This window comes from Homo sapiens, chromosome 13, assembly GCF_000001405.40.
Source record: "Homo sapiens chromosome 13, GRCh38.p14 Primary Assembly".
NCBI classification, from domain to species: Eukaryota; Metazoa; Chordata; class Mammalia; order Primates; family Hominidae; genus Homo; species Homo sapiens.
In genome coordinates, this window is record NC_000013.11 from 60667293 (window position 1) to 60739381 (window position 72089).

A 72089-nucleotide genomic window follows, 5' to 3' on the forward strand; every position below is an offset into this window, starting at 1 on the left:
TCTGTAGATTGCCTTGGGCAGTATGGCCATTTTGATATGATTTTGATGCGACATTGATTTGATATGATATTTTGATATGATATTGATTTAATGATATTTTGATATGATACTGATTTTTTCCAATTCATGAATGTGGGATGTTTTTCCATTTGTTTCTGTCATGTATGATTTCTTTGAACAGTGTTTTGTAGTTCTTGTAAAGATCTTTCACCTCCTTGGTTAGGTGTATTCTTAGGTATTTTATTTTATTTTTTGAGGCTACTGTAAGTGCCATTGCATTCTTGATTTGCCTGTTAGCTTGAACATAATGTTCAAGTGGTGTATAGAAATGATACTGATTTTTTTTACACTTATGTTATATCCTGAAACTTTACTGAGATCAGGAGCCTTTGGTGGAGGCTGTAGGGTTTTCTAGGTATAGAATCATATCGTCAGTAAAGGGAGATGGTTTAACATCTTAGAATTTCTTTTATCTCTTTATCTTGCCTGACTGGTCTGGCTAGCATCTCCAGTACTATGTTGAATAGGAGTAGGAAGAGTAGGTATCCTTGTCCCGTTTCAGTTCTCAAAAGGAATGCTTCCAGTTTTTGCCTTTTCAGTATGGTGCTGGCTGAGAGTTTGTCATAGACGGCTCTTATTATTTTGAGGTATGTTCCTTCAATGCCTAGTTTTTTGTGGGTTTTTTTTTTAAATTATAAAGTGATGTTGTATTTCATTGGAAGCTTTTTCTATGTCTATTGAGATGATCATATCATTTTCGTTGTTAATACTGTTTATGTGGTGAGTCACATTTACTAATTGCCTTGTATCCCAGGAATTAAGCCTACTTGGTCATGGTGAATTAACACTTTGATGTGCTGCTGGATTTGGTTTGCTAGTATTTTGTTTAGGAGTTTTTGTGTCTATATTTATTAGGGTTTTCTTTTTTCCTGTGTTTTGTCACTTAGGTGATGCAAGCTTCGTAGAATGAGTTGACGAATCTCTCCTCCTCAAATTTTTTTTTTAATAGTTTCAGTAGAATTGGTACCAGCTCTTCTTTGCATGTCTGGTAGAATTTGGCTGTGAAACCATCCGGTCCAGGAGTTTATTTTTTGATTGGTAGTTTCATTTATTTATTTATTATGGATTCAATCTTGGAACTCAATATTGGTCTGTTTGGGGTTTTAATTTTTTCCTGATTTAATCTTGGGAGATTGTGTTTTCAGGAATTTATTTATTTCCTCCAGATTTTCTAGTTTATATGCATAGTTTATATCCACCTTCCCATTCTGTGCCTTTTAAGTGTGATCATAATAGTCTCTGAGAATCTTTTGTATTTCTGTGGAATTGGTTGTAATATTACCTTGTCATTTCTGATTGTGATTATTTGGATCATTTTTTCTTTGTTAATCTAGCTAGTGGTCTATTAATCTTGTTTATCCTTTCAAAGAACCAGCTTTTGGCTTTGTCGATTATTTATATGGATTTTTGGGTCTCAATTTTGTTCAATTCTTTTCTGATTTTAATTATCATTTTTTTTGATTCTGCTAGCCCTGGGGCTAGTTTGTTCTTGTTTTTCTAGTTCCTCTAGGTGTGATGTTGGATCATTAATCTGAGATTTTTCTAACTTTTTGATGTAGGCATTTAGTCCTATAAACTTTCCTCCTAACACTGCCTTTGCTGCATCCCAGAGATTTTGTTATGTTGTGTCTCTGTTTTCACTTATTTCAAATAAGTTTTTGATATCTGACTTAATTTTGTTGTTTGCTCAAAAGTTATTTAGGACAAGCTGTTTCATTTCCATGTAATTTTGTGGTTTTGAGGGATCCTCTTAGTATTTATTTATTTTTATTTTTATTCCACTGTGGCCTGAGAGTATGGTAGGTATGATTTCAATTTGTTTTTGGAATTTGAGATTTGCTTTATGGCAGAGCATGTGGTTGATCTTGGAATATGTTCTGGTGCAGATGAGAAGAATGTATATTCTGTTGTTGATGGGCGGAGTGTTCTGTAGATATTTATTAGGTCCAATTTGTCAAATTTAAGGTCATAATTTCTTGGTTTTCTGCCTTGATGATCTGCCTAACACTGCCACTGGGGTGTTAAAGTCCCCCACTATTATTGTGTGGCTGTCTACTTATTTTTGTAGATTTAGAAGTATTTGTTTTACAAATCTGGGTTCTCCAGTGTTGGGTGCATATATATGATAGTAAGTCTTCTTGATGAATTGAACCCTTTAGCATTACATAATTACATAATACTTCTTTGTCCTTTTTTACTTTGTTGGTATAAAGTCTGTTTTATCCAATATAAGAATAGTGACCCTTGCTCTTTTTATGTTTTCTGTTTACATGGCAGATCTTTTTCCAACCCTTTACTTTGAGCTTGTGGGTGTCATTATGTGTGAAACGGGTCTCTTGAAGACAGAAGATAGATAGGTCTTTTTTTTTTTCCCCCACCTTCCCACTCTGTGCCTTTTAAGTGAGGCATTTAGATTATTTACTTTCAAGGTTAATATTGATATGTGAGGTTTTGAGCCTATCGTGCAGTTGCTAGGTGGTTGCTTTGTAGTTTCTATTGTGTGGTTGCTTGATAGGGGGTGTAGGCTATGTACTTTAAGTATGTTTTTGTAGTAGCAGGTATTGTTCTTTCATTTCCATGTGTAGAACCACTTAAGGATCTCTTATAAGGCTGGTCTAGTGATAATGAATTCCCTTAGTGCTTGCTTGCCTTGAAAAGATTTTATTTCCCCTTTACTTATGAAGCTTAGTTTGATGGGATATGAAATTCTGGGTTGAAATTTTTTTTTTTTTTAAGAATGCTGAAAATTGACCCCCAGTCTATCCTGGTTTGTAAGGTTTCTGCTAAGAGGTCAGCTATTAGCCCAGTGGAGCTTTCTTTGTATGTAATGTGACCTTTTTCTGTAGCTGCTTTTAAGATTTTTCCTTTAGCATTGCCTTTTTTTTTTTTGAGATGAAGTCTTGCCCTGTCACTCAGGCTAGAGTGCAGTGGTGCCATCTCGGTTCACTGCAACCTCCACCTCCTGGGTTCAAGAGATTCTCCTCAGCCTCCTGAGTAGCTGGGATTACAGGCGCCTGCCACCATGCCTAGGTAATTTTTGTGCTTTTAGTAGAGACAGGGTTTCACCATGTTGGCCAGGCTGGTCTTGAACTCCTGACCTAAAGTAATCCACCTGCCTTGGCATCCCAAAGTGCTGGGATGACAGGCATAAGCCACCATGCCGAGCCCTTAGCATTGCCTTTAAACAGCATGGGGATGACATGTATTTGTGATGATCATTTTCTATAGTATCTTTCAGGTGTTCTCTGGATTTCTTGTATCTGGCTGTCTACTTCTCTATCAAGATTAGGAATTTAAAAAACAGTTGTTCCTCAAGTGTGTTTTCCAGGTTTTTTTTTTTTCTTCATCTCTCTCAGGAATGCCAATAATTTGCAGTTTTGGTCACTTTACATAATTCCATATTTCTTGAAGATGTTTTTTATTTGTTAATGTCCTTTTCTTTAGTTTTATCTGACTAGTTTAGTTTGAAAGATTGTTGTTCAAGCTCTAAAATTTTTATTTTGCATGGTTCAGTCTATTGATAAAACTTTCAATTGAATTTTGAAATTACCTGAATGTATTAATTCTAGAAGCTCTGATTGATTTATTTTAAAGATATGTATCTCTTCCTTCATTTCCTGGATTGCTTTCAAAGTTTTTTTGTGATGATTTTCAGTTTTCTCTTGGATCTCATTGAGATTCCTTGCAATCCATGATTTTCATTCTTTATCTGTCATTTCTGAGTTTCCATTTTGGTTAGGGACCATTGCTGGAAAGCTAGTGTGATCCTTTGGTATCGTTACATTCATATTTTTCATAGTGCCAGAATTCTTGCACTGGTTCTTTCTCATCTGGAGATGCTGGCACTTCTGATTTAAAAAAAAAAAAAAAAAGATTTATTTTTTGCAGGTAAGATTAAAAAAAAAAAGATTTTTGTGCAGGTAGGATTTTTGTTTTTCTTTCTTTCCCTATAAAATTGTTATTTTCTTTCCTTTCTCCCTCCCTACCTAGTGTGTGTGACTTTAATGTTGAGTAGGGTCTTTTGGCTTTGCTTCCATAGCCCTATGCACTTCTGTCAGTAGGTTTTTATTGGGGTATGAAGTTTGACCTATAAACCAGTGGATGCATGGTGCTTATGGGTAACAGCTGGCCATGGCCAATGTGGCTGGGTATATACTTGATCCTTATTTACTGGGAGAAGCTCTGTGTTGCCTCAGGCAATGGGCTGATTCATGAAGTGCACAGTTGTCTGAACTCCATCCTCAGTCCTGGGGTATAGTGGGGCAGATGAGCAGATCTAGTCTGGGCAGGTTTGTTGCAGGTTCCCTGATGGCAAGCACCAGCCCCAGCACTGAGGGAGAATCCAGTGGGCAGCCACCAAGCACCCAGAGGTATGCCTAGGTGTGGAGCTGGGAAACTTCCTCAGCTTTAAGTTCTTTGCATGGGGATGGGGGATGGCCTAAACTCCTAATCTAGGAGAGTGGGTGCTCCAGATGCCTGAAAATCTGCCAGGCCATGTAGTGGAGAGGTGCCCCCTGGCACCAGGATCTCTGCACAAGAAAGGTGGGACAGCTGAGGCTGCTGTTCCAGGTGAGTGGTTGCTCCAAATGTCTGGAAATCTGCCTGAGCATGGAGCAGAGAAGGCCCCCCCTGCACCCAGATCTCTGCACAGGAATGATGGGGTGGCTCAGGCTGCCAATCTGGGCAAGCAGGTACTTTGAATGCTTGGAGATCTCCCCTGGTGTGGAGCAGAGAGGGATATCTGCACTACAATCTATGCCCAGAAAGGGTGGGGCAGCACAGCTTGCTGATCCAGGTGGGTGGGTGCTTTGAATGCCTGGAGATCTATCTGCCTGGCATGAAATGGAGAGGTGCCCCCTGTAAAGAATCTCTGTACAGGAAAGATAGGGTGATTCAGGCCACTATTCCATGTGAGTGGTTGTCCACATGCCTGGTGATCTGCCTCCGTGTGGAGCAGAGAGGGTCCCAGTGCACCGTGATCTATGCACAGGAAGGGTTGGGTGGCTCAGGTTGCTGATCCAGGTGAGGGGGTGCTTTGACCTGGAGATCTGCCTGGTTATGGAGCAGAAGAGCCCTGCTGCACCTTGGTCTATGTCCATGATGGGTGGTGTGGCTCAGGCTGCTGGTCTGGGCAAGCAGGTCCTCTGAACACCTGGTTTTCTGCCTGAGGGTGGAGAAGAGATGACCCCGCTACACAATAATCTCAGAGGAGCAGGCTGGGGCACCCAGAAATGACACGTGAAGATCAGTTCCAGTTTGCTAAGCTGGTCCTGGCTGTAAGTCTTGTCATCCAGGGGAAACTGCCGCTGTAGCAGCTCTCCTCCTGCTCCAGGCCTACAGTGGTTGAGAACACAGTTCTGGTGTAGCTACTGCTCAGGCACTTTCCACAGTTCTGACTGTGGAGGTCCCTACCTTGCTCCAGAGCAGATGCTCCAATCTCTGGCCCAAGACTAAAATGCCCCTGCAGCCACACTGCCAGGTTACCAAACAATGGAGGTCTTTGTATATGCCCAGATTAAAAATGGCAACCTACATTTTTAATGCAGTGTTGCGTGTCTGGGAAAATGCCTGCAGCTATTCCTGGTGTCTTTCCCTTACAGCATCTCCAAGTGTCTCCCCAAGTTAGCTCAAGGGCTTGGGAGAAACAAAGTGCTGTCCCTCAGCCTGGGCTGCTCAGATCCTCAGTGGAAAGGTAAGTCACCGAGGGAGGCTCTCTGCTTCCCTTGCATACTGGAGCTTCACTCTTATCAGCTAGTTGCCATCACAGGGGCTATTTGCCATTCTCCGCTGCAGGATCTAAGATGTCCTTCATGATTGTGGTAGATTCCCATTTTCCTTATTAAATTAAAGCTCACAGATTTGATTTTATGCACTATTTTGCTATTTCCAAGTGGTAGAGGCATGCTAAAAACCTCTAATCCACCATCTGGAAAGAAGGACCCAATTTTCCTTCTTTATTCTTATCATGCAATTATTCTCTCTCTGAATAATGTGTCTCCAGAAAATTGTCTGGTCTGATAGTAAATCGAAACCAAATTTCTGGGAATTTTAGATTCTTTCATCTGCCCTCTAACTCTCACTCTCTCAAATATACCTCTTGACTGTCTCTTGAATTAATCCTTTCTGGTCACTGTCATTGATCTGACTCAGGCTTCATTAACTTCTCCCAAATTCATATATTAGTTTCCTGACTAATCTTTCTGACTCCAATGCATAATCTGCTCCTAAAACACATACCTTATTATGTTGATCTCTTGCTCAAAATATTCAGCAGATTAAAGTTTAAAGTTATTTATATGCGTTCACATTTTTCAAGATTTTACTCTTACAGTGTGCACAGCCTCCTGTTCAGCATCTCTTTTTATAAACTTCCAACTTCTATTTTGTGTGCTCCCACAGCTCTGAATTATTTGAAGTATGAAAAGCAAGGTGTGTCTGTTTGTCAAATTCAAGAGCTTTTATGTGAGTCCTAAACTGTTCTCTGCTGTAGTGTCAGTTTCCTCCCACCTTATTCTGGATATGTTTGAAATAATGGATTAATTCGATTATTGATCCTGTATTTCAGAGATGAATTAGACATAAATCAAAGAAAAATGTGGAGCTCTTGAAACCTGAGATTGATGGTGTTGGCTTCTATATTTCTACATTTGATGGCTGGGTGCTGTTTCATTAGGGCCAGGGTAGAAGATAAAATTCCTATAAATTCATGGAAGCTTTGTGGTTGGTACTTAGAGAAGTACTGTGTAAGTCCTCCAGATTCTGCAGTGAAAAGCAACAAACACTTAAGAATTGGATGGATCAGTCTTTCAAATGAAGGACTTTGCTTTAATATGCTTGTATCACTTACCTCCCATTATTACCCACAATCCTGATGTCAGATTTTTATTTTTGTTTAAGTGAAGCAAAAAAGAACTTTTGGAAAAAGTACATTTACAAAAGACCAAGGAAACAGAATTCTCTCTATGTAAAGAAGAGTGAGTTTTTCACATTCTGTGAGCTCTCACTTTGGGCATTGCATACACACATACACACACACACGCACACACACACACACACCATGAAATCTAAGAAGGTTTAGAACAATATTAAAAATTAAATGTATGAGGTAATGCAGAGTGAAGGGAAGAATGTCAACCTACTTCTGAACAGACAGTGTAAACTTTTTGTGTAATAGTTGCATACCCTAGTAACTAAAGGATCTGATATAATGAGATACAGCTGAGCTTTGGGAAATTTTATCAACCATTTGATTTCAAGTGATTTCATTCTATCCTTAACTTGCAGCACTGGGCTTTGATATTGAAATAGGAAGAGAACACTGAATCAGATATTTTTTTTCTTGTACTTGCCATTTCAAAGAACTTTACAATTATTATTGCCTTCCCATGAAGTAGGTAGAATTAAAGTGCTTTGATTTTTTTGTTGTTAGAGTGTGAGAAATCCTAACATGACAAATGACTTGGAGGTTAGAATAGAGCAAATCAGGACCAGAACAATGTTTAAAATTTACTGATTTCAAAGATTGTAGTCACTCAACTGATCTATTTTCAGTTTAGAAAATAGTGGGATGTTACACTTTGTAATACTAAGCACTGTATGGTTGAAGTTAAAGCCCAGTAAGTCCATTTTACCAGGAGTCAGGAATTTTGAGTTCTAATCCTTGCTACAACTCTTAATTTTAGTTAACACTAATATTTCTGGAATTCAGTTGTATTATCTGTAAAATAAAACAATTCAGATGAATTTGACTAGAGTGAGGAGACTGCTTCATATGACTTCCTAACCTCAGGGTTTTTCAGTCAGTGTTTCTTATTGAGGTATAAAAGACCATGTTCCAGAGATGGCACCTCACAGAGACATGAAATTGATAGGATTTAATATTCATATTCTTCTCAACAGACCTTTTATTTAAATAGGCAAAATAGATACTCTCTTTTACAAAGGGGACACTGGGGCACTCAGTGGAGTGCCTTTGTTCAGTACCATAGCTACTCACCTCCATTCAGAATGCCTTCTTTCATGAACTTGCTGGGGAATTGTTGTTTTTTAGTTTATTAATATTATTAAATAACCACTGTCTTTAAAGTCTTATAATTTCTCAAACATATTGCTTTCTTTCCATACCAAATTAAGTATCATATTTTAGGACAGAATTATAAATTCCAAGTGAAAACACTTCTACAGAGTTAACAACAAACTCTGATTAATATTAGCTAATTCATCAAACATTTACTATTCTAGGTTGATTATATATATATATATATAAATTCATTTAATTCTCATAACAGTTCTTTGAGGGTAGGTTCCACTATCATCTCATCTCCACTGGTGAAGAAACAGATGCATTCTGAGTTTAGTAATCTATCTATGGTCGATCAGCTAGTTATGGCCAGAGCCAGGATTTGGAAAGCTGGTTTCAAAATCCAAATTCTTGACTAGTTTACTAAATTGTTGGACCATACACTCTAAATACAACTGGCATTCTAAGCCATGTTGATATGGGCATATAACCTATAGAAAGGAACAGAAATATAGAATATACACATGTGCTTTAGAATCTTATTAGATAAATGTGCAGAGGAAGATTATATTTAGGGCAAATGCATAACAAGGGTGGGACTCTCAATGGTTTGGGATTCACAGCAAGAGTTAAGAGTTTTATGTCTATCTTTGTTTGCTTAAAGCAAACTGAAATTCCATTTTGATTTTATTTTCTTCAAGAGCCAACTACTTTACACATATAAAGTTCCAACTGAATAGCAATGCAGCATCTAGATTTGATAGCTGTCCTCCTCTGTAAAAAGAAAAGAACGAGAATCAGTCTAGCTATTGCATCTTAGGAATTACTTCCGTGAAGATGCCTTCCATGATTCTCCTAGTCTGAGCCAGATAGCCCTCTGTGCTTCCATGGCAACTCACACTTTCTTCTGCCTTGACCCTACACAGGGTCCTGTAATCACCTGTGAGCTTGTCTGTATTCTTCACTGGTCTGACAGACCTTTCAAGATCAGGGATTTTCTTATCCATCTTTGCAGCTTTCTGCCCAGCAGATGCTTTGTACTTAATAGACATTCAGTAGGCATTTGCTAAAGTAAAATAAAGGTGTCTTCAAACTAGCTTAGGAAATATTCTGGAGAGACAATGTGTTATTTATTTTTTTATTCTACCCACGTCTGACTGTTAGTTCTTCTATGGAGTACCTACTTTATGCAAGCAAATACTTGTTCTCTATCTACCTATTATGTTTATATATTGTAGCTATTTAACATGTGTTGTTGATTGAATTACATTGGAATAGGTCCTTTAGATGTATTAGAGAACTGGAAGTAGTTTAGTCAGTTTAGGCTAGGCTGTGTTTGGTAACAAACCAACCTCTAAATTTCAGTGTCTTAACACATAAAGGTTATTTCTCAGTCATGCAGAATGGTCCAGTGGTGACTCTCAAACAGCAGCTCCTTTCCAAATGGCGACTGCAAGTTTCAGGCCTCTGGCAGCTTGTAGCTCTGCCATGGAAAACAGGAGGCTTCCAGATCACCATGACAGGAAAAGAGAGAGCTGGGCACTGGCTCCCAAATGCGTTGGTCTGAAAATGACACACTTTGCTTCTGCTCACAGCCCTTTGGCAAAAACTAGTCACCTGGTCCTGTCTACTGCAGGGGGGCAGGGGAGTGTGGGAGAGGAGAACCATAAATAGCCTGCCTGGAGGTAGAGAGAGTGAAGTAGGGTCTAATCATCAATACTGACATTTAGTTTTCGGTCTGGTGCGTTCATTTTTAGAAAGAGAAGCTAATTAATTTCTAAAAATAGTTAATACATTATTTCAAAGGAATTCATATAAAGATCAGAGAATACTACCCCACCCCCTTTATTGACAGGACCCAAATTAATAAATGGTTTTTAAAAAAGTTAGCAAATAAGAGAAACATCAAAATAATTTTTCAGCCCAAGATCTTTTCTTTAAAGATAATATTAATAAATCAATTGATAATACCCTTATTAATTCTTAGCCCCCAGTGAAGTCTCTGTCCAAGCAGAGATTCCTGACCTCTCTGATTTTCAAAGTCCTGAGAGAGTTAGGCAAAAAGAGGCATATCCATGGGCAAGTGCTGTCAAAATAACTTGGTCACTGCTTCTCCCTTGAGGTGACCTGCCTTCCTTTTTTGTACCTGAGAAAATTGCCAGTAAAAATGACTGATTGAAGCTTTAACTTTCTCATTTGGAGTGCTGAGAGGTGAGCTTTCTTAACTCTAGAATACAAATATTAAAGCAGCCCACAAAAAGCTCTTCTAACACAGTGTAAGATATCAGGATGAAAGAATTGATAAGCTCCAATTCTTTTTATTTGTTGTATCTTCTATCAATTATCTAGTGGATCTGGAATGGCCTAAGCCTTGCTATATCAAGCTTTTCTAGAGACAGATTCTAATCTGCATGCTTATGGTTAAAGGAGGCATTGTAATATGGCACATGACCAAGAAAGCACCCTCAGCCTGTTTCTTCAGGAGTGTCAGAGTTCTCAGGACATCACGGGGAAGCACAGGTATGGATTCATCAAGTCATTTAACTTCCTAGAGTATATGGATGAACTGTATTTCCAAGATCTCAGTGGGATTAAGTCCCTGAATTGTGAGCAGCAATGGCAATTAGGAGAGGATGTATTTAAGAATTCCCTTTTCTCCATAGCCTCATCAGCATCTGTTGTTTTTTGACTTTTTATTAACAGCCCTTCTGGCTGGTGTGAGATAGTATCGCAGGAACAGAAAACCAAACACTGGACATTCTCACTTATAAGTGGGAGCTAATCACTGAGCACACATGGACATAAATGTGGGAACAACTGACACTGTGTACCTCTAAAGGGTGCAGGCGGGGATGGGTCAAAAAACTACATATTAGGTACTATGCTTACTACTTGAGTGATGGGATCCATACTCCAAACCTCAACATTATGCAATATTCCCATCTAACAAATCTGTATATGTACCCTCTGTATCTAAAATAAAAGTTTGAATACATTGTAAAAATATTTTATTTTTATAAATGAGGGGGTGCTCTGGCACCCCAGTGAGTCAGTTGAGTGCACTGACTGATGGGGGCCTTGCCATCCTTAGGATGTGGCTTCCAAGACCACACTGGCCATCAGTATCTAGCTGGAAAAAGGAGAAATAGCATAGAAGGTGGCAGCTGAGCGGCTTTTATGGGCCTGGCTTGCCAATCATCGGCCAGAATTCATTCACACGCCACATCTTCCCATAAGGAAGGCTGGCAAATGTGGCCAAGGGTGTGCCAGGAAGAAGACAACTAGCAGGCTTATTTAATTTCTACAGCAGCTCTATGACCAGAGACTGCTATGATACTCACTTTACAGGTGAGTAAACTGAGTAGCCAAAAAATTTCTTTGCTAAAGATCTGCTTGAAAGTGGCAGAGCCTGGAAGTGAACCCGAGTCGTCTTACCAGAGCTGGGCTTAACCACACTCTGCAACATCCTTTCTTTACACAATGCAGTATATTACATGCACTGTGCTCCACTTTGTTTCTTTTCGCCTTAAGAATATTTAGTGGTGATTGTTCAATCCTAGTACAGTTGACTTTCCTTATCCACTAGGGTAAGTTCCAAGACTCCCAGTGGATGCCTGAAACCATGGATAGTACAGAATACTGTATGTGTTATGCACAAATTTCTTTTTCTTTCTTCACAATGTCATAGATTTGTTCTTACCATGTATCTTAGCAACTGCAGCATGTGATTTTTTTTCTTAAGTTGAGGGCTTTCACCTTTTTACTGAAAGGAAGCACTATGACTTCTTTTCGGCACATCCGGTTAGCCGGTATTCCTACTCTTGCACTTTGGTGCCATTATTAAGTAAAATAAGGCTTACTTGAACCAAGCACTGTAATATCAAGACAGTTGATTTGATAACCCAGAGGGTTTCTAAGTGACTAGTGGGCAGGGAGCATTAACAGCATGGGTACTCTGGACAAAGGGATGATTCATGTCCGGGGTGGAAGAGGGACCATGCAAGATTTCACAATGCTACTCAGAATGCTTTGTGATATAAGAATTATGAATTGTTTATTTCTGCAATTTTCTATGTAATGTTTTCAGATCATGGTTGGCTATGGGTAGCTGAATCTGTAGAAAGCAAAACTGGACAAGTGGGAACTGTTGTACACATATGGCTGTTTCTTGACAGCTATTTATTACTCAATTATAGAAATCATAATTAACTACTCTTATCATGACTATTATTTTGTTTCTATCTTTCCCCCATTATAATCTGTAATACAGAGAATATCCCCCAAAATTTGCATCTTCACACGTTGAGTATAAGAAGACAAATAATTTTCACACATGTGAAAGTACATGAAGACAAATTTTTAGAATTAAAATTGCTTGGATAAATGGTATATATATAATTACTTTTGATAGACATTTTCAAATTTCCTTAACATGAGATCATTTTTTACAACAAAAAGTACCATTTATACACCTATGAACAAAGTATACAAATTTCCCTACACTCACGCCACACACAGGTTTTCAGCTTTTTTGATTTTTGCTAAATTGTAAGTAAAAACGGAATTTGATAGTCTTAATTTTTTCTCTTAATACAATAGATCTTTGAGGAGTCCGGCTCCTGCTAAAAAACTTTTGTGTGATTTTTCAGACCTGACCATAGGCAATTTAAAAGGCTTTGCCTGGCAGGCCTCCTGGAGGAAGCTGCCCTCCCCACACAGACTTAGTGCATAGCCCCTGAACAGCAGCCTCTGTGAGGACTTGCAGTTAAGGACCTAGGAACCCTTGGCCTACCATGCCCTTATGCAAAGCTGCCTTTCTAGCTCAGGCTCTTTCATTCAGAAGCCTCTTTATCTGGGGGTTTCGCTGAGATATTCCTCACGTGTCTCTGTTGATATCTCCTTTTGGGCAAGTGGGGTATGGGGAGATTTGAAGACACTTTTCTCCACTCTGACTCAGTACTACAGTACCCAGTACTTTTCCATACTTCATCATTGCCCTCCTTTAGCTCTGAGTCCATAAAGCTGCAGGAGACTTTTTTTGGGGGCTTCCTCTGTGCTGATCCACGTTGCTCTACTGACACTGTTCCATGGAAGGAAATGAGCCAGGAGGAGCCAATGTTTTCTCTGGCTTAGTCCCTTTGCAGGAAGTAATTAAAAGCTTCACTGTAACTTTCATTTTGGCTTATTGTTTTCATTGGCTACCCTGACATCTGGCAGCTGAGCTGAGCTCCTGACAATGTTAAAATGTCTACATATATGTAAATTTATTGCAGCTTTTCTGTCTTTTTAGTGATAGTTCATATCTTTTGCTTACTGTTTTTTTGGGATATTATTCAATATTTTCTTTTCCATTTAAAGATTTATGTATTAAGAAAATTAATCATTTACCTATATGTAATATTTTTGTTTTGGCCAATTTTTCATTTGTCTTTTGATTTTAATTATAGTGTTTTTTTTTTTTTCTATGAATTAAATTCTTAAAAATTGTGGTTGAATTTATGATTCTCATAAGAATGCCTGTTTTTCTTTTTTGGGTCAGGTTAAGAAAAAGTCTTTTTTTTCAGTGAGATTATAAGACATCTCTATCTGTATTTTCTTTGTACAATTAAATCTTTGTGTTATTTGCAATTTTGTTGTAAAAAGGGTAAGATAATTCAATTGCAGTTTTCTTTATGGCTATTCAATTATCCCAACATCATTTAGTGAATAATTTGTTTTCCTCCATTCTTATAAAATGTCACCTTTTTGATATAAAGAATTCCTATATGTACTTGAGTTTATTTCTAGTTAGTCCATAGATCTGTATTTTTACAATTTATTACTGCAGATTTAAATTTACTGTGGATTTAAACATGTTTTGCTGTCATATTGTAGACATTCCTTTTATTTAAAAATTTCTTGGCTGATTTATTTTTATACAGGTGTTTTAAAAATCAGCTTGAGAAGTTAATAAGCCTATTTTTCTAGAGATCACATACATTCATATATATGTTTCATATTCATATATGTATGTATACACACATTTATATACATATATACATATGTATACACACATACACATATGTATGCGTGCATAAACATGCACATGCACATACATATGCATGTATGTATATATGCATGAATACATATACATATGCATGCATGTATATATACACATATGTATGTGTTTGTGTATACATATGTATATGTATGTATAAACACATGTATGTATATACACATATACATGTATATATACACATATACACATATATATACACATATACACGTATGTATATACGTATATACACGTATATAGGCATATATACGTGTGTATATACGTATATACACACACGTATATGCGCCTATATACGTGTGTATATATACGTATATACACATGTATATGCATATATACACATTATGAGTATATATGTATAAACATAAATATAGGGAGAATTGTTTCTTTTCACCCTAGAACAAGTTATACTTTTATTTGGGTATTTAGTTTCTTCAGGTGCATTTAAAAGTATTCATCTAAATTTCTTTTTAAGCTTATAACACATTTGATCTTTTTTTACTGTTTTCTTTTTATAGTTTCTTTTATAGTTTCTAATTGCTTGTTATTATATATATATATGTTACTCATTTTGTATATCAACTTTATTCACAGTCACATTAAAATAATTATTAAGAGGCTGTGAGTTTGGTGGTAAAGATCTCACAGGCCAGCACCAGACAACCTGGTTTTGAATCCCAGCCTTGACACATTCTGGTTGTTATTGTGAGGATTAAAGGGAATTCATGAAACATGCTTAGAATAGTACTTAATCAACTTAATCATTATCTCAGATAGCAGTATAAAAGTTTTCCTTGCTTCAGAAAAAGAATTTTGATGCTTTCCTGTTTCTATACTTGGAAAAAGTTCAAATAGAAGCTTTTCTTTTTGTTAATATAAAGATAAATAAGACACATTTCCTCCCCTTCAGGGAAATTGTTTTCTTGTTTGCCAACTCATTTGAATCTCTAAATTTTTTTTGATAAAAGAATAATTAGACTAAATTCATAAATAAGGAATCTGCTACTCAGGCTGAAAAAGTGTCTAAGCCAACATTTAAATCCAATTCCCCTTACTCTACAGACAACAATCAAGATTTAAACATGTTAGCACAGTAAAAGCAAAGCTTCAGGGACCTCTTTATTTGAAAATACATGTTCTTTTAACTAAAAAAATAATTACTCTTCCACATTTATTGATTAATGGAATGTTTTCCTGTAATACACTTCAGTATAAAATGTATACAATGTACTCTACACTTAAGTTCAATTTATGGAACGCTCCAAAGAAAAGAAGAGCAAAAATAGTACTGTTGATTTTCACCCTTTGCTTTTGTGTCTTCCTTTATTATCTTTTCTCCATCATGCTCTTCTATAGTTCTGACCTATAGAATATCTGGCCTGGGTTACTACCAACCTTGTAAAATGGTTTCTTGGACTCTAGTTTTGTTCCTTCTCCACACAACCACTAGAGCAATATATTGCAAATTTGATCATGTTTCCTTTCCAGCCTGAAATCTTGCTGGAATGCTCTAGCAATACGAAATGCTCAAGGTTGTCTTGAGCATACAAAGTACCTTTTCATCTTGTGAGTTTGGCCTCTTCACTGCCATACCCCATTTTCCTTCCTCTCACTTAAAAAAAAAAAAATCTGGCTCACGATTTACTTTCTCCAGCAAGCTCTCTTTTTACTTCTGAGCCCGTAAGTGTTTGGGTGCTCCACTACAATGCACCCATCATATCCTTCCATGCCTTCCTCTCTCCTAGCACTTACAAATGTTCATCCTCATGTGCCTGCAATTTCTTAGGATTGCTGGTACCTTGGACTTGTGACCATATCTTTATTTATCTTAATATCGCCAGTACCTTGCATTTGCTTCATACACAGGAGGTTCTCCAAAGATATTGGTTCAGTGAAAGAATAAGCAAATGCCACCCATTCCCCCTGGCCATCTTTTTAGAAAGTCTGTTAGGAAAGCATTTTTTACTGGGAAAATTTTGAGAAGATTAGGCCAAAGACCTAAATCCGGGAGTCCTGGCTATTAATCCCAGTTCTGTCTTTAACTCACTCTGGAGCCCTGGCCTATCTCTGCAGGTCTGTGGATACATAAGTCTCCAGGTAGATTCGGGGTCTGTATTAGCACAGTATTGAGGTAAAATTAAGCCTCTTAAATCTCAGATTTTGGAAACTCAACCCTGCCTTACCTCACAGCAGACCCAGCCTTACCCTCTATAATCTCCTCCTTTAACATTGTTTTCCCGGACATTTCCATTAGGATTTTTGAGCAACTGACTTAACATAGAAGGTGTGGTGTGGCAGGCTTATATCTGGAAATGTGTAGATGATAAGTTTGAAACTGGTATTAAGTCACATACACACCGATTGCCCTTGCATTAGCTCTGTGGCTATCCTGCCTCCTTTCCCAGATGTTAAGAATAAAGCACTGGTTGGTAATTAGTGAAGGAAAGGAAAAGCTGCCCCTTTAGCAAAATAATATTGAGGAGGTATGCCAGCAGGGGGTTATCTTTCCCACTACAGGATTGCTTGGTTGTTTTTTGGGTATTTGGTGGCCTCCAAGTCCAGACCACCATGGAAAATCCAGAGCACCCCTTCTGCCTAAGCAGTGAGGGACCCAGAGGGAGAAAGGACTGATTAAACATCCTGTCTGAAGACCATCTAAAAGAGAACAGGGGGCATAGGATTGGAGCGAATGACTTGGGGGGCAGGGGAAAGTCTTGAGGAGGGAGTCTCTTTTCATCAAGGGGGAGCTTGCAGGCCCCATGCCATAAGTAGGATTGTGACTTCTTGGCAGGGAATCCCTAGATCTCTGCTCCCCTTGTAGGCTCTGTATTGCTTAACCTGCAGTAAATAACCACCTGAACATTTTTAAAGATTCTATATGTATTCTTCATGGCTTAAATAGGAAGTAGATGCCGTTTTCTTTCCCTTCTCCAGCTGATGTCTAGATTACTTCACAGTGGAAGGCAGGATGGTGAAACATCCTGCATGGGACCCCATCACACCACAGTAGACAGACCATTCTTGTTGCTGTCATGACATTGCTCCCTTCTACAATAAGAGGTTTAGTGCCCAGGTAACACAATGGGCACCAGCAGAAGGCTGGCAACCACAGGATTTTTTTTTTTTTTTTTTTTTTTGAGACAGAGTCTTGCTCTGTCGCCCAGGCTGGAGTGCAGTGGCATGATCTCAGCTCACTGCAACCTCTACCTCCTGGGTTCAAGCGATTCTCCAGGCTTAGTCTCCCGAGTAGCTGGGATTACAGGTGTGCACTACCACCCCCGGCTAATTTTTTGTATTTTTAGTAGAGACTGGCTTTCACCATGTTGGCGAGGCTGGTCTCAAGCTCCTGGCCTCACGTGATCCACTCGCCTTGGCTTCCCAAAGTGCTGGGATTACAGGTGTGAGCCGCAGCACCCAGCCCATAGCACGGTTTTGATTCAACTTAAGAAATTAGCTACCTCCTCTCCCATCTTCCTCCTATGTTAAGCATTTGCAGTTGCTTCAGGCTTTAAAATTGTTATTTCATTAAATTATGCTTTCATGTATTGTTATAGGAGATATAACAATATATTGCCATGACAAAGCTATTTTATTGTTACAGAAGTTAGGAATATATAAAGAAAAAAAAACAATAAAAAAGATAAAATCCTCTGGAACACTCAATTCCAGCTTCTTGTTTTTTACTTGAGATGAGGGAACGTTGAGGCTAATTTTTCTCTTTATGTCAATTTAAAGTATAGTTTTCCTAGGACAGTTTTTCTATTTCTTGATCATAGGATCTACAGTGACTACAATAACCAAGTGCTACAAAAACGCTGTGACGAGGAATCTGAACAACAGAGATTTGAGGGAAACAAAACACTTTCGACGAAGGTCCTGCTGCTTGTCTTCAGCTTGGTACCAATTAGAGCTTCACTGGAGGTGAAAAGTGAGTGTCTGAGAATCTTAATTCAGCCTTTTTTGATGTTTAGACAGAACCTACACACAGCTTCTACCATCTTCCAACTGCCATGAATCTGTTGTTTCTTTCCTTCTATTTTCCCTTTTCTTGATATTGCTTGTAGCTAATGAATATCTTAAAGCAAACACTTTTATAATTACCACCCAGGCCAAGAGATAGAACTTTGCCAGCCACCCCAAAAGCACCTGGGTGAGTCTTGTTTCTGTTATAATCACTCCTATCAGAGTAAACAGCATCCTGACTTTTATAGTAATGGCATCCTTGCATTTTATTTTTTCAGTTTTGTCACCCATGAGTGTGCCCTTATACATTATATTTTAGTTGTTTCCATTTTAAAAATTGATGCTTTTAGATTTTCTTTTAATCTACTCATCCCCTCCCTCCGCCCATCATCTTATCCCCCTTTTTTTCCTTACAATTTACTCATTTAAAGACCCAGACAATCTGAACTGTCAGATTCCTATTGTTTGGATTTTGTTAACTGTGTATTCTTGGATAAGTTATCCTGTTCTTTTCTCCTATTTCCTGAAAAATGGCAGCACCATTCAGAGGGTTAATCAGACTAATTTTGGCATTTTGGCAAGACTATAGGAGACATGTAAACATGTCTCTGTTTTTGTTGGCAAACATTAATGCCCAATATATTGATCCATCAATTCGTTGAATGGAGGGCAGTACCAAATAGTGATATTCTATTATTTAAAAAATTATTACCAGAATTTAAAAATAAACAGATACTTTCCTTCATCTATTATGGTTACCCAATGATATAGTCATATAGGAAAGGCAGAATAAATGCTTGATTCTTTCTCTTTATTTACCATCCTCTGAAGGTGATCAATTATTTTTTGATAATTAAATATTAATGAATAGATTTATTCACATTTGTTGATTTTAATCCATTGGCAATTATTTTCCTTATAGAGGCTAAATTTTTCCATCTTTGGCCATTAGAAATCTCATAAAGTTGGCTTGCCCTATTGACATGTTTCTAGTAGTCATGATTTATTTTTTGACAAGGTATTTCAGGCTCACCTTGTACATATTCTGGCCCAGACATGGAAGCAGACATTTCTCCAGGAAGCCCTTGGTTCTTTTAACAGGAAGAAGCAATTCAAAACCACAGTCTTGTTGCTAATAATGCTATTCTAACATCAGAGTACTCCTCCTTTTGTTGTTTCTGAATGGTTATAGACAACGTTTTTGGTTATAGACAACGTTTTTCGTTATAGACAACATTTGTGTCTCCTTAGAATTTATATGTTGAAATCCTATCCCCTAAGGTGATAGGAGGTGATGATGCCTTTGGGAGGTGATTAGGTCACCCTAATCATTTAGGAAGGGAAGCCCTCATAAACAGGATTAGTGGCCTTAGAAAAGAGGTCCCAGGAGTACCCTAACCCCTTTCACCATGTGAAGACATAGTGAGAGGATGGTTTTCTATGAATCAGGAAGCAGACCCTCATGAGACACTGGATCTGCCTTGATTTTGGACTTTTCAGCCTCCAGAATTGTGTGAAACAAATTTCTTTGTTCATAAGCCACCCAGTTAACAGTGTTATGTTACAGCAGCCCAAACAGCCTAAGACAAGTAGTGTTCAAAACCTGGTGGCTTGCTTTCTGAGACTTCCTTCATCTATGTCCTCCTTTTACCTTTCATGTGGACATTGACTTTCCATCATCTCTCTTTTCCTTGTCCTATTCACTTTTTATTTTATTTTTTAAAAATTGACACTGTATTAGTTTGTTCTCACGCTGCTAATAAAGACATAACTGAGACTGAGTAATTATAAAGGAAAGAGGTTTAATTGACTCATAGTTCCACATGGCTGGGGAGGCCTCACAATCATGGTGGAAGGCAAGGAGGAGAAAAGGCATGTCTTACACGGCAGCAGGCAAGAGGGTATGTGCAGGGGAACTCCTGTTTATAAAACTATCAGATTTCATGAGTCTTATTTAGTGCCATGGGGGCAGTATGGGGGAACCACCCCCATGATTCAACTGTCTCCACCTGGCGCCGCCATTGACACATGGGGATTATTACAATTCAAGGTGAGATTTGTGGGGGGACACAGCTAAACCATATCAGACACATAATAATTGTACGTATTTTTTGGATAGGATGTTTCCATACATATAATGTATAGTGATCAGATCAGAGTAATAAGCGTATCCTTCGTCTGAAACATTTAACGTATAACACTGTTGGATGACTCTAGTTAAAAATAACATATAGTTTCAAATAGGAGGGTAATACTAGAGTCATCCAATGGTGTTATAGGACATTAGAAATTATTCCTCCTACCTAGCTATAATTTTGTATAATTTAACAGATCTCTGCCTCTCTCTCCCTTCCTCTTCCCCTTCCCCTTCTCAGCCTCTAGTATCCTCTGTTCTACTTTATTCTTCTATGAGAGCAACTTTTTTTTTTTTTAACTTCAACATATGAGTAAGAACATGTGATATTTAACTTTCTGTTCCTGGTTTATTTCCCTTAACATAATGTCCTCCAGTTCCATCCATTTTGCAACCAATGACAGAATTTCATTCTTTTTTATGGCTAAATAATATTCCATTGGGTATATACCACATTTTCCTTATCCATTCATCTGTTGTTGGACACCTAGGTTGATTCCACATCTTGGCTATTATGAATAATGCTGCAATAAAAATGGGGATGCAGAGGTCTTTTTGATATTCTGATTTCTTTTCTTTGGATGAATGCCCAGTAATGGTATTGCTGGGTCATGTGGTAGTCCTATTTCATTTTTTTTTTTTTTTGAGACAGAGTCTTGCTCTGTTGCCCAGGCTGGAGTGCAGTGGTGCGATCTTGGCTCACTGCAACCTCTGCCTCCTGGGTTCAAGCGATTCTCCTGCCTCAGTCTCCTGAGTAGCTAGGATTACAGATGTGCATCACCATGCCAGGCTAATTTTTATATTTTTAGCAGAGATGGGGTTTCACCATGTTGGTCAGAATGGTCTTGAACTCCTGACCTTGTGATCCACCCACCTAGGCCTCCCAAAGTGCTGGGATTAAAGACATAAGCCACTGCACCCAGCCTTATTTGTAGTTTTTTGAGGAACCTCCCTACTGTTCTCTATGGTGCCTATACTTGTTCACATTCCCAACAGCAGTGTATGAGTTCCCTTTTCTCGACATTCTTACCAAAATTTATTATTATTATTTTTAAATAACAGCCATCCTAACTGGGATGAGATGATATCTCATTGTGTTTTTGGTTTGCATTTCCCTGATGATTAGTTATGTTGAGTATTTTTTTTTCTTTTTGGTCATTTGTCTTTTGAGAAATGTCTATTCAGATTGCTTCCTAATTTTTTAATTGAATTTTCTTGCTTGCTTGCTTGCTTGCTTGCTTGCCTGCTTTCTTGATTTTTTGCTTTTAAGATGTTCGGGTTTCTTATATATTCTGGATGTTGATCCTTTGTCAAATGAATGATTTACAAATACTTTCTCCCATTCTGTAGGCTGTTTCTTCACCCTGTTGATTGTTTCCTTTGCTGTGCAGAAGCTTTTTAGTTTGATATAATCTCATTTGTTTATTTTTGCTTTTGTTGCCTGTGCTTCTGAGGTTTTATTCATAGAATCTTTTCCCAGAGCAATGTCCTAAGTATTTTCCTTTTTTTTTTTTTTTCTAGTAGTTTTAAAGTTTTGGTTCTTACATTTAGGTCTTTGCTCTCTTTTGAGTTGATTTTCGTAAAGTGTGAGTGATTGAGATCTAGTTTCATTTTTCAGTTTCTTAAAGTCTAGACTGCTCTGCAGTCTAGATTTCTAGCTCCTTCAGTTCCTAATGCAGTTTTTTTATACTCTCCTGCTATTAGTTTGGGCAAAATCCCTCCTAGTTTCAGATGCTGTTTTCTAATGTACTTGTCATGATTTCCAGTGAACATCTGTTGGCTATTACTGGTGTCTTTTGTCCTTGGGGCCCTCAGACATCCTGTTGTTTCCCTTTACTTTCTTCCGCACATACACTGATACCATGTAGATCTTATGGTTATCGGTGAATTGTCTCCACTTGTTTTATTATTTGGGGTTTGTGTGGATGCCCTTGTCACTTAGCTTGTTATAAATACTATCCATTTTTTTTCTTTATTGTCTAGCTAACTTATGTAAATATTTAAAGACATCCAAAAACTATGTGGCCATTATTTTCCCAGAATTTTTTATTTTTTCTGATAGACTGACACTAGAGAACAAAATAGCTTTACTAAATTTTCTTCTTCACCTCTAGGCATTTTAGATTTTCTTGTGTGAGTTCACTAGTTAGTTTTATGACTAATATAACTCATATTCAGTTGATGTGTAATCATAGCATAAGTGATAAGACTGTCACCTGAAAATAAGATTTGAAAATAGTCACAGGATCATCATCAGCCACACTACTGTTATATGTCATCCTTTATTTTCTTTCATTTTCCTTTTCTATATTCTCTCTCTTTCTGTAGATAATACCTTACTACTTTCAGGGTTATATGCATCTTTCAATATTTTGTAGCTTTCTTGGAGCCAGCTTATAAAGAACCACTGATGTCCTTCTTGTACTTCTCCCTAACTCAGCCCAAGTCTGTCTTAATATAGAAGGGTAAGATGCCTCATGATATAAAATAGTGACCTAATTTAATTAGTCTTGTCAAAGGTAAATAAAATTAGTTTGGCCCATGAATATAAACATCCATTTGTTCTGCTGTATCCCCCCACTTTAGATTTTAACTTTAGTCATTAAATGTTTGGGGCTATGTAGGAGAATTATGGCCAAAGGAACTATAGGAGGACGGTTGTTTCTCTTAGTTTCTGTAAATAACCTGACAAGGAGACTTGTTGCTTAATCAGTGCCTAATATGTTCATTTGGAATGCTCCAATGCTCAATTTTATTAGGCATCTACAAAACAAAGCTTGTTTCCCCCCTGCATTGCAATTAGTGTAATTAGAGTTTATGTGTGAAGTATCATATATCTATTGTGTGGTGGTTTTTTAGAGGAACAAGGATACTGAATTACCTTACTAAGATTGCTGGTTTCAATAATTAGTTTATGGAGAATATTTAATAATACTTCACACGAGAAAATTAAAGTTCCAATCAAAGTAGCATTGAGTTATCTGGAGCAAGAATATGTTCTTGCTTATATTCTGCCCGCTCCTCAGAGCTGACTGCACATAATGTTTATATATAAAATGAAAAACAGAGCATAGCAAGATTATAAGATGAATTTTTTTTCCCTGAGAGGCTAACAAGAATAAGTGTCATGCCATGCTAGCCCAGGGAACAAAATTGTAAATACAGAGAGGAGAAACAGGTTTTCAAGTTTATATTGCTGCTATCTTACGGGGATCAGCTTCTGTTGTTACCATAATGTGTTATGTTGAAAGGGGCAGACACGGTTGCTGAGTGGCTGGTTGGAGAGTCCCTGAGAGATTACCCAAGAAACTCAGTTGCGGCACGTGGTGGAGCAGCCTCTCAGGTGAAAATAAATTCACACTGCACGTGGATATCTGCCTGGGAGTACTTGTCATTCACTGCATAGTTCATCTCTATGAAGAACCTGCGTATTTCTTTGTCAAATGAGAAACTGCAAAATGGCAAGTGTTATACTTTGTACAGACCAGCCCTGAGTTTTCTAAACCTGTTGTAAAGGTGGAGTCTGTAGATGGTGGCGAGAAACTGTTTTGGCCTTTTAGGACATCACATTTTTCAGCTGTAGTCAAAGTTCATCTGAAGTGGCTCCTGTTACTCCAGACCAATTTTTAATTGATATGCTCAGTCTATTTTCTCTTTACCCCCAAGCACCACTATTGATCACAAGCTAAGTTGGATCAAGTTGCTATGTGTAACACTGCCAGCTCTGTGAGCAGACTTTTTTCTTTTTCCAATCTTGGTGCCCTTAATTATACTCAACCAAATTACTGTTTAAGGAAATTCATATAAAGTTAGAGTTCATATGTAGATTTCTTGTTGTGAATTTCAGAGAGACAAGTGCTTTGTAGGGACATGCATGTAATTCAGGTGAGTGGGTAGTAGAAGATACTGTAGAGGCAGTTAGTGGTGTGTGTTGTATGGAGAAGTGTGAAGTTTCCTGTATTTTTTCATTCTGTCTAATATGAGAGATGTGGTATGACTTAGAAGTTTCAATGATGACAGCTTTCAGTCTGTTCCTAGGAAAGGTTAAATCTTAGTTATTAATACTTTTACCACTTACCATGACAAATATTGTACCCCAGGCTGCCTCTCTGACAACTTACATTGTTTTTCTGCTTTGTTCCATGGAAGAGGCAGCTGTGTAATTTCGGTAGCTTTTTCTGTGAGAAATGATTTTCATTAAACATAGACAGAATTAGTTACAACTTCCACTTGGAAGGTTAAGACCTAGTGCTCTATTTAGTCTTTTTGAAAGAGCTTAGGCACTAATTATTTCTAACTAGTGTGTTTCCTCTGGATTACTGACCGCTTTGAAAGAGTTCAAGTTGTTTCATTAGGTCCGTTCAGTCGTCTTGGAACTGCCAGTAACAAGATCAGGTTGCAGAGGATGTTGTCATTAAAACCTTTAAAAAAAAGTCTATGTAAAACTCTTTAAATTCGACTTCCAGAACTATGCGTTTCTACTGTGACTATGGATCAGAATTTTTTTTTTGAAGAAAATGAATAAGATCATGTTTATGACACACAGCTCTTCTAAGGAGATTCATGGCTATATTAAACACAGTTCTGGACCTATTTTTTCACGGATTTAAACTACAAATGCTATCAAAATTATATTCCACTCCAGGAGATTACTGATTTCTACCATCAGTTTCTAGTTTCCTAGGCATTTGAACTAGTAGTCACACAGAACGGGCAACTTGTATTGTCAATTGAATTGTAACACTTGGATGGCTCCCAGGTGATGTCACAAATAACATTTATTTTCAAAATTACTTAGAAAAAACAGAAAAAAAGCACACAAAATATATTCTTCAGTGATCTTTGCATCCCTTTCAATATGTGTCTCAAAGGTAACTTTTAGGTAGCCTGAGATTGGCAGCGTCGGGCAGCAGCCAGCTGTGGTCCCAAGCTTCCTTGGAATGCCATGTCTCCGATGAGAAAACATGTGATGAAGACATTGAGCTGCCAAACAAAGTATTTGTGCCTCCCTGTACCCCTCACCTTACATGTTGTAGAGCTGTTGGTAGTAAGTGGTTGTTCAGCTAGGGACCACATTTTCCAGGATCCCCTTGCAATTAGATGCAGCCATTGATTGGATTGTAGCAAATGGAATGTGATTTGAAGTGCTGCACATCACTTTCAATTCTGGCTCATAAAAGCCTTCTACCTACTCTTCCCCAGGCTCTGTTTTCTAACAGTTGGTTGGTATGAGGATAACACTGGGATGAACTAGCAGGCTTTGTGGTGAAGATGGCAGAATTCATGTAATCCTGGGTTTCTGTGGCTTCATGGAAGGGCTACCTCTCCTGTTCTCCTGCTCAGTATTATTTGATGAACAAGAAAGAAATTTTAATTATGTTGGGTCTTGGAAATTCTTGGTTTTATTAGTCACGGCAGCTAGGGCTTCTCTAATAAAGCATGTAAATTCACCCAGGCATTATACATATGCCAAACCTAATAACTGAGTTAAAGGCAGGGACAAGGCTGGCAAAGAGGATAGAGAGGTTGTTTTGGGTCCTAAATTGCCGAAGGTATCCCATGGAAGGAGGATACATTTAATTTATTTTATTTTCAAGATAAGAAAAGCTATTGCAAACTAATTGTACAGTTGGAACCAGTGTAAGACTCAAACATATTCATTCTCCCGTTCACTCAACAAGGGCCCACTATGTGTAAACATTGTCCTACACATTAGGGTTAACTCAGTAAAAAAGAGAGACCAAAAAATTTCAGACTACCTCTTACCATTCCTGCCTCTACTCATCTTTAGTTGCAGTTGTCATAAATCAGTAAAATCCCACTGTTGTTTGCTCTTATAATTTTAGTTCTTTATGAATGTTTAATTGGTTTAGTTAGGGACCTTTCTGGAGGTGAAGAGAATACTCTACCTGGATTTCTTTGGTCTTTGCTCCTAACTCTAGCTCGGTTCTGACAGCAGAACAAATGGGAATATGTATGAGGCTATAAAATAACTGACGTTAAAATGTGCAGGATTCAACGTTTAAAAGGAATTGCATTTCAATACAAGATAAAATTTGCAGATTACCTTGAGAATTGGGGCTATTACTGTTATATTGAAAGAATTCCAAAATGCTAAATTACCTGACAAGTTGTGCTGTTTTATGTGCTGTATTGATATTAGAGTATTTGTTTGGCTTCAGTGGGTACTTAATTATTTGTTTCTTCTTGACAGTGTGCTAGAATTAATTCATAGCATTATGAAGCTGCTTTAAACATCCTCTTGAGGGCAAGGGCTGGCTCGGAACCTAGTGCATCATAGGAATGTTTTGCTCTCAGTTTAAATATATTAAATTAGAGTCATGAATTACTTCTAAAAAGAGACAAATCATAGCTTTTTTTATCCTAAAGGAGATTTTTAGGGATGCAAGATGAAAGGAGCTAAACATAACTATAGGAAATGGAGGCTGTTATCAGCATCTAGCTTAGGATGGCGAGCCAAGCATGGCTCTCAGGTGCAACTCACATGGAGACGTGGCTCTCAGGTAAAAGATACAACTCAGGTACACTTCTTTATCCATTAGCAATTAACAATGAGCAATTATTTCCTACACAGAGCAAAAGTTCTAGCCAAAGGTCCTTTTCTTCGAAAATACAGAAGGCACAGAATGAGTTTACCTAAAGGCTTTATAAATCCTTAGTTTGTAAAAATTCTCTATTAGTGGTAGCCTATAGATAAGTGTGAATTAATATAACATTTACATATTAATTAACATAATAATGATAAGATCTTTAGTAAGTACAAAAACTCAGAAAATTAACCATTAATGTTCTTTATTTGGTACTCAAAGGCCAAAATTTTGTGTTTTTCTTTTACCTGGAAGGTAACTGAGAATATCAGATAAAATAATTTTTTAAAAATATTCATGAGAGTGTTTTTTTCTCTGCAGAAAATGGAGTTCTAAGTATAGTAACAATTTAGTTACATAGTTACTTCCATTTCCAGAGATGTGATCCTTTGCTGTGTAAGTTATGTTTTCTAATAAAAATGATACAGATGGGTCAGATTTCATGGTTAGATATTAGAAAGCCTAAATGAAATCCCATTCTTTCATGGAATTATGTTAGCAATTTTGGAAGGTAATAGTGGTCTTACTAATTCATTTTTTTGATGAACTCTTAAGATACATTTAAATGTGATTCTCATATTGATACTTGCCTTTTTACTAGAGGTTTCAGTAGAGGATAGTTTTGTGGAAAAATATCTGTCTGAATAAGCCATCCTGTGATTTTTCTAAAGTGGGTAATCAGGAGACACTTGGAAAGGAAAGAAAAGGAAAGAATAGGTACTCCTACATTCATATGGGGCATGAGTGTTTTTCTTTTCCCGTTATAATAGCAGCTGAAACAAGCTGGTTATAGGTCAAAGAGAATAACAGAAAAATGTTACAAAATTGATGCAAAAATTTAGCCTTTTCTTCATGTTCCTTAGTAATGCCAGCATTCTATATATTTTATGGTGATAACAATGGCGGTGCCAGTGATTATCCGTGGAACTGGACCGATGATCCCCCATGTGTGCTCCATTTTCCTACCTTGTTCATTCTGTGAGAAGTGGATTTGGACAACATGTTGAAAGTATCCAAACGCAGCCCTTTCTGTGTTTGGAGGAAGTAATTTTACATTAGTTCTTTAGTTTTTTTTTTTTTAGTTCTGTAGCTTTATATATCGTTGAAAAGAACATCTTTTGAAAGTAGAGAGTCCATTCAGCAATCTAGCATCTGTGTTTGGTTGCCACGAAGGCCTAACCATTGCCATTTCAGGGGGGAGCACAGGGGGCAGGGGGATGGGGAGAGAAAAGAAAAAGCAAGCACATAGACTGCATATTCAAATCAGCACCTCAAATTCATGATGCTAACTTACATGATATTTTCCTGGTTTGAAAGTTCTTATTGTAAGGAAATAAACACAAAACTTGTCAAATAATATAGTATTAAAATACTAAAAATTAGTGGTATTAAACTGAAACTAATAATTTTAGACTAAAACACCATTTTAGTGTGACCAGTCATGTTTTGCTTAGAGTGAATGTAATTTCTTAAATGTTCATACAAAAGTTGGTGACTTTTATATGTTTCTCAATAGTAAATTTGAGAAGAAAATCAGTTTTATCTTCTGGTATTATGTAGAAATTAGGCAACAGGATTTTAATAAATGAGATAAGTAGTTTTTTAATGATAAACTTTGATGAAATTTTTCAAATGTTCTTTCAGTTTCAGATATTGCAAGAAAAGAAGCAAAAAAAAAAAAAAAAGCACAGTGTGAAAAATAGTGATGTGAACCTGACAGTCACTATAGGACTGTTCTCAAAGTTAATATAATTGAATTAATTCTGACATGCCACATTTATATATACTGAGGCTTTTTGTTTTTAAAAGAAAATAAAAATGTGATATTATTCTTCTCAACATAATAAATTCCATAATGCTTTATCTTAATAAGCAATTATCTATAATAAACAATCTTTCACTATTATGGGCATTGGACTCTGAAAATTTATTTTGGTTACAGATCTCTGTAAAGAATATTATTAAGTCATAATGAATCAAAGGAGCTTGATTCCTTTGCAAGGTGCGATTGGGGTAGATATATATTACTTTTATTGCATTCACATTTCTCAGGCGCTGATGCATTTTTCCTATGGGTTCTTCTCTTAGGAGCTATGCAGACATCTGGACTGTGAAAAATATCTAAGTAATAACAAGGCAAACATTTTTACTTACATAATTCTTATATCAAACATGCCCGTTGACAAAAAGGAAGAAGCTTTATCATAAAGGGAAAGTTTTGTTAAAGTAAAAAATTGCAGCAGTATCTGAGTCCCACAGCAGCTCCTCTTCTTCATATTCACCAATAAATTTCTCCAGTGATATGGTCTGTGTCAGACAAACTTTTCATATGGAAAAAATCTCAGAATTTACCTTCTTCTAGTGTGGTCCATCCACCTCTTGTTTTCTGCTGGTCATTTGTCCCTTTGCCCTTTCCCTGCCCTGTTATTGAGGATCACTTCTGTTTGGCAGCAAATACACAAAAACAGAATGCCCATTTCCTGCCCGAGTGATCTTTCTAAATGCATAATGGACCATGTCACTCTTCAGTTTAAAATCATTCGGAGGTCTCTTTGTTGTCCTAAGTTTGAATTCCCAAAGCTCTGCTCTGAGTTTGCTGTTCTCATGGTTATCAGTCTTCAAGTGATCCTCATTGCCTATGAAACAGCATTTGAGTAGGAAATACAGCCTGCAGCCAGATTAAAGAGCATCTCGTGCCAAACCACAAATTTTATTTCATCTGATGCATCTTCACATGAGCACCAGCCAAAACGAATTCATTGTTTTCTCTGAATTTCAGACCTTTTCTGCTTTCACGATTTTTTTAGGTAAAAAGGATCTGTGCATATCCAAAATCATTAGGTATTGTGAAATTGCTCTGAGGCGTGAGTGTACTGATTTTACTCCTAAGAATAGGGTATGAGTTCCTATTGTGCCATGGTCTTCTCGGCACTTGATAATATTGGATGGGTATAAAATGGCAACTTGTTTTAGTTTTTTATACACTTCCCTGATTTCTAGTGAGGTTGAACATCTTTTCATATATTTATTGATTATTTGAGTTTTCCCTTTTATGAATTACCTTTTAATATCATGCCCATATTTCTTTCTTTCTCCCTTCCTTTCTCCCTTCCTTTCTTCCTTCCTTTCTTCTTTCCCTTCCTTCCCTTCCTTCCTTTCCTTCTCTTCCTTCTCTTCCTTCTCTTTCTTCCCTTCCTTCCCTTCCTCCCTTCCCTCCCTTCCCTTCCTTCCCTTCCTCCTTTCCTCCCTTCCTTTCCCCTCTCTCTCTCTCACTCTGAAACAGGGTCTCACTCTGTCAACTAGGCTGGAGTGTAGTGGCACGATCATAGCTCACTGCAGCCTTGAACTCCTGGGCTCTAATGATCTTCCTATTTTAGCTTCCCAAAGTGCTGGGATTACAGGCATAAATGACCGCACCTGGCAATGCCCATGTTTTTCTATTGGCTTGCTCATTGTAGATATTGATCTCTTCGAGGCTGAGTTGGTTACAGTCTTCTTTCAGCCAGATATTTATGTTTTGACTTTTTTTCTTTTAATATTGCCATTTGATATGCAGAAATTCCTAATTGCAGTGTAGCCTAACTTATTGATCTTTTTCTTTATGATTCAGTTTTTGGTGTTTTGAAAAGCAATATTCTATTATTTTTCCCACCTAAATGTTCTAAAGTTTAATGCTAATTTTTATGTCCTTAAAGCCCCTGGAATTTATTTTCATTCATGATGTGAGAAAGGAGTCCAACTTTTTTCCCATATGCTAACCAGTTATCTGAGCACCATTTATTGAATTGTCCATGTTTTCTTGGCTGATCTCCAATGATATTTCTTTCATATATCAAGGTACCAAATGTGGAAACATCTGTTTCTGGGCTTCTATTCTCTGTTTCAATATCTTGCTGTCTTCAAATAGTTTTATTTATAATAACACCTGCTACAAGATAGAGTGACTCCTCTTTTCTTCTCTTCAAAATTGTTTCTTTGTGTTTTAACACACATTTTAGAATCAGCTTGTCAAGATTTAAAATTAGACAAACACATCCAGATCATATTTAAAATTGTATTTAATTTATAGATTTCTCTTCTCAAACTGCAGGAAAAATGGGTCTGATTGTCCTTTGTTTTCTATCTACCATCCTAGGAACAACTGTATCTTAAATCTAAAGAGCCCTATATTCACCCTCCAGGGGCAAGCTCCCCTTAGTGCATCAGAGGAGATCTGCTCTGTAACAGTGACCACTGGAGACTTTCTAGTACCTCCACTCTAACTAGTCCAAAGGAGAAAAACCAAGCAAGTTTATTTTCCGGCAGGGTGCCCCATAAAATGAAGACTGGCAAAAATAACAAAAGAGCACAAACCAGTACAATCAGGATACAGTTGATGTTGAGATTCCATTTACATTCTTTGCAAGCCTTCTTGCTTCCTATCTCTGTCATCACGTAACATCCTTTACCATAGGAAGAGGAGGTGGAATAAGAGAAATAGGATGCAACTTTAAGAAGGTGGGAGGGTAAGGTATGAAATTGACTTATCGAATATTATATTTAGACGGAATTTTAAAGATTGTGTGATCTAGTCCACCCATTTTATTTTCTTTTATAGATGAGTAAAATGGTGACCCTAAGAGATTAAGTAGCTAGTCTAAAGTGTTCTAACTAGTAAATGGAAGAGCCAGGATTATTAGAGTATCTGGTTCATTGCCCTTTACTCTTTAAATGAAAATATTTAAAGGGCTATAAAAAGAATTTTTATTACTGTGTTTTAATTAGAAGAATAGCTGCTTATTACCCAAATTTACCTTTTCTACTCATTTTACCATTATTTTGAATATCTTCGTGTTTTTAGAACTCCGAATTTCTCCTGGTACAAGACAGTCTGCTCTGATAGCATTCTCTTTCTCTCTCTCTCTATTCTGTTGTTGTTGCATGAATAATACAAGAACAACCATTGCTTATTAATTTGTGTGGATGTGTAGCTATATTTATTTTTCTGATTGGCTTTAAGTCTTAGGCTGTTAGGAAAGTGTTCATAGGAATTTTTATTCATTAAATACAGGTAATGTGTTAGATTAAAGCATTAGTAAATGATTTCTGCACATTTTTCTTTCCTGTTTCCTGGTTAAAAGATATTAAAACTATTTCCTCTATTACTGGTTCTAGTTATTCAGACATAATTATTAGCATGCAGAAAAATGAGTTTTTATCTGTACTTCCAAATGGTAGTATATTTTATTTAAGTATGCCTTAAAATTATGTTAGGGTAAGACAGAATTATAACTGGAAATCATTTGGTCTAGAAAAATTGAGTAAGATGGAAATTTGGGGCACATGCTGAGTAGAGGAAATAGCAAATGAAGCTGCACTTTTGTGGAGCAAAGTTTGACACAAAGAGGGAAAGACTATCCTTTCAGCATAGAATCTTGCTACATACTCAACATTTCTTTGAGTATGCAGCAAATCCGTAACTTCTTCAGTGAGCTTCCTGTTGTGTATTTATAAGTCCAGTCCTATTTGTCTAATTTAAAGCTTCTTCTCTTCCCAGGCTCAGAAGCCTGCAATGGGGAGTGGGGCAAGCATCTTTGTCCTAATCCCACCCCACTCATTCTGCTGTTTCTGGGTCCTTTAGGGTCAGAGTGAAAGGGGAGCCGCAACTTGGAGGAAAAGGACAAAGGTTTATTCAACTGGGGTACTGTGATCTGGCAGAGCTGCCTTCTGTGAGATGACGTCACAAAAAAATTTTAAAGATGTACTTATTTATTAGAAATACTATTTCTTCATCTCTTTTTCACCCTTTAAAAGTTGTATAATTTTATATTTTTTTTAATTGGCAAATAATAATTGTACATATTTATGGGGTACTTGGTGATGTTTTAACACATATAATGTATAGTGATCAGATTAGGGTAATTGTATTCACCATCTCAAACATTTATCATTTCTTCATGTTGGGAACATTTAATATTCTCCTTCTAGATGTTTGAAACTATATGTTACCATTAACAGCTTTAGGGTTTCAGCTGAACCTCTGAGACAATAGGAAATTTTCCACTTAGTAGAGTTACTTAGGCCATGATGCTTTCCTGGGTTGGTTTGATATCCAGCATTGGAAGACGTCAAAATTAGTTTCTGTGATCAGGTTTGAGTCACCACTGCAGAGACAGCATCTTGATGTTTAGGCTTTGGGCTTTTGGTTTGTAGCCCAGGCTGGATGTGTGTGCATTTGTGTGGGGGTGTGCATGTGTGCATGTTGTGGCAAAGGGTAGTGTATTTGTCGAGGCTCTCCAAAAAAGCAGTCCTTTTGAATTGGCTCTTGTAATTGCAGGAACTGGCAAGTCTAAAACTTTTAGTGCAGGAGAGTAGGTTGAAAATTTAGGCAAGAGTTGATGTCAAAGTCTTGAGTCTGAAATCTGCAGACCAGACCAGCAGGCTGGAAATTCAGGCAAGATTTCTATGTTGCAGTTTGGAGACAGAATTCCTTCTTCTTTGGAAAACCTCAGTCTTTTCTCTTAATAACTTCAACTGATTGGAAGAGTCTCACCCATATTACAGATGGTTTTCTGTTTTACTTAAAGTCAGTGATATTAAATGTTAATCACATCTAAAGAACACTTTCGCAGCAACACCTAGATTAATGTTTGATCAGATACCTGAGTACCATAGAGCCTGACCAAGTTGATGCATAGAATTAGCCTTCATAAGTTGATAGCATGTTGAGTCTTCTTTTTCTTCATTCTGCTTCTCAACAATGACTGAGGCTGAGGCATGTAATACTAGCCCAAGCACTCAGTTTCTCTTTTCCATGGACAAAATGACATCAAATTTAAATTAAAACACTCTTATTAATGTCATTCTTTGGTTAACCTCTGTCTTCTCTACTAGACTATGAGCTACTGAATAGCAGATATTGAATCTGCTTTTGCTTGCCATTTTATCTCCAGGGCCACATTAAAAAAAATTTTTTTGGAGAGTAAATGAGGGAGTAGTTGTGTTTGTCCAGCACATTTTTACCAGAGTAGAAAAGCAGACACAGGGAAAGAGACCTAGGCAGAGACAGTGATCAGGCATTTTTGGCGTGGAGTACTCCGTGATTCACACTCCAACACTGAGCAAAGCGGCTGGCAGTAAAAGAAACTGTCAGGGTGAGAATGTCCTTAACAGACATGTTGCTCTTTGACGTTGTTTTTCTTTGCTTGGCCACTATTTGTAAAAAGAAGGAAGAAGAATTTATGATGAAGAAACAAGAGATTGTATTCTCATAATTTACAAACAGAATTAAAGTTCACTTGTTAAAACTTGAAGTGGAAGAATGTTTCAAAGAGCTTTTGAAGCTAAGTTCATTTGAAACTAAGTCTTAAAAACCACATGTTCTCGCTTATGAGTGGGAGCTAACCAATTGGTATACATGGACATACAGAGTGGAATAATAGACATCAGAGACTCCAAAAGATGGGAGGAGGAGAGGGGGCTGAGGGATGAAATACTACCTATTGGGTACAATGTACAGTATTAGTGTGATGGTGACACTAGAAGGCCAGACTTCAGCACTACGCAAAATATCCATGTAACACAACTGCACTTGTACCCCTAAATCTATAAAAATAAAACACAAAATGTAAAAAAAAAAAAAAAAAAACACAATAAAAAACAAAGCCTGAGAATTCAACGAATCAAGAAACTAGGAGAATGTGTTGTGTATATGCCCTAAAGGAGTTGACAGACTGATTTGAAAGCTATTATGTGCTTTGTGGTCATTGCATGAGAGGAAATCATGAGATTATGGGAAACAAATCATAGACTTTCCTGTCCTTTCTGTTTTCATACACTAATTCATTGAGTCCTGTTTCATCATTATTCTTCCTTTAAACATCCTCTTACAGCCACCTAATATCCTGGATAGAACAAGAGTGACAGAATAGACTAGCCTGGGTTTTCGTCAATCAGGATTTATGGCTTTGTACTCAGCCCCAGGCTCCTTTAATGTCTTCCCTGAGCCTTCGCAGATAGGCTGTGCACATGGAGAGTGAGTGCAGAGTGGTTACCATTGAGCTCATAATTGAGTTCAAGGAGGAGTGATAGGAGAGAAGATCAAACTTACTCATTGCCTGCTGAGTGCAAACACGATAGTGGGTGATCTGTTCTGCAACATCTCACTTAATTCATGGAAATTAGCTATTATTTAATTGGAACTGAGGTTCAGAAAAGTTTAGTGATTTTCTAGATTCTTAGCTAGAAACTAGTGGATTCAAGATTGAAATCTATTTGCTCTGGTTTCAAAGCCCAGATTTTTCTTGCTCTTTCACATTGATTCCTGTTCATGACACAAGACAATATAGGTTCTTTCTTAAATATCTCCCAGGAAATGACAATTGATTCTGTGATATAACAAGAAAAAGTGTCAATGCCCCAAATAACATTTTTAGCCTTTGATTCGTCGTTAGAGCATGAAATTACACATACACATGTGTACACACATATACACACTTCCACCTCACCCCCATTACTTCTGAATGTGCAAGCACTTCATATACCTTGCATGCATCATCACCTATAGTCTTGCCAACGGTCCTGTAGTGTAGGCACTGTCATTCTTATTTTTGAAGAAGAAATTGAGACTCAGATGATTTTCCTAAAGCTACATAGTAGGACAGAGAGCTGAGATGGGCACCCACATATCTGTGTACCCAAAGCTAACTGCTCTTAACCACTATGATATATTGCCATTCATTTATTTATTAATTTAACAAGTATTTGAGTGCTTTCTCTATTCTACACTATACTAGACAACGTGCATACAACAATGAAAATTACTTCTTGTTTTTTTTTTTCAACTTTTATTTTAGAGTCGTAGGGTACATATGCAAGTTTATTATATGGGTATATTGTGTGATGCTGACGTTTGGGGTATGAATCATCCTGTTACCCAGGTACTGAGCATAGTACTCAATAGTTAGTTTTTCAACCCTTGCTCCCCTTCCTCCCTCCTCCCTCGGGTAGTCCCCAGAGTCTTTTGTTCCCATCTTTATGTCCATGAGTAGCCATTGTTTAGTGCGCACTTATAAGAAAAGAACGTGTAGTATTTGGTTTTCTGTTCCTGTGGTAATTCACTTAGGATAATAACCTCCAAAGAACATGATTTCATTCAGTTTTATGGCTACATAGTATTCCATGGTGTATATGTACCACATTTTCTTTGTTGAGTCCATTGAGCCCATGGTGGGCACCTAGGTTGATTCCATGTCTTTGCTATTGTGAATAGTGGTGCAATGAACATGAGAGCACATGTAGAGAGCGATTTGTTTTCTTTTGGATATATATCCGGTAATGGGATTGCAGGGTTGGATGGTAGTTCTAAGTTCTTTGAGAAATTTTCAAACTGCTTGCCATAGTAGCTGAACTAATTTTTATTCCTACAAACTGTATAAATGTTCCCTATTCTTTGCAGCCTTATTAGCATCTTTTTTTTTTTTTGACTTTTTAGTAATAGCCATTCTGACTAATGTGAGATGCTGCTCCTCATTGTGGTTTTGATTTGCCATTTCTCTGATGATTATAAAATCACCTATCTTTTAACCTAAGGGAGTTCAGCCAGGTAGGGAAAACAGACACATAATCAGGCAATGGTAATAACATTTGGTAAAGCAATGATGAATATGTATTCAGGACTGTAATATGCAGATATGTGTAGGAACTATACATATCTCCCTCATGGCAGCTCAGAGGAGAGATGCCTAATTTGGTCTTTGCTGCAGTGCTTGGGATTGAGGATTATGTCACGAAGGGATTCTTCTGGGAGAAGGTGACTCTTCTTTCATATGAATCTTAATTAGTGATAAAAAGCTTACCAGTTAGAGACAGCTGAAATGGAGAAAGCACTACACATAGAGGGAATTGTGTGGTCCAAGCACAGAGAAGACACCAAGTGTGGTATGTTTTGTAGAAAGATTGTAAGAAGTTCAGTGATGCTGGAGTGAGAGAGCGAGGCAGGGAATTATGAGCAATGAGGTCAAAGAGATTTTTGGCTGCATTAAGGAGCTTGAACTTTTCTAGATCAATGGTTATGGATCTCTGAGAATTTGATTAAATCTACTTATCCCAGAAAAATGGTGTGCGTCCAAGATTGCACAGTCATATACACTATCCCCCTGAACACATGCTATATACTTTTACAATTTTAAATATGAATCATGTATTTTTGGGTGGAGAGTTCTGTAGATATCTATAAGGTCCATTTGATCCAGTGCTGAGATGAGGTCCTGATATCTTTGTTAATTTTTTGTCTTGATGCTCTAATACTGTCAGTGGAGTGTGAAAGTTTCCCACTATTAATGTGTAGGAGTCTAAGTCTCTTTTAAGGTCTCTAAGAACTTGCTTTATCAATCTGAGTGTTTCTGTGTTGGGTACATATATATTTAGGATAATTAGATCTTCTTGTTGAATTGAAACTTTTACCATTATGTAATGATCTTGTCTTTTTTGATCTTTGCTGGTTTAAAGTCTGTTTTGTCAGAAAGTAGGATTGCAACCCCTACTTTTTGTTTTGCATTTGCTTGGTAGATTTTTCTCCATCTCTTCATTTTTAGCCTATGTATGTCATTGCGTGTAAAGACAGAAATACCACTGGACTCAGCAATCCCATGACTGAGTATGTACCCAAAGGAATATAAGTTGTTCTATTATAAAGATACATGCACATGTATGTTCATTATCAAGACACATGCAGCACTGTTCACAATAACAAAGGCATGGAATTGACCTAAATGCCCATCAGTGATAGACTGGATAAAGAAAATGTGGTATATATACACTATGGAATACTATGCATCCATAAAAAGAACCAGGTCATGTGCTTTGCAGGGACATGGATGGAGCCAGAGGCCATTATCCTTAGCAAACTAATGCAGGAACAAAAAACCATATACTGCATGTTCTCACTTTTAAGTGGCAACTAAATGTTGAGAACACATGGATACGTAGAAAGGAACAACATACACCAAGGCCTATCAGAGGGTAGAAGGTGTGAGGAGGGAGGGGATCAGGAAGAATAACTAATGGGTACTAGGCTTAATACCTAGGTGAGGAAATAATCTGTACAACAAACCCTCATGAAACAAGTTCACCTATGTACCAAACCTGCACATGTATCCCTGAACTTAAAAGTTAAATATTTTAAATGACCAAAAAAAAATCATGCGGATCTATAGAATCCCCAAAGTTGATGTGGCCCACAGACCTAGATTAAGAGAAAGTCCTCCTCTAGAGAATGTTAGAGTGAAATGTAGTTAGAAATGGAGGAACCTGGGATAGTTGATGGTTGACTTTTTTCTGAGAACAGTTTTTGTGTGTAAATAAACACAATAAATAAATAAATTTGAGGTCCTTTCGTCATCTCAGATGTTTCTTCACTCAGATCTTGAGCTGATATCTAAAAGAAAAAGAATGAAGAAAGTGGAAGGAAAGGCAACATTCTTAGGGTGTCTACTGAGTCCTAAGTACTTGGCAAACTTTATCTCATTGAATTCTCACAATAGAATACAAAAAATAAGGAAAAGGAAATTGAAGTAGCTAAAGGAACTTCTCTAACTTTACTCAGCAAGTTAAAGGAAGAGCCAGGATATGAAATTGGAATTATCTTTTTCTCAAGCCCCACGCTTTGTCTATGAGACTACTTAATATCTCTGGAATGGGAAGAAGATGATTGTACATGACATATTCCTCTACTTTTTCTTACCTAAGGTACTTACTAGAAAAAGCTCAAAATCACCACCACTAAACGCCTATGTAAGAAAACAGTTTTGTGCTTTAATTGTCCTCTGCTTTTGGAGTTTTATTTACTGTATGAGTTTCATCTAAGTTCATAAAAGTCAATAAACTCAATATTCCAGAAACCACTTGCAATTTAACATCTAGATAATTAGGGTAACAAAAACAAGTTAATTCAATGTTGGTTTTTGATGGTGATTAACTTACTTCCATTTCTTTACCTAAAGCAAGAAAGAGTTCAGAAATAAAGTAATGGGAATCTGCTGCACTCAAGGAGATAGATGCAAGAACAAAAGATTTGTTATGAAACCCTTAAAAATCACAGTGCCCTTTTAGCTAATTATAGTGACTTAATTAAAGTTATTTTTAAGTAATAGTTAATTATGCTTAATTAAAGTAATTACATAATTAGCCAGGAGAATTTGAATGAACCATAATGTAGATATGTTTGGCCTCTGAGGATCAAGTATACTAGTTTGCATAAATCCAAAAACATCTCCATAGTGTGCATGGAACAAGATATGAAATAAAGCCTAGGTTATGGTTTCAACTGCACAAAACTACTACTAACAATGAATAAATTTATGCATGATTCCACATAGTGTACTACTGTGCTTTCAAAAAATATAACGTGAGATTATATTAGATTTGATTTCTTTTAATGTAGGTTTACTTTGGGGAAGCAAATTAATATTAAATGTCTAACAGTCAATGCTGTTTGTGTTTTTAAAGTCTAAATTATCTTTTTACATCCATGCATTATTCAAATTTACCAGATGCTATAGGGATTCTGGCTGACTTTAGGAAAGCTCTAGCATTTTGTTTGATGTGGAGACACAATTTGAACTGAAATATCTGGGCCTAGCATAGCTACTGTCCTGTTCTCGATTTAATAATAAAAGCTACTGGATCCATAGGCAAATGTGTAGCCTTCCCTGGGCCTTGGTAGTGCTTGTTAACAACCTCCCTTAATAGCTTCTTGGCTTTGCTGTTGCTGGGATATGCCATTATTTAGGAGAATTCCCAAGGAATTATTATTGTGTCAATAGTTCTTAAAGTACAGTATCCCAGAATCGTCTAAGTTGTGTGCTTACAGGCTACTTTTCATCTCTTCTGGATAAGCATTTTCCCCCTAGATGAGCCTCCCAGCAAGGTCATAGTCATAAAAAGTCTGTGATTGATCTAAGCTGCTGCCTAGATTTTCTGGCTCCTCAAGTTTTTTATTCAATTTTCTGGTGGGCAGTTGCTACTCTTTCTCTTTAACAAAGGATATTATTAAAAAAGCTGTGGTCTCAGCCCATAAATGAATGTTAAGCAGACAGTGAGATTTTAGTATTTTTTTTTTTCCTTGTATGTAGTCACACTGGGATAGAAGAGAGGGATGATGGTCTCCGAGAATCGAGCCATAAGAGGAGAGCTCAGCTCTCAGGCTGAGCTCTTTTAAAAGTGCTGACATTCACCATCACCTCTCAGGAATTCTGTTTTGTAGTGGTGGGCACATTATTAGTTCCTAGTAGAAAAAGATCACAGCAATAGGTACTCCTAATAGAGTCTCTTACCTCCTCAAAGGCTCGTGACATCTCCTGAGACTCTCTGAGACCCAGTAGATGAGAAGTTCAAAGTATTGATGAGTTCTTAAAATGAACATTTTTTTCTCATTTAAAATATATTTTATTTAACCACTACAGTAATTATTTCATTAATTACTGTGTAATTTCAAGACTGATGCATGTTCATTGTAAAAGGAAAGAGACCCCAGAGAAAATCAAATAAAAATCCATGAACAGAGTAAACCGTTCTGCAGACCATAGGGATTGGTTTAGCTGTGGTCCTGCAAAGGTTAAGTAGGCAAATAGAACAATTTGCCAAACTGATATACAAATATCTAGAAATGGAAATGCCCTTGTGCACACGATGCTAGGTTGACAGGGTGTGAATGTAGAGCTGTTGGTGAGTCATCTTCCACCCCATGTGGAGGGAGACTTTGCAGGTCCAAATGAACACAGAGAAAAGCAGAGTTGAGAGAAGAAGAGAAAGAGCCTTAATGGTGTCACTTGAGCCCAAATATTTTACTATTTCTGCAAAAGTCCACTATTAGATTCCTTTTGTTGCTTAAACTGGTTTGAGCTCTTGGCTTCTGTAACTTGCAGTTGAAAGGGTGAGACAATACTTGCATGCCTTTGTCTTATTGTGAAGCACTGTGCATTCCATAAATTCCCAGTGACCTGGGGAATGACTGTCATGAGGTCATGGTTGAGCTTCAATGTGAAATGCAACTGGAAGTACCAGAGAAAAAGAGAGAATTTCTAATATGAGAAATAAAGATGAAGGGAGACTGAAACTAAATATTTATTAAATACAAATGGGAGAATGGTAACTTTACAGTGGAGAAACCTAAATGACAACACCTTAACCAAGTGATCAAATTAACATCACCAGTTAAGGCATATTGATATCATGTATCCCTTGATATGATTCATTGAGAAGAGCATATCACATCTCTGGTATCCTTTCCAACCATTCCTAACTCAATCTAATCATGAAAAAGCATCAGACAAGCCCAAATTGAGAGAAATTCTACAAAATGACTGATGCTCTTCAAAAGTGTTAAGATCATGATAGAGAAAGACAGGAACAGCTATAGATTAGAGGAAGCTAAGAAGACATGATATCTAAATGCAATATGAGTTGCAGTATCAACTTGATGCAATTTAATGCAATATTAATTAGATTCTTAAAGAGGACATTCACAGACAAAAAGTGGTGAAGTCTGAATGAAGTCTGTAGCATAGTTAATAATATTGTACCAATGCACTTAGGGGAAGCTGGTTGAAGGGTATATGGGAACTCTCTGAATTACTTTTGCAACTCTTACATGAGTCTAGAATTCCTTCAAGATAAAAAGTTAGGACAAATAGTACACACAGCAAGAAAAAAGAGTGGAGGAGATAATAAGGGTGATAGAAATGAAAGAGAAGTGGTGTTGATGACCGTAGAAAGCCCTTGCATAGGGGCAGAATATTTCTCTAGCTTTAGTGGAGAGGAAGAGCTATCCAGTAGGAGCTGTTGGATGGAACCTCTTCCTCTATCTCCTTCATTCCATTAAGGTCCTGCTTTCTGCCTCAGGACTTCATGACACATTTGGCTAATATCTGGCAGATTATTCTTCAATATTCTTAGTCTCTAGAGCTATTGAAATTCTTCATTCCTCCTTGTCTATTCATTAGTATTTGAATGGAAAGTTAGGAGAAGGAATTCGTATTTTCTCATTGTCTTTATTGGCAATGTCAATATGATCAGGCATCTGTATTTTCTCATCGTCTTTATTGAGTAGGAGTACTTTTATATAATCCAAGGAGTCCATTATGTAGATGAATATTACAGTGATTCCTCATTGGACGGAAGCAGATTGCATTATTCTTTGTAATTCACATAATTAGAATAGTACTTGGAACATAAGTAGATGCTCAGTCAATATCAATGTGTCTATAAAATAATTTTTGATGTCAGCTACATATTTGAAATCTTACTGAATATTTATAAAGATGTAGTGAACTTTGCAAACATATTTTTATTAAACATGTAATTTGTACCAGCCACTATGCTAAGTGGCTTAAATAGCCATTCACTTTTTCAGTCTTCAAAACACCTATGAGGCAGTATTATCGTTTTACAGATGAGGGAAATGGGGCCCACAGAGGTTAAATAACTTGCCCATTTTACACTAAGTTGCCAGCCTAGACTTCTAGCCCTTCTTTGTCTGACTCATACCTTCATATTCCTGACTACTATACTCTACTGCCTTTCTGAAAAGATGTTAAGCATTCTCAATCAGTTTCAAAACTGATACATTTAAAGTGAATAATTGAGGGGGAGAAGCCAAGATGGCCGAATAGGAACAGCTCCAGTCTACAGCTCCCAGCGTGAGCGATGCAGAAGACGGGTGATTTCTGCATTTCCATCTGAGGTACCGGGTTCATCTCACTAGGGAGTGCCAGACAGTGGACACAGGTCAGTGGGTGCGTGCACCATGTGCAAGCCGAAGCAGGGTGAGGCATTGCCTCACTTGGGAAGTGCAAGGGGTCAGGGAGTTCCCTTTCCTAGTCAAAGAAAGGGGTGATGTACAGCACCTGTAAAATCGGGTCACTCCCACCCGAATACTGTGCTTTTCCGACAGGCTTAAAAAACAGCGCACCACAAGATTATATCCCGCACCTGGCTTGGAGGATCCTATGCCCACGGAGTCTTGCTGATTGCTAGCACAGCAGTCTGAGATCAAACTGCAAGGCAGCAGCGAGGCTGGGGGAGGGGCGCCAGCCATTGCCCAGGCTTGCTTAGGTAAACAAAGCAGCCAGGAAGCTCGAACTGGGTGGAGCCCACCACAGCTCAAGGAGGCCTGCCTGCCTCTGTAGGCTCCACCTCTGGGGGCAGGGCACAGACAAACAAAAAGACAGCAGTAACCTCTGCAGACTTAAATGCCCCTGTCTGACAGCTTTGAAGAGAGCAGTGGTTCTCCCAGTACGCAGCTGGAGATCTGAATGGGCAGACTGCCTCCTCAAGTGGGTCCCTGACCCCTGACCCCGAGCAGCCTAACTGGGAGGCACCCCCCCAGCAGGGGCACACTGACGCCTCACATGGCAGGGTACTCCAACAGACCTGCAGCTGAGGGTCCTGTCTGTTAGAAGGAAAACTAACAAACAGAAAGGACATCCACACCAAAAACCCATCTGTACATCACCATCATCAAACACCAAAAGTAGATAAAACCACAAAGATGGGGAAAAAACAGACAGAAAAAATGGAAACTCTAAAAAGCAGAGCGCCTCTCCTCCTCCAAAGGAATGCAGTTCCTCACCAGCAATGGAACAAAGCTGGATGGAGAACGACTTTGACGAGCTGAGAGAAAGCTTCAGACGATCAAATTACTCTGAGCTACAGGAGGACATTCAAACCAAAGGCAAAGAAGTTGAAAACTTTGAAAAAAATTTAGAAGAATGTATAACTAGAATAACCAATACAGAGAAGTGCTTAAAGGAGCTGATGGAGCTGAAAACCAAGGCTCGAGAACTACGTGAAGAATGCGGAAGACTCAGGAGCGGATGCGATCAACTGGAAGAAAGGGTATCAGCAATGGAAGATGAAATGAATGAAATGAAGCGAGAAGAGAAGTTTAGAGAAAAAAGAATAAAAAGAAATGAGCAAAGCCTCCAAGAAATATGGGACTATGTGAAAAGACCAAATCTACGTCTGATTGGTGTACCTGAAAGTGACGGGGAGAATGGAACCAAGTTGGAAAACACTCTGCAGGATATTATCCAGGAGAACTTCCCCAATCTAGCAAGGCAGGCTGACATTCTGATTCAGGAAATAGAGAGAACACCACAAAGATACTCCTCGAGAAGAGCAACTCCAAGACACATAATTGTCAGATTCACCAAAGTTGAAATGAAGGAAAAAATGTTAAGGGCAGCCAGAGAGAAAGGTTGGGTTACCCTCAAAGGGAAGCCCATCAGACTAACAGCAGATCTCTCGGCAGAAACCCTACAAGCCAGAAGAGAGTGGGGGCCAATATTCAACATTCTTAAAGAAAAGAATTTTCAATCCAGAATTTCATATCCAGCCAAACTAAGCTTCATAAGTGAAGGAGAAATAAAATACTTTACAGACAAGCAAATGCTGAGAGATTTTGTCACCACCAGGCCTGCCCTACAAGAGCTCCTGAAGGAAGCACTAAACATGGAAAGGAACAACCGGTACCAGCCGCTGCAAAATCATGCCAAAATGTAAAGACCATGGAGACTAGGAAGAAACTGCATCAACTAATGAGCAAAATAACCAGCTAACATCATCATGACAGGATCAAATTCACACATAACAATATTAACTTTAAATGTAAATGGACTAAATGCTCCAATTAAAAGACACAGACTGGCAAATTGGATAAAGAGTCAAGACCCATCAGTGTGCTGTATTCAGGAAACCCATCTCACGTGCAGAGACACACATAGGCTCAAAATAAAAGGATGGAGGAAGATCTACCAAGCAAATGGAAAACAAAAAAAGGCAGGGGTTGCAATCCTAGTCTCTGATAAAACAGACTTTAAACCAATAAAGATCAAAAGAGACAAAGAAGGCCATTACATAATGGTAAAGGGATCAATTCAACAAGAAGAGCTAACTATCCTAAATATATATGCACCCAATACAGGAGTACCCAGATTCCTAAAGCAAGTCCTGAGTGACCTACAAGGAGACTTAGACTCCCACACAATAATAATGGGAGACTTTAACACCCCACTGTCAACATTAGACAGATCAACAAGACAGAAAGTCAACAAGGATACTCAGGAATTGAACTCAGCTCTGCACCAAGCGGACCTAATAGACATCTACAGAACTCTCCACCCAAAATCAACAGAATATACATTTTTTTCAGCACCACACCACACCTATTCCAAAATTGACCACATACTTGGAAGTAAGGCTCTCCTCAGCAAATGTAAAAGAACAGAAATTATAACAAACTATCTCTCAGACCACAGTGCAATCAAACTGGAACTCAGGATTAAGAATCTCACTCAAAACTGCTCAACTCCATGGAAACTGAACAACCTGCTCCTGAATGACTACTGGTTACATAACGAAATGAAGGCAGAAATAAAGATGTTCTTTGAAACCAACGAGAACAAAGACACAACATACCAGAATCTCTGGGTCGCATTCAAAGCAGTGTGTAGAGGGAAATTTATAGCACTAAATGTCCACAAGAGAAAGCAGGAAAGATCCAAAATTGACACCCTAACATCACAATTAAAAGAACTAGAGAAGCAAGAACAAACACATTCAAAAGCTAGCAGAAGGCAAGAAATAACTAAAATCAGAGCAGAACTGAAGGAAATAGAGACACAAAAAACCCTTCAAAAAATTAATGAATCCAGGAGCTGGTTTTTTGAAAGGATCAACAAAATTGATAGACCACTAGCAAGACTAATAAAGAAAAAGAGAGAGAAGAATCAAATAGATGCAATAAAAAATGATAAAGGGGATATCACCACTGATCCCACAGAAATACAAACTACCATCAGAGAATACTACAAACACCTCTACGCAAATAAACTAGAAAATCTAGAAGAAATGGATAAACTCCTCGACACATACACCCTCCCAGGACTAAACCAGGAAGAAGTTGAATCTCTGAATAGACCAATAACAGGATCTGAAATTGTGGCAATAATCAATAGCTTACCAACCAAAAAGAGTCCAGGACCACCAGATGGATTCACAGCCGAATTCTACCAGAGGTACAAGGAGGAACTGGTACCATTCCTTCTGAAGCTATTCCAATCAATAGAAAAAGAGGGAATCCTCCCTAATTCATTTTATGAGGCCAGCATCATTCTGATACCAAAGCCTGGCAGAGACACAACCAAAAAAGAGAATTTTAGACCAATATCCTTGATGAACATTGATGCAAAAATCCTCAATAAAATACTGGCAAAACGAATCCAGCAGCACATCAAAAAGCTTATCCACCATGATCAAGTGGGCTTCATCCCTGGGATGCAAGGCTGGTTCAATATACACAAATCAATAAATGTAATCCAGTATATAAACAGAGCCAAAGACAAAAACCGCATGATTATCTCAATAGATGCAGAAAAGGCCTTTGACAAAATTCAACAATGCTTCATGCTAAAAACTCTCAATAAATTAGGTATTGATGGGATGTATTTCAAAATAATAAGAGCTATCTATGACAAACCCACAGCCAATATCATACTGAATGGGCAAAAACTGGAAGCATTCTCTTTGAAAACTGGCACAAGACAGGGATGCCCTCTCTCACCGCTCCTATTCAACATAGTGTTGGAAGTTCTGGCCAGGCCAATCAGGCAGGAGAAGGAAATAAAGGGTATTCAATTAGGAAAAGAGGAAGTCAAATTGTCCCTGTTTGCAGACGACATGATTGTATATCTAGAAAACCCCATCGTCTCAGCCCAAAATCTCCTTAAGCTGATAAGCAACTTTAGCAAAGTCTCAGGATACAAAATCAATGTACAAAAATCACAAGCATTCTTATACACCAACAACAGACAAACAGAGAGCCAAATCATGAGTGAACTCCCATTCACAATTGCTTCAAAGAGAATAAAATACCTAGGAAACCAACTTAACAAGGGATGTGAAGGACCTCTTCAAGGAGAACTACAAACCACTGCTCAATGAAATAAAAGAGGATACAAACAAATGGAAGAACATTCCATGCTCATGGGTAGGAAGAATCAATATCATGAAAATGGCCATACTGCCCAAGGTAATTTACAGATTCAATGCCATCCCCATCAAGCTACCAATGACTTTCTTCACAGAATTGGAAAAAAACTACTTTAAAGTTCATATGGAACCAAAAAAGAGCCCGCATCACCAAGTCAATCCTAAGCCAAAAGAACAAAGCTGGAGGCATCACACTACCTGACTTCAAACTATACTACAAGGCTACAGTAACCAAAACAGCATGGTACTGGTACCAAAACAGAGATATAGATCAATGGAACAGAACAGAGCCCTCAGAAATAATGCCACATATCTACAACTATCTGATCTTTGACAAACCTGAGAAAAACAAGCAATGGGGAAAGGATTCCCTATTTAATAAATGGTGCTGGGAAAACTGGCTAGCCATATGCAGAAAGCTGAAACTGGTTCCCTTCCTTACACCTTATACAAAAATCAATTCAAGATGGATTAAAGACTTAAACGTTAGACCTAAAACCATAAAAACCCTAGAAGAAAACCTAGGCATTACCATTCAGGACATAGGCACGGGCAAGGACTTCATGTCTAAAACACCAAAAGCAATGGCAACAAAAGCCAAAATTGACAAATGGGATCTAATTAAACTAAAGAGCTTCTGTACAGCAAAAGAAACTACCATCAGAGTGAACAGGCAACCTACAAAATGGGAGAAAATTTTTGCAACCTACTCATCTGACAAAGGGCTAATATCCAGAATCTACAATGAACTCAAACAAATTTACAAGAAAAAAACAAACAACCCCATCAAAAAGTGGGTGAAGGACATGAACAGACACTTCTCAAAAGAAGACATTCATGCAGCCAAAAGACACATGAAAAAATGCTCATCATCACTGGCCATCAGAGAAATGCAAATCAAAACCACAATGAGATACCATCTCACACCAGTTAGAATGGCAATCATTAAAAAGTCAGGAAACAACAGGTGCTGGAGAGGATGTGGAGAAATAGGAACACTTTTACACTGTTGGTGGGACTGTAAACTAGTTCAACCATTGTAGAAGTCAGTGTGGCAATTCCTCAGGGATCTAGAACTAGAAATACCATTTGACCCAGGCATCCCATTACTGGGTATATACCCAAAGGACTGTAAATCATGCTGCTATAAAGACACATGCACACGTATGTTTATTGTGGCACTATTCACAATAGCAAAGACTTGGAACCAACCCAAATGTCCAACAATGATAGACTGGATTAAGAAAATGTGGCACATATACACCATGGACTACTATGCAGCCATAAAAAATGATGAGTTCATGTCCTTTGTAGGGACATGGATGAAATTGGAAATCATCATTCTCAGTAAACTATCGCAAGAACAAAAAACCAAACACCGCATATTCTCACTCATAGGTGGGAATTGAACAATGAGATCACATGGACACAGGAAGGGGAACATCACACTCTGGGGACTGTTGTGGGGTGGGGGGAGGGGGGAGGGATGGCATTGGGAGATATACCTAATGTTAGATGACGAGTTAGTGGGTGCAGCGCACCAGCGTGGCACATGTATACATATGTAACTAACCTGCACAATGTGCACATGTACCCTAAAACTTAAAGTATTATAATAATAAAAGAAAATAAATTTTAAAAAAAAGTGAATAATTGTATGATTTTGGTTTAAAAATATAAATGGGAGACCATCACGCAATAATTCTAATATTAGAAGCAATATATCCATTTGGCTACTAAATGCTTTGCTGTACTTCTGTTTGCTTTATATGTGCTTATATCCTTTGTAATATATCTGAAATATTAAGAAAAAAAGATAGGCATTAAGTATACAGCTGCTTTTCAGTCTTAGATATGGTGCTAAGGTTGTTAGCTCTATAGCTCTACAGAGACAGTCTCACCAGAGTTGATGATCTGAGATGGTCACACTGATGGGAATATATATGAAAGGCAAAAATAAGCACACGTATGTGCACACACACACACACACACACCACTAAGTCAGGATATGAATATATGTTAAGGTCTTATGTAATATGCAAGTACCTTTAAGTGAATTTTTGAATGCTCTTAAATACAATTAGAAAACAGCACAGAATCAAAGTTTTTATGATACTCAAAAAGGTTAAAATTTCTAGGATTTTGTCTTGGTAGTTTGTTTTCTATTATAGTGCCCATTATTTTTTATGTGTTGTAAAATAAGCACTTAAAGAGCCAAGCAGGGGTCCCTTTTCTTTCTATATCTTATTTCTTTTCTCAATGGTCATTGCAAGACAAACACATCATTAAACACACAGAAGCCTTACTATTGCGTAATATTTTGTGTCAAGCAGATATCTCTGGAGCAGTCAAGGCAGTTTGTTCCTTTGAGTGCCAGAAGGACCTTGCTGTAGCTCTGCTTTATCTACTATAGTTTCTCAGCAAGGGCAGCCTTATGGGATGTATTCAGGTTGCCAGTCGATAAAAATGAGAATTTCTTCACCCTCTACAAGTTTTATGTCACTGCTGGAGAATGGGAGTTTCTGTTGCTGCAACAAGTTAGTATTCAACTAAAATGTGATCATTTCAAAATGAATAGTGAATTTGTATTACTGAGGATTGCCCCCTTAGGAAGCCAGTGTGCTTTGGTGCCACTGGCATAATCGGCAGCTCTGGACTGGTCTAGTCTGATGTAAGATTAGAGCCATCTAAGGAGAGCTCAAAGGCATCTTGTGCTGTCAGGGACCAATCCAGTGAATCAGAGTGGCAGCTGAGATGGAAAAAAGGCAGCTGCTGGGCCAACACCATGAGACTCAGAGTTATTTTTAAGGAAGCTCAACTGAATTATTTCTTTTCAATGTGTGGCTCTCTGTGAATAGAATGCAGTGACATTGGGTGAAAAGGATAGACTTTATCAGGATTTGGCTGACTGAGTTATGGGGCAGGTATGCATGCTGGGAAGAGCAGGGATGGATGGATTGGAATAAAATATGACCAGTGGTCCAAGCTACTTCACAGCACCACAAAGCCATCTGTTAGGGCTCAACTTAGCATGACCATCATCTCCTGTAGGAAAAGCCAGAGTAAGGGTGCAAAGTTATAGGTGCATGAAGGGAGTTCAAGAAAAATGCTCAATTTCAAAGAAAAATTAAAATGAGCTAACCACTGGAATTTAACAAGTTAATGTCAACACACAATCATCTACAAAGGGGCAGGTCAGCAATTTGTTTTTAACAACTAGACATGTTTTTAAAGAGGAAAATTACTTGGTAAGAATTATATCTTCTATCATTTTCTGTCATCTTATGATGTGGATATTTATGGAATTAAAAATCACAGTGTCTCAGATCAGGTCGAATGTTCAGATTTATGTTAAGACCAGACATTTCCTGTAGTGGTTGGATCAGAGAGAGCCCAGGCCCTTTGTATCCCAGGCAGATGGTCTGAATATGGAGAGAGAGATGACATGGAAGATACGGTTTAAGGCTTTTTGTTTGTTTTTTTGGATTCTTGGTAAAGGAGGTGATATGGTTTGGCTATGTCCCCACCCAAATCTTATCTTGAATTGTAGGTACCATAATTCCCACATCTTGTGGGAGGGACCTGCTGGGAGATAACTGAATCATGGGGCCAGTTTCTCTCATACTGTTCTCATGGTAGTGAATAAGTCTCACGAGATCTGATGATTTTATAAGGTGTTTCCCCTTTCACTTGGCTCTCATTCTCTCTCTTGCTTGTGGCCAGGTAAGATGTCCCTTGCTCTTTTGCCATGATTGTGAAGACTCCCAGCCACAGGGAGCTGTGAGCAATTAAACCTCTTTCCTTTACAAATTACCCGCTCTCAGATGCATCTTTATTAGCAGTGTGAGAATGGACTAAATAGGAGGATTCCTGATTATTTTGTAGGAGCTTTATAAGTATGAAAATGCTATAGTCTTTTCTTTTGTCTCAGCCAACTCATTAATGTTTTTATAGTGAAAAGTTTTCCCTGGTATATTTTTCTGACTGTACCCTCTACCGCGCCATCACCACATAAACAGAAAGGTACCACTTTTTGTCTAGCGTGAGATTCAATAAACATGAGTTGAATGTGTGAGAGGAGAACATGACTCTGTGTATGTGGCAAGAGAACAGACACATAAATAAAACCCAGAACTCTTACACAATGCTCCTTCCCCTTCTACCTTCAATTACTCTTCTATTTCTCCTTGTTATCATTTTCTCAAGTACAGCCTCTTTTTTTCAGAGGAAAAATCACTCATGTCAGGGTTCAATAGTCCTTTACAGGTGTTGATGGATTCCACCATTAATGGCCACTAGAGGTGAGACTGAACACCTAGGAGAGCCAGAGATGAGCTGGTATCTTGGTGCAGGTAACATGGACTGTGGCCATGTGTAGAAATCAATCCTCAGGCTTTCAGTCATGTTAAAACTGGTTATCGAAAGTTTAAGGCGAAGTAGGAATGGGGGAGCAAGTCAGAAAGTCAAAGCAAGTCATGTCAAGAATGGATTGTGCCTCAGTGCTTTTCGTGAAACAGCTCCAATAATAATCAGCTATTCCAATCTCTATCTCACTTCGTGATTTGACTCTATTGGGCATTCTTACTCAGGATGTTAAAAAGCTAGAGTTACATGATTCAAGTATAAAAAAGGAAAAAAGAAAGGAATAGCCTATATCATCAGCTGCCCTTCTTCTTCCAGTTCTTTCACCAGAGTGGAATATTTGCATGAGTATTTATATATATTTACACTTGGGATAGACGAGGCTTACGGGAAATGTGGCTTTGATTGCACCTTCTGAACCATAGCTTGACTGTGCAGATGTTTCACAGCATAAGTGGGGCCAGATGAGTAGAATTAGGCTTCAGGGCCAGGGTGACCAGTCAGCCCAGTTTCCCCAGGACTGGGGCAGGGGATAGAATGTGGAGTTTTATTTTAAAATTGGGATAGTGCTGGGAAAATTGTCCTGATTTGTCTGGGACTGATAGGTTTGGAGGTTGACTGACCAGACTATATGTGCGTGTGTAATACTGTATTGACATTGTGTAAGAACCACCCGCCCACCCCCCACCACTTCACTTGTGTTCATCAAAATGGATTAGCCTCCCTGTCACCCCTCTCCCCTGAGGTGGTTCTGTCAGATCACGTGGGGCTTATTCCATTCTAAGACCATGGCAGAAGAAGTAGGATGTATGCTGTTGGCTTAACGACTTCATCTTATGCAGGGAAGTAACATTAATGTATTAGAACACATATCTAGCTGGGTTTCATTTGCTGGTACAAAATTACATTTTGATTCATGGTACATTTTGATCTGAAACATACCTACTAACTAAACTTTGATCAGTGCTGTGGTCTCTCAACAAAGGGAGAAAATACACCTGTAGAGGAAAATTCTCACACATCTGCTTCACATTTCCTATCTCAAGTGCAAATTTAGATAATCATAAATACAACTTTAAGAAATATCCTCTAAGGTTGTCATGAAAACAGGGTTGAATTCAGATTTGGGAACAAGACCACCAAGTCAGGAACAAAGGCGAGTGAAGACTGAAAGTGGCAGTCAGAACAAACCAAAAATTGCCCATGGATTCTGCTCTGCATTGCTGTTGGTGAGCCATGGTTCCCGCTGCACTTTATTCCACTTCCTCCATGAGTGGCTCTAATGCCCTTGAAGAACCTTTTGTGTGCAGAGTGGCTTTCTAGAAGTACTGGATATATTCTTGCGGAATAGAGTGCTGAAGCATTTTTTGGTTACCTTAGCTTGCAGCTTAAAATTCTTTCATGCAAATACTGTTTCAGTAAATACTGTTTCAGTAAAGATTTGAAGTTATCAGTAGCAATTGAGAAAATAATTGAAATATGGGCATATCACAATTACCATTTGCAGCTATTATCTAATTTCTGCCCTTAGAGTTTATTTAATCATGGGAAAAATAATAAAAGAATTTAATCATGTTAAGTTAATGACAAAGTTAATTTTTCCCTCTGAGAAACTGTTTTTGGTTTGTTTGTTGCTTTCTAAATTCACCAACTTTTGAAATTACCTTCAGAAGACTGTGGGTCAAAGGCTTTCTGTACTTAGATGGCACAATGTGGTTATAAACTCCACAGAGGGTTTACCAGAGTTCCTTGTGTATCAACTATGCAGCACTTTAGTATTTACTACTTGAAGTGTGGTCTGCTGTGAGACAGCACCAGCATCCCCTGGGAACTTGTTAGAATTTTAACCCTAGGCCTAACCTCAGACGTATTAAGTCAGAATTTGTGTGTTAACATGATCTGTAGGTAATTAGTAAACACATGAAAGTTTGAAAAGTGGTGCTGTAGAGAATTTGGAGGAAAAATGAAGGGATGGCTCTAGTCATGTCAGTCCAAGCAATCTGTCTTGCAGTCATAGGGCCCATCCTCCTTGGAATGTCCAACCAAGACCTGTATTTGCAGTGGAACACACATCCTGCTATAGAACAGAATTCTTCCACGCATCAACGTCCCGCACTCTATGAATGTTGGTGCCACTTTTACTGTTGCAAACACATCACCACAGCTGGAAGTTGACTCTTGGTCTACTCCAGCAAAATGACAGCTGCAGTCCATTTTCCAAGCCTTCAACACTTTGAGCAAAGTGCATGTTTTGTAATGTTTGGAAGAGACATGTCATAAAGCAGCAGTTTGGAAGGGGGTTGGGCTGCAGTTACCTCAGAGGAGGGCCCAGTAAACCTCTAGGAAGGAAATAGCAGCCATTAGATAGATAATTAGGACCTTCAACACTCTTAGCAGCAAAAGATGCAATGCTTTAGAATTATGCTGGTAGATAATAAGGCAGTGTCAACCCTGCTGTAGACTGAGATTATTGAGTGGAGAATTGGAAATGAGAGGCTAGTTTCTTTTTTATCATGGAAAGTTTTTTTTCTTTTGATTCGTAAGTCATGAAGCGATAAGTTTTTGGAGTCATAAAAACTGAAGACTTGGAGGCATCAGCAAATTTTCCTCCACTGACTTTGTTCACTCAGAGCTTTTGTGTGTCTTCCAGGGCTACCAGTGCCACATAAGTCTGAAGGGGTCCCCTCCCCATTGCATTTTATGTTAGTTGGACCCCCTGGGGTTGTGCAATGCTGCAACTCTGATTACATTTCCTCAGTGTAGACTGTAAGCAAAAAGGATATAAGAAGAGCGATTTCCGTTATTCAACAGATATTATAATTAGCCTCAACCCACATGCATATCAAAATCATTCCTAAGACTACAAGAAATCTGCTCAGGCCACATTTTTATAAATATTGATTCTGTAGGTCTGGGGAAGGATCCAGGAATTTGTATTTCTATTTATCTCTAGGTAATTCTGATATGCTGTCAACTCTGTCTTTAGTGTTTAGTGCTGAGGCCGATACTTAAAAAATTAAGACACTGTCTATGCCTTCAAGCATCTGCAATCCTATGAGAGAGCTATACATATAAATGACACATAATACAATACTAATTTAGGGCTGTGAAAGAGGCAAATACAAAGAACTCCAGAATGATTGTGGTGGAGAATGGAGCCAAACTCTTACTTGGTCATGTCTTTGTGTGTTTGTGTATACATGCAGCTCTAAGCAAACCTGGGACCTCTGTGAGATCTGTGTTAGCTCCCCTCTTCAGTGCCCTGTTCTGACTGACTTGTTGAGCTCTTGACCCCTTCCATTCCCTTTCCTTTCCTTTCTCCGTTTTTTTAAAAAAAAAACAAAACAAAAAAACAGGGTTTCACTCTGTTGCCCAAGCTGGAGTGCAGTGGTGTGATCTCAGCTCACTGCAGCCTCCACCTCCCAGGCTCAAACTATTCTCCCACCTCAGCCTCCCGAGTAGCTGGGATTACAGGTGCGTGCCACCATGCTCAGCTAATTTTTATATGATTTGTAGAGACAGGGTTTCACCATGTTGCTCAGGCTGGTCTCAAACTCCTGGGCTCAATCGATCCACCCACCTCAGCCTCCCAAAGTGCTAGGATTATAGGCATGAGCCACCACACTGGGCATCTTGACCTCTTTCCACTCCTACAGATAAACAGGCTCCTTTGGCCTGTCTCTGTAAACCCTGCTGTTGAGAAATGATTTACTTGTTCATACGGAGGTATATTAATAATCCTATTATGTTCCTTTTTATGGAAACCTTCCATTTTAGTAGACTGACTAAGACCACAATGGGACTTGAGGAGTGGCAACCTGGGTCTGGGAGGGGTACATGCTTGCGTGCGTGCGTATGTGTGTGTGTGTGTGTGTTTGTGTGTACACACACACATAGAGAGTTGGGAGTGTGAAGGCTTCTCGTAATCCTACCAGGTGGCCACCTCTTGTTACTGCATTAGAAGCTGACTGCAAAGTTTAGAAATTTAGTTAGGAAATGAGAAGAGAGGGATGGGTATGAATTGCTGCTAATGGCTTACAGTGGCTACTAGTTCAAAATGAAGCACTAATTCAGAGAAGTGCTGAGCAAGAGGAGAAAAGAGAATTAAAAGAAATGAAATGCCAATGAACAGTTGATCATGTCTTAATGAGCAGTGAGAATCAATGAGGTGAAAAATGTCAGCCTGCTCAAAAAGATGCTTTCCTGGTTTTAAAAATAATCAGTAGGGTACCAGATTCATCCTATAATTTAGAAATGATTATCAAATTTATATTTACTTGTGTTTTTTCACCATCAGCAAATCATTGTTTCCCTGAATTCTTATTATGAAAATCATATTTCCTTATTATTTTCACTTTATATATGAATGAACTGAGGAAAGTTTATTACTCCAAGGCAATCTAGATTTTTGATCATCAAATTCAGCTTCTGTTTTTCTGGGTAGCAAAGCCAGCACTTCCATATCTTGACCTCACAGCTATACCTTATGGGCAAGCTGTAGTGATGAGAAGATTATTAATATAATTCTCATACAAGCTTCTCTGAAAGTAAGTAGAGGTACAATAGTAGAGAGTTTGGCTCTATTGCATGGGTTGCAACAAGTTTTAGAACTCAAGCCCCTTTCCTTTTAGATTTATGTTCATTTTGATAGATTATTCATCCATTGCCTGATGTACGGTTTCAGAGAGTGAAGCCAAAGAAGCTTAGAACTTGTCCTCTGAGAAGGCTATTTGCTACTGGTTGATGGGGTGCCTAGGATGTTGACAGCTGACCTCTTGAATAGTTTTATCCTCATCACTTTACAAACAACCACTGGATTTCCAGGCCTTAAGCTTTGTTGAGAACTCTCAACAAGTACATGCAGGTATTCCAGGACACTTCAAAATGTATTAATCTCTGGTGTGAGATGAACATGTTGCCTGTCCTGAGATTTCATTTGCAACAATTGTCGTGCTTTCCTCTCTTGGAGATGCTGCTGTCGGGCATGAAAAATACAACACAAATTTTATGAGCAATAATCACACCTCCTCTGAATCATCTGTTTGAGTTCTTCCAGGTTTGAAATAATTGAACCTGCACAAGGACAATGGCAGGTGCACTAACTTATGTTGCTTTAGTTATCAGGAAGGTCAACCCCACTTTAAATAAGAGCCTGGCTGATATTGCTTCCTAAAAGCTATGGGGAAGGCACTACATGCCCTTCTGATTTGTTTGTCAAATATGTCTGAGATGACACACATCTCTGTTTGCTTTTATATAAGAGAATATAACATGGCTGGAATTCAAAACACCAATGGAAAAAGTCAAGTGAGGTATTTGTTGATAGATTGTTTCCTCCCTGTACTTCAAAATGAACAAAGCCATCACTTTATGGTACCTGTCAGGATTTGAGATTCCACAAAAATTAAGATAGAAGTGGTAGTGAGGAATGCCTATGTATAAGATAAGTCATCTATTTAGCAGCAGCTAATTCATCTGTACTCTGCTTTATAAGAAATACAATAGGCTTGGATCTCTCTTGCCCTTTTTTTGTCTCTCTCTCAGAATCGCGGCATGTCTTCCAAGGAAAAAACTGTAACTAAATCTATGGCAAGTTTTTGGATTAGAAAAATCTAGGCTTCATGAAGATAAGAGCAGAGCTGTGGAAAAGTAAGACAAAGAAATCATCCAACAATACAAGCAACATACAAGAGGTTTGCAGTCTATCAATGAAAACTGATTAAATTTACATAAGTGCTAATCTCAGAAGATTAGTGCATTGACAATCTATAGTGTGTGCAATGGAACTTGAAAAGAGTACTACAAGACTGCCTCCTCACCATTTCCCAATGACCTGTACAATTAAGCAAACGACATATTCTTTGATTGCTTGTGTGTTGGCCTGGAACACTAAATCTCATAGTTCATTAGTATGCGTTGTTAGATGTTTCAATTCCCAGCTACGGTGTTGTCTGGAAGAAACAGCCTCAGGAGGGTAGGTAGATTATGCAAACTATGGATTTTTGAATGTTTTCTAATTAAACATAGCAAGAAATCTATAATATGCCTTGATTTGCTTAAGTCCTTGTTAATAAAATTTCTAGAGTAACAGGAAGATGCATCAATATACTGTATGGCAAAGACTTTTTAGCACTAATTCCAACCATGTCACTCTCTAGCGGTCAGAGATCCACCTTCTTAATTCCACGTTGAGGTTTGGCATATGAGGAAAAACCCACAAGCCTTATTCTGGAATAGGGTAAAATCAGTGGTTAGTTGTCAATTCCTATTTCATAGGAAGATTGAATATGATAATTGTAGATGGGGTGTTTATCCTTTCTCTTGACCACTTTGGTGAAGAAAGGCAAAATTAGGAATTGGCAAAATAGGAGTGAGAACTAGACAAAACTGAAAATAGCTGTGAAAAGAAAGGACTTAAAACTGTATTCTGCATTGACTGCTCACTGATACCATTTTAATTTTGGTAAAAGGTGATAGTGTGCATCCTTAATTTCTGAAGAGTTACAGAAGGCCTTATTTTTATTCTGTTTCATTACCAATAGTAACTATAATTTATATGGCATCTACTGTGTGCCAGACACTATGCTAAATCATACACATTATTCTCTGATCTTAAATCCAAACTTTCAGCTATATGATTCCCATTTTAGTAAGGAGAAAATTGAATAGGTGAGTGAATAGTTTGTGCAAGATGATTGCTAATGAGTAATGGAGTATTTTACAACTCGTGTCAACCTGACTCCAGAGTTCTGCAATTCCAACTGCCATGCCTTTCCTTCCTATCCACCAACCTGGCCAAGTTTAGAAACTAAAATGATTACATGTGTTCTTTCTGAGTCCATCTTGGTACATAAAAATTTAATATTTTTTTGTATGTGATAAAAATGCCTTCCTATTTAAAATTCAGTGTTGGCGGAGTGTGGTGGCTCACACCCGTAGTCCCAGCACTTTGGGAGGTCGAGGCGGGTGGATCAGCTGAGGTCAGGAGTTCAAAGCCAGCCTGGCCAACCTAGTGAAACCCCGTCTCTACAAAACATCCAAAAATTAGCCAGGCATGGTGGCAGGCACCTGTAATCCCAGCAACTCGGGAGGCTGAGGCAGGAGAATCTTTTGAACCCGGGAGGCGGAGGTTGCAGTGAGCCGAGAGTGAGCCATTGTACTCCAGCCTGGGTGACAGAGCGAGACTCCGTCTCAAAAAAAAATTCAATGTCAAGTATTCTTAGTTCTTAGAATAGATAACTCACTTGTTATACTACTTTAAAACAGCCAGGGATACAAATGACAGGACAAATGGTTGCTGTTCATGTAGTTATTCTTAATTTGTGGAAGGATTTTTTTTTGTTTGTTTGCTATACTGGTTGTATTTATGGATACAAGAAAAAACACAAGACTAGATGTGATCACTCAAATATGCTAATTACTTATTCTGTGAATATGCATCCACACTATACATGGCAACATTAAAGGATCATTCCCCACACAATCCATCAATATGTAGCTGTCAATCTGTCAGTTAATTACAATTAATGCAGCTGACAAGGCAGAGCTCCAAAGCATATTAACAATACTTTACATTCTCCAGTCATGACATTTGAGCCATCATACAGTGTGTGTGAATATATATTAAAAATAATGCATCCTTTTCTTCTAAATAATTTTGACACAATGGTGACATGTTTCTCTGTTTTCTAAAGGGCTTATATCACTTCTGTCCTCCTTCCCAGCCAAGTAAAGTAAAGCAAAAGAGAAACAACTTTCAAAAGGACTGAAACACTATGGACTCAATTTCCATGTGCTGCACTAAATGGGGTCCTTAGAGCATCCCGGGCTGTCTTTGCTCTGATTTTATCAGAGTAAAAAATTTAAATTTTGCTTATGATAGGCTGAAGTTCTTATAAGGAGGAGAATTCTGGAAGAATTTTAAAGAGACATGATTAAAAATAAATGCTGCACATTGACAAATGTTTGCCTCTAGATTTTTTTCCTTTTAGTAATTGTATTCATCTTAACATATGGAGATTTACTGCATAATTATGTACCATCCTGAGTATATGGCATTTCTGCAAACTGGTACAGACATAGGCAAAGGGATTGTAAGGACACATGTTTGAGAAGACCCAGGAACTCTCACGATTGGTCTTAGGACCCTCCCTTACTTCAGTAATGCAAAAATCCTCATCAAGAGGTTTTTTTTTGTTTGTTTGTTTGTTTTTGTTTTTTTTTTTTTTTTTTTTTTTTTTTTTCTGGTCCTTTGTAAAATGGACTAAGCCAAAGTCTGCAGGGTCTCAGGGCATCCCCAATGCCTCAATATCAAGCAGCTGCTCTATCCTGAAGAAGGCTTTGCATGTGATTTCTCCACATTTCAGCTTTTCAAGTGGCTCCAGAGACCATGATCAGGTGTTCAAATCATACAGCTTTTTCTGCCTTCTCCCCTGTTTTCTTTCTTTCTTTCTTTTTTTCCAGTTGAGACTTCCAATGGGTTGTTTCTCAAAAGGAAGTTAGGAGACAAGGATTCACCTTAATCCATTGGCACTCTGAAAACTACCTAGTTCATAGGTACCTGACATTCTCATCCATGTTCCTATGCTTTCCTGCTCATGCATCAGCAAGATGACTGTCAGTGAGTTGAAAGTAATTACATAGAAATGCCATGGTGGCTAGCTCAAGGTGCCTTGTACCTTGCAGCTGATGCAGGATATTTTTTTTTTTGACCGCTTCGAGGGATGGGTGACAGGGATTCCCCATTTACTCCTCCCACTGTGCTCAACCCCTTGTGGGAGGGAACACATAGGTGAGTGAGTACAGGAGCTAGCCAGCTGCTTCAGCACTGGCAGAAGCAAACTCCATTTACTCAGGCCTGCTTCACCCTACCCCTTGTGGGAGGGAGCATGCAGGTGAGCAAGTGCAGGAACCAGCTGCTTTGGTGTTGGCAGGAGCAAACTCCATGCAGGCCCTGTGGTAGCATACAGGTGCAGGTGCCTGTGACCTCAAGGCCCCAGAGGGTGTGTTACTATGCTCTCTCAGCTCTGCTGTACGCAGATAGCAGTGTGTTGTCAGCTCAGTGGGCCCTTTGCCTTGTTGTGTGGGGTGGCTGTCCTCCACTAATGAGGGTAAAGGGCCAGTGTGACAGCCTTTTTGGGTACCCACACTTGGTGTATCCTGAATTCTTGTCCAGTGGCCAAGAAGAATGAAGTCACACAGACAAATTGAAGGATGGTGAATGCAGACAATTTTATTGAGCACTGAAAGTGGCTCGCAGCAGACAGAGGAGCTGGAAAGAGTACGAGAAGGGCAGGTCGCTTTCCTCTGAAGTCAAGTCACCTCTCTGCCTCTCTCCTTCGAAGTCAAGTTGCCTCTCTCTAATGTCCAGCTACTTCTCTTAAGTCAAGACACCTCTTTTTGATGTCCAGCCACTTCTCCTCTCTACTGGCTGAGTCTAGGGTCTTTGTAGGCACAGGATGGAGGGTGGGGCAGGCCTTAGGTAGTTTTGGAAAAGGCAGCATTCAATTAGTAAAAATACAATATTCAGAAAGAACCAATTGGGATAGAGTGGGCAAACAGGGATAGAAGTTCTCACTTTGGGCCATGGGTTTCAGGCTTTTCAGCTTGAAGGTGGGGCTTTGGCAGTGACCTGTCCCTGTCAGCTGAGAGTTTCTCTGCCTCTTGTCTCTATCACAGCCACTAGACTGTGGGCCAAAAGAAGCCATTGTTGGGAAGGGTATCCCATGCCATTGATGTATCACATTTCTCCTTTCTTGGTCATCTCCTAAGAGCATTGCAACGCTCCTCTAAGTATTTCCAACTCTTTGCATTCAGAGTGGAACAGACTTTGACAGTAATGTTTTCTGTAGAAAAGGCTCTGCTTGCCAGAATACTCAGTTCCTATTCTCATTCTCTTCCTCTCTTCCCTCATTATTACATTTTAGCAATAGGTTGAACATGAAAAAATAGCAGAAATGAAGGGTTAATGATTAAAGTACTTTAAAACCTTTACTCATAGAAAGAAGGAAATTACATGTTTGATCTGTCTCTTACTTCAATGATTAAATCTTTTTGCGAAATTGTAACAATGTACTCATAAGAATTATTCTCTCTCTTCAATGTGAAAGAACACTTTACAATTAAACCCATTGCATCCCATCAAGGTTTCCTCTTAAGCAACATAATTGTTCTGTCCTATTCGTGGTATATTTTAATATTCTCCTTGAGACTAAATTAATTAGGTTTTCATGTTGTCAAATGTTTTTGAAATGACCTGTATATGACAACGTAGACATTGTGATTTCTAACTACAAGAGAGAAAGTATAATGAAAGAAAATATCTTTTTGTTACTAAGTTTGTAGGAAGAAATTTGGGATTCTTAAGCAGGGAAGAATGCTATTATGTATTATTTATCTTCCTAAGCATGATATTTAGAATTTCCTAAAACATACTTCTTGGAAATCTGTGTTTACCTTCTTTCAACCATGATCCATGGAAATTGTTCTTTTTGTGAATGATAGTTTGTTATTAGTTTGAATTCTTAAAAAGTGTGTTTTTAATTTTTATGGATACATAATAGTCATACATATTTATGATAAAAAGGATGCTATAATGTGACATAGTTCCTGGGAAGTGAACTCTGTACAGCTTCAAGCATGTCAGTTTCTGTCTGTTGTGATTTATCTATGTCTAGCAATGGAAGGATACATGTTGCATTGTATAAAATGTATTATGGTGACTTTCTGGGCCAGGCTACAACCTAGGAAGAGTAGTAATTACTAACCACACAGAGGCACCCACTTCCTTAATTTTTGTCTTAATCATTTATTTTTACTTTAGTTTTTTTTTTTTTTTTTACTGGAAATAAAATTTGCAGCTTCAGGACTTAATATTTTAATCCGGCACCATTTAGAAATTTTCAAACTGTTAGATCACCAGCCTTAGAAACCTTATGAATTTCCTCCACTTTAGTAGGAGCAAAAGTGAGAAAGCCAGCTCAGTTATGGCCAATTTGGCAATTTCCAGACTGATCGTCTGTGTCCAGCCTGTAGTTTTTCCTTCTATTTTCTTCTATATGATAATTTGCAATGAAAAAATTATAGTTTAGAGAATACTTATTTTCAACTTACTATATACCTGCTTGCATAAAAATAGTTACTATAAGCATAAATCTAGAGGAATTCTGATGTCGTTATGTTTCTAGTGCCTTTGGGAATTTGGAGAGGGCTTGGCTCCATTGTGCCTTGAAAAAACTAATTTTCTTTAAGGTATTTGTTAACAAATTGGTGTTTGTTCATTTCAGTACAGCCTTTTGTAAACCCTAAATTTAGCTAGGAGGTGGGGCAGGTGGGAGATTCATAGTCACTACATAAAAGAGCTTCAAGAAGATGTTATCAATTTAGAGGATGACTTTTGTGTTGGTTTTCTTCCTTTTATTTGAGTGAAATACTTTTGGAAAGAAAGACTGAAAGAAAAGAAAGGAAAAAAAGGAAGGAGGGAAGAAGAAAAAAAGCAAGCAGGATTTCTATTAGTAGTTTTCTCTACATAGACTAGGAAAATACAATAAAATAATGGCCAATTTATAAACCTTGAGCATTTATTGTTGATCATTACTGATGATGGATTCTACTATAGGTTCATCATGTATAGGTAGATATGTCCAAAGTCCATTGGCCTTATTGGAACAATGCAAATGAAAATTAGGACCGGCATGAACATCTGTATATACGAACAATCATTTTATTGTAGAGCTTTAATAAACATTACTGATCTGTAGGGTGTTACTTTTCTTCAACAGAAATTATTCATTTTTTATCTTTTTTTTCTTTTTTTGCTAACTGTTCTGCTTGGGAATTGTAGTAAGACACTGTGTTAACTTTTAATGCAGTTACTTAGAACACTTCTCTCTCCCAAAACCTCCTGCAGGTTAGCCCTAAGAAGCTTACCATCATTCTCATCACTGTAATCCACCAGAGGAGAAGTAAACATGGCTTTGGCCCTTGGAAAAGTGATTTCAACTCTAACTTTGTGCTAGGACATTAAAAAACCACAGAAAGAAAGTCAGTGCAATTATCTTGTAGGCATACAGGCTGCCACCAAGTGTGGATAATGTCTGACCAAGCTATAAATCAGCAGAGCATGACAGGCCAATTCCCATTATCAAGACCCTCATGGGGCATCATAGTTTCATTGTAGTGGAATTTTGTTATTTTCAGAAACTTCATAAAATTATCTAGTTTTCAGGACTATAGATGACATATGTGGCATCCAGTTTTCTGGAGGTCGTAAGAAGGTAGAAAAGACCTACCGTGGAAGTAATAAAAGAGTACAGCAAGATTGTTGAATATAAGATCAACATATCAGAATCAATTTCTTTCCTACAACCTGGCAATAACCCATTAGAAAATAGAATAAAAGAAAGGATTTCGTTTAGAATTGCAATAATATCTATATAGTGTCTAAGAATAAACCTAACAAAGAATGCAAGAGCTTCAAGGAGAAATGTTTAATGAAAAGGCTAACTTTAAATTAATACATTTACCATGATACATTTATATCCAGAATCACCCACAAAATATATTTCAATGTATTTAATATAAAAGTATAAAGATGGACTAGAAGGGATATGTATCAAACTTACGCTTTGGAAATTAGGTTTGGAACTGATATTGGAATGATGGTCAAAGGAGACTTCAGTTTTATCTTTGTATTACAAAAAAACTTTTTGTTTTATTTGCAATCTTCAATTTTTTAAAGAATTCACTCATATATTGTGTATTGAAAAAGTTTATACATGGAAATATTAGAACACTAGAAGCAAATAGATTAGAATACCAATTCTGTATGCTGAGAATATGGGTGACTCTTATTTTCATTTTCTTTTTTGTTTTAATATTTTCCAAATATTATCTCCCATTGTTTCAGAAAAAAAGGTGACTTGCTATAAATTCAGTCAGAGAAGATTAGGGGCTAAAGCCAGAATGTTAGGAAGAGGAGAAAAGAGCCAGGTGCATCACGACATTGTAAAAAAAAAAAAAAGTTATAAAACAAAACAGAATTTGTACTCATCAAGCCAGGGTTGATGGTCTTCACTATGGAATTCAGGCAAATTGTTTGCCCAATGTGGTTAATGATGAGTAGGGTCCCTCCATTTCCCACCGTTGTGCTTTTCCTGTTAACTGCTAGACCGAAAAAGGGATCCCTTCTAAAAGTTCTTTCTAACCTCCTAGAATATTACCTGACATTAAGTTTGTATGTTTACAATTGCTTTTCTCAGTTAAATAATTATGGATAAAAACTTTGGTTCTATTGATTCAATACCTAGCTGTGCTTTTTTTCCAAGTATAATTCTATTTCCTTGTACTTAATGGAAAGCAGCATTATTATCCAGAGAATATCGAGACCATGATCTTCCCTACATAGAAGAGGCAAAAACAGAGGGAGGGAGAGAAGAAAAGCACTGTAATTCACTTGAGAAATGGCAACAGGAGAAAATAACTGTGGCTGGGCAACCTTGAAAAGTACAATATGTTAAAGGTAGTTAGCAGTAATACTATTTTTACTGGACAGTTCTATGTAGGCACAGAAGCGATTAGAATCGGGGGAAGGCAGAGATGAAGCCAACAGGCCCAGGGTTGCAAGGCCTCTTATCCAGTTACTCAGAATATGAATGGAGCTGTTTATGTCTCTGCAGTGAGCAGGTTTCATTTCTCTGATGCAGTGTGTCTCCCGGGCTTGTTTCCTCACCTTCTTTCCCTTTTCAGCATTGCCCTTCTCTGGTGTTCACCATGGCTACCTCTTCAGCTGCACCTAGGACCCTGGAGACTCATCTCAAACATTCTACAAGCAGCAACTCCCAGCTAGTTTTAACTGTTCAACCTAGAATGGAGACTGCATGTATTTAAAGAGAGGTATCAGAGAGTTTGGCCATTTCATAATGACTCAAAAGCTTTAGGTATCACATTTTAGATTACTTCAGAGAAGGAGAAGCTGTGGCTATCATAAGTGAGTGTTATACCTGCATGCCCCTCTTCTGTCTGGGTGCATTTTAAATATGAGATAGATAAATCCTTTCTGGAAAGCACAGACATAAAAAAATCAATAATCAATTTACTTTTACCTATTGCTTCACAGATAATAAAGCAGAGGAATTTCACTTTTCTTCATAAGAATTTTTCTTTTCCCCAAATACAAATTTTCTCTCCAAAGCTTTTCTTTTAGTTCTATAGAAGAAGTAGGCTTCAAGTAGATTCTAATATGTTGTTAATTCCCATGGTCCTCATTTTAATGAGTGGCACTGGTTCAAGGTAGAAACGTCATAGCAGCTAGCCTGCAGCTAGGGGCCAGGGCCTAGAGTGGCCCCAGTGGATGGGAGCAGGTCGCTAGTACTGACAGTGAACATTCAGAACAGTGAGTTAGGAATCTGTGAACCCAGAGGGCTTCCTATCTATCAGTAGTTATGAATCTCACATTTATGGATTTGGTGCTTGTACTTCAGAGAAAATGAAGGCTGTTTCATAAAAGAACATTGCTGGAAAAATTTCATACAGAATATGCTTTTCATAATAGCAATGAAAAGTAGAAGTTGTGTGGAGAATAAAATCACCATATGCAGAAAAAAAGGTTTAACTGAAAATTCAGCAGTGAATACAATAATAAGCAGAAGGCATTTTATGGATTTTTTTTTTTTTTCAAAAATCATCCAGTTCTGATTTGGTCTTAGTCTGAGTTTGATAACTGGTTACCATTCCTGTGCCATGTTGAGTAGACTCTCATTTGCTCAACATCATTGGGTAATGATGTATTTTGTGTGCACACATTTCCTAGGTAATTGAAGACTAACCTTTTAAGAATTAAAACGTCTAATACGGCTTAGGTAAAAATCTTTTCACTTTATAATCCTTTAAAATTGAGTCCACGGAACACTGTTCAGCATTTTTTTGACAACCAAGATTCATCTTTGACAATTTCATGCATTGTATTATGGTGAAATGCAATGATGTTTCTCCTGGCATGTTGTTTACAGTGGTTTATGTCCATACTAACTGATGCTGGATTGTTCTGTTTGAGATCTGTTGTCTTCCTCCTCCCCACCCCCCGCCACCCCCTAGTTCTCTCTTTTGTCAAATTGTAATGTTATATTGACTATGTCAGTGTGTTCTCCTTTCTGGATTATTAAAATTTTATGTGGAAAGAGAAACCGGATAACCAAATGTATTAGAAGAAAATAAGGGAATAGGTATATGGGTTCTGAGGATCTCTGTAATGAGTAAAGTTCATGAACTTTCCATTGTATATATGTTGTGGAATTTATCCTCCACCTTTAGGAACAACAACCAAGCTTCTAGAGAAATGGCCTATGTTTTCTACCTTGGCCAGTTCCTCATACTTCTTAACCCACTGATTTTTCTCCCCTTTAGAGACTGAGACTCCTCTTACTTTGATTATTATAACATTTTCTCTTTTAATTATTCCTTCTCAGTTCTCTTTGGTGCCTCTTCTTTGTCTCCCCTCTTGTATGACATTTAAGTCTCAGCCCTCATCTTTCTGCTCTGTCTTGGCCAGCCATCAGAAGGGGATATTGCTAAGGGTCCTTGGGGCCTATTATTGGAAGGGAGAAAGACTAGTGGGAGCAGGAATGGTCAGCAGAGGGAGAAAGAGCTCAAAAGGCCAGGGAAAGGAGCAAGCTGCAACTCTGGAAGACTGAGTGTGTGGTATGGTCAGATAAATAACAGGATGGTAGAGGAAGGCTAATCTGAATAGATGTAGAAGCTAGGGCCAGACTCAGCTAGGAGATTTAGGTACAAGGATGCATCAGAGTCCAGGGAGGATACTTGGTAGCTGACAAAATGTGAGCACTGGGCACATACCACTCCAGCAAGCATCTTTCAGAAGCTACTTAATGTCCAAAGGTGGAGAGAATACAACTGAGCTCTTCAGGTTCAAGCTCAGAGCAAAGTGACTAGCACACAACTCTGCTAGCTCCTAGCTGCACCACCCTATTTCACTCTTTATTTTAGAGAGAGGATCAGTATAGGTACCAGTCTATTTAGAAAAGCGATTGAGGAGGGGAAAAGCAAATACAGTCATGTGCTGCACAATAATTTTATAGAGAGTTCCATCGCCTCAACCCATGATAGGTTCCATATCGATGTTCCTTCAATATTTATTGAGTTTCAGGTATGGGCCAGGCTTAAGTTGGGCATATTGTGGATACAAAGATGGGTAAGTAGACAAGGTCCTTGTTCTTAAATTTAAGCCAACACCTGCCACAACCTTCTAAAGGACAACAATATGCCCCTGCCTAGCATAATGCAACTATTTTTGGTATACATGAAATCCTTTCCCCAAAAGGTAAGACCTAAAACCCTATCAGTTACCACATCATCTCTGAATGATGTTTATTCCTTTTCCTGCTTAGTTACACTCTTAAATCACAATCCTACAGGATATAGTATAACTTAGTTAAGTCATTGACAACATACTTTATATAAAATATTAAGGGGAAAAGGAATGGAGAAATTGTTTAATAATACAAACACAAATATTTAATATATTAAGAGCAAAGAAGAAAAATATATAGCGCCTATTGTCATTCATTTTGGAACTGATCATGAGGCTATAATATAATGGTGTATTTATATCTTCCTTACTATTTATTTCATGTTTCCTTTTTCCAGCGTCAGCACCTAATTTAGTTTCTTGTTTCGTTTTGTTTTTAATCTGGGTTAGTTGGGATAACTCTAAGCCTCAGCGTTGAGGACTACAGGGTATTCTTGCTTGTACTGGGTTATTATAGTCTCCCATGAACTTTTACTCTGGGACATGGCATTGCCAGGAAGGAGATGCACTTCCCCCTCAAGAGCGATTACTCCATATACCAAAGCAACCTTTTTTCCCCTATTTGTTCATGACTTAAACTGCTTATAATGGCCATTGGACTGTCTTGATTTCAAGCTTAGTGGAACCAATAGTTTGGTCCCTGCTGGAAGCATTATTCCCTGGGGTACTAAGACTGCAAAACCAGTAAAAGTCAAAGCTACGCCTTGTGAAGTAAACTTTTGTTTGTAATTACATGTAGTGATAAGAAGTGTTGGCCGGGCGCGGTGGCTCACGCCTGTAATCCCAGCACTTTGGGAGGCCGAGACGGGCGGATCACGAGGTCAGGAGATCGAGACCATCCTGGCTAACACGGTGAAACCCCGTCTCTACTAAAAATACAAAAATTAGCCGGGCATGGTGGCGCGCGCCTGTAGTCCCAGCTACACGGGAGGCTGAGGCAGGAGAATGGCGTGAACCCGGGAGGCGGAGCTTGCAGTGAGTCGAGATCGCGCCACTGCACTCCAGCCTGGGAGACAGAGCGAAACTCCGTCTCAAAAAAAAAAAAAAAAAAAAAAAAAAAAAAAAAAAAAAAGAAGTGTTGCTCCTGCTAGACACACGAATTCTATCTCTAAAAGAAAATGTACCACATAATGATTGCTGATTCAGAATATATATCATATCTAGTTCTGCAGCAGGAGGACACCCTGACTTTACGCGGTGTTATCTTCAGGCTGGAGCTGTAACTAAGTCCTTAAGCCAGACTGTTGTTCTGTGGAGTCACTGGCTTTTGTGTGATGATATGTGAAAATAACAGGAAATATAGGTATCAACTCATTACCTCATTTTTAGGAGCCGTAAAATGCAGTTCTCAGTCAGCAGCAATACTGGCTGGAATAATGTCAATACTGGAATAACAATAATGGCATAGCAAAAATGGCATTTAACAAGCCCACGGATGGCATTGTTGACAGAAAATGCTCTTTATTGCAATGTAGACCAAGCGCTCTCCATGATGAAAGGAGTTTAATCATCTTGCCAGCAGATGGCTGGGTAGTTGTTTTAGAAGTCTCATCATTGTTGCCTGTGCTTGACAGAAAGGACACTCCGTAGCTATGGTAAACAATGATAATCGGGAGACTAAATCATCGATGATTGGAAGACCATATTTTTATCCCATCTATTGCCTCCGCTCCTGCTACCATGACCACTTTTACATGGTCCCATGGATTAAACACTGGAGTGACAGGGAAAATCCGATGACTGACATCCACAGGATGATTTACCCTTTCCATTGGCTTGGTATTTGTCTTCTGATGAGCATTTGCATACACACAAATACAACATAAATATTTGTAGACTTTGTGTCCATTTTGTAAAATTGATTCATATACCTTTTCCCAAACCTTTTTGTCACTAGTCTTCTATTCTTGTTCTTTCTAAGACCCTTACTACCTAGCCAGATCCTCCCATTAGTCACTGTGGACCATCTCTTCTTCCACGAGAAGTGGACAACCATAGGTACTACTCAGAGTTTTTTCCACTCTGAGGACTGCCCTTTTCACTGTCTTTTAGAGCCACAAAGAATATGGGATTTGAATCTGCAGTGATTTTGTTCACATCGCCATTGCTTTTGAAGCTTATTAATTTGCTAACTATTGTAATTTGTTGTTTGAGATATTCCATTGTTATTTTTATTGAATAGGGAGGAGTAGATGTTTTTGATATTTCCTGTAAATTGCTATGTATATACACAATAGTAAGAAAACCTGTACATGTTGTAGTTAAGAGTGAAATATATTTATTTCATTTCAGAATCTATTGCCTTATTTAAAGACGAATTGGGGAAGACTAAGTTGTCTTTTTTGAAGATCTCACGAAATGGATTCCATTTTAGAATATCTCACAAAATTTCAACAGAATAAGCAGAGTGAATGCCCTCCATTTTGAAGGATAAGTCATATGTCAAGTAAAATGTCTCAGCATATGACAACATCTTGTAGAAAGACTTTGACCTCCAGTGTGTATCATTGTGATCATGGGGATATGTTGTAGTTGGTGTGATTTTTCTTATTTGTCAACTATATGACAGCTCTAAATTGTAAAACACATCAGTTAGACTCGGTTTTTGAATATATGATATTACTTTGAAGATGCTGGCCTCACAAACTGAAACAGGAATTTCAGTAAGATCAAAATAGGGTCTTTTAATCTGTGATCCAGATAATCTTACCCTAATGGTGTTTGTTTTATGTTTATTGAGTTGAAAATAGTACTAACATTTAGGAGGAAAATAACCCAATCTAATGATGTCTTCTCTTTTGATAAGGACTTTGTACTTGGCTATTATTTATGAAGCACCTTGATAAACAAGATAGGCTTACAGTTGACAGAATATACAGTTCTTTGATACTACAAATAGTAGTAAGTTGAAGAGATACACTTTCAAAAATGAAATTACATTTTAGTAATGAAATATGCTTGACAATTCCATAAAACTCAGTAATATAGTCAAAGAAATGAACAGTATACAATTTATTCTCCTGAAATGCATGTTTATTTAGTGTGGATTAGCTCATACGCAACTGTTAAATAGGGAGCTGATGCCAGCATCGCATGGAAAGTGTGCCACATATGTTCCAGCATGTTAACAGCTCATAGCTCTTAGATGTAAACCTTTTCATAATTGAGGAGAAAGCCTTAGCAATTAGGAAGACCTTAAGGAAATAATTGAAAATCTTACAGAAGTGACTTCCTTTCTTGCAAGAAAGTGCCTTTGTGGTTTAGTGGCTTTAAAAAATGGGACGATTTCCACAATGTGATGCTGTCTCTAGGGAAGCTGCAAATGCAAAAGTAGCAGCTGAGAATACATTTCTCCCAGGTTGCAAACATTGTTGGGGAAGAATATCCCCAGGTTGAATTTTTAATTTTCATATAATTGGCCTCTTAAAAGGGAATTATTCATGGATTTATATCTCAAAGTAGTAGACACAAACCTAAGGATATAAAAGATTGCAGAATGGACAAGATGATATTAAGTGCAAATGCCAACGGAAGCTTTATTTTACTAGTAATTTATCAGGATATATCAGAATAAGCACAGATAAATGCCCTCCATTTTCTTCAAGGATAAGTCATATGTCAAGTAAAATGTCTGAGCATATGACAACATCTTGCAGAAAGATTTTTGACTTCCAGGATGTATCACCATGAAATGTTCTAGTTGGTGTGATGTTTCTTATTTGGATTTATCAGGATATAGTAATTTGTTTTAATCTTTTGGTTAAAGAGTCCTATAGGTTTTTACTGCTATACCACAACCCTGTTTTCTCAATAAGCGCATAAGGTTTTTTTTTTTTTTTTCCTAAAAAAAGCATATGTAATAACAAATTGTATGTGTCAGCTTGATTGGACTAAGGAATGCCCAGATAGCTGATAAAACATTACTTCTGGGTGTGTCTGTGAGGATGTTGTTGGAAGACATGAGCATTTGAATCGGTGACTTGAATAAAACAAGTGGCCCTCCCCAGTGTGGGTGGGCATCATCCAACTTACTGAGGGCCTAAATAAAACAAAAAGGTAGAGGAAGGGTGAGTTTAGTTTACTCCCTCTTTTTGAGATGGGACAACCATCTTCTTATCTCTTGCCTTTGAACATTAGCACTTTTGGTCTCAGGCCTTTGGACTGAGACTGAATTACACCTCTAGCTTTTTTGTTCTCTAGCTTGCAAAAATGGCAGATCATGGGACTTCTCAGCATTCATAATCATATGAGCCAATAAATCTCTCTTCTCTCCCCCCAATCCCTCTCCATATAGATCTATATTAGTATGTGTATATATGCATGTATATCTCCTATTGGTTCTGTTTCTCTGGAGCACCCAAACTAATACAGCATATTTGGGTGTAGGGCAAAAAGGCCAGTACATGGACTAGGAAGACTGGTGTGAACCTTTCTTTGTGTAAGAGACAAAGATTTGTAGTGAAAATTCATTGTTCATGGTTCACTTTATATTGTTCAGATAAAAGGAGATTATATATGTGAAATTGCTGTATATATTT

At 38.0% G+C, this 72089-nt stretch overlaps 1 long non-coding RNA gene across 1 annotated transcript, besides 8 other annotated features; it reads left to right on the forward strand.

Annotated features, from left to right (window-relative positions):
* Window positions 1-5662: 5662 nt before the first annotated feature.
* LINC00378 (long intergenic non-protein coding RNA 378) lies at window positions 5663-28514 on the forward strand. The gene is made up of 5 exons (NR_047003.1): window positions 5663-5752; window positions 17909-18060; window positions 23481-23572; window positions 26620-26771; window positions 28482-28514. It is a non-coding gene; the product is annotated as a long intergenic non-protein coding RNA 378 (long non-coding RNA).
* Window positions 23269-26770: a meiotic recombination region, noted in NCBI's record as "this region was identified as a recombination hotspot within the HapMap CEU and YRI populations". NCBI's record gives the evidence for it as "EXISTENCE:nucleotide sequencing assay evidence [ECO:0000219][PMID:20981099]".
* Window positions 23468-23483: a nucleotide motif, noted in NCBI's record as "nucleotide motif; similarity to the predicted 16-mer PRDM9 C-type binding motif, CCNCNNTNNNCNTNNC".
* Window positions 24007-26171: a meiotic recombination region, noted in NCBI's record as "meiotic double-strand break mapped by DNA meiotic recombinase 1 chromatin immunoprecipitation followed by single-stranded DNA enrichment and sequencing in the germ cells of some male individuals with the PRDM9 A/A, PRDM9 A/B and PRDM9 A/C genotypes". NCBI's record gives the evidence for it as "EXISTENCE:chromatin immunoprecipitation-seq evidence [ECO:0000229][PMID:25395542]".
* Window positions 24495-25894: a meiotic recombination region, noted in NCBI's record as "crossovers mapped in sperm cells of males of European ancestry". NCBI's record gives the evidence for it as "EXISTENCE:DNA detection assay evidence [ECO:0005519][PMID:18650392]".
* Window positions 25234-25246: a nucleotide motif, noted in NCBI's record as "nucleotide motif; similarity, but not exact identity (7/8 nucleotides), to the predicted 13-mer PRDM9 A binding motif (LD hotspot motif), CCNCCNTNNCCNC, found close to the center of the hotspot". NCBI's record gives the evidence for it as "COORDINATES:motif similarity evidence [ECO:0000028][PMID:18650392, PMID:19165926]".
* Window positions 29098-29634: an enhancer, noted in NCBI's record as "OCT4-NANOG hESC enhancer chr13:61270524-61271060 (GRCh37/hg19 assembly coordinates)". NCBI's record gives its function as "activates a minimal SCP1, AML or CMV promoter by ChIP-STARR-seq in primed H9 embryonic stem cells {active_cell/tissue: H9 hESC(primed)}" and the evidence as "EXISTENCE:reporter gene assay evidence [ECO:0000049][PMID:30033119]".
* Window positions 42396-42896: an enhancer, noted in NCBI's record as "NANOG-H3K4me1 hESC enhancer chr13:61283822-61284322 (GRCh37/hg19 assembly coordinates)". NCBI's record gives its function as "activates a minimal SCP1, AML or CMV promoter by ChIP-STARR-seq in naive H9 embryonic stem cells {active_cell/tissue: H9 hESC(naive)}" and the evidence as "EXISTENCE:reporter gene assay evidence [ECO:0000049][PMID:30033119]".
* Window positions 42897-43397: an enhancer, noted in NCBI's record as "NANOG-H3K4me1 hESC enhancer chr13:61284323-61284823 (GRCh37/hg19 assembly coordinates)". NCBI's record gives its function as "activates a minimal SCP1, AML or CMV promoter by ChIP-STARR-seq in naive H9 embryonic stem cells {active_cell/tissue: H9 hESC(naive)}" and the evidence as "EXISTENCE:reporter gene assay evidence [ECO:0000049][PMID:30033119]".